The sequence below is a fragment of the Talpa occidentalis genome, unplaced genomic scaffold, assembly GCF_014898055.3.
Source record: "Talpa occidentalis isolate TD23 unplaced genomic scaffold, MPIMG_talOcc4v2.1 talOcc4.2, whole genome shotgun sequence".
Classification (NCBI taxonomy): domain Eukaryota; kingdom Metazoa; phylum Chordata; class Mammalia; order Eulipotyphla; family Talpidae; genus Talpa; species Talpa occidentalis.
This window is the reverse complement of record NW_023602073.1, coordinates 35,024,405-35,094,883: the sequence shown is the minus strand read 5'-3', so window position 1 is coordinate 35,094,883 and position 70,479 is coordinate 35,024,405. Positions and strand designations below refer to the sequence as shown.

The window sequence follows — 70,479 nt, the reverse complement described above, 5'->3', positions numbered from 1 at the left end:
TCTTCTGGGTTGGTTTTCAATTTTCACCAGTTCTGTGTTACACAGGAGGGAAGGCAGTTTCCCTCCATGAGTGTGTCTGGCTTGCTGGCCTCTCTCGTGAGGAGAATTGAAGCAGAAGGGACGCGCCACATCACAGAGTCAGGCTCACAGGGGCTGAACTTCCTGCCCGGACTTCCCTCCTGGTCCCTCCTGGGGTGACTCCCTGCACACGGTGGACCCTCAGCTAAGGGGACGCCCACAGACAAGACCTGAGGGTTTTCTCCAGGAGCCACATGCATGAGCTCTGAGGCAGGTCCTTCCACACTGATCACGGCCGTTAGATCCGCAACATCTCGTCCCCATCGCAGCCTCGTGGGACCCAGAGCTGGAGCCTCTGAGTGAGGCCCCTCTGCCGCCTCCCCTCAAAGACGTGCCAGATGCCAGATCTTTGTTTTAGCTGCAGAGGATGAAGTGATTTAGTACAAACCATTAAAAACATTAAGGCGATAAGTGATCAGTGGCTGTTTTCTTATCACAAGAAACACTGGAGACCAGAGCAGCTCACATGACAATCAAGTCTTAATTGTAATGAGCTGTCAGACGAGAATTCCACATCCCCTGAAGTTTCCTTCAAAATAAACGTGATTTTAGAAAATTATCTCTACTGTTTTCAGATTCCATTTAATTTTGCTGTTCATTTATTTTTCACACTGTCTCCAGAGCAGTGTCTTCAGAATCACAGCACAGAGGGACTCTCTGGCACCCTGGAGGCTGTGTGCAGGGCTGACTCTGACCTGCCTACAGGGAGCAGGGCCCTGGAGCCCCAGAATCAGCCCCCAGGCTGGTCCTTCAGGGCGGCACAGGCCCTGCTCTGCCCTCCTCTTGGCTCCCTGAATCTCCCTGACACCCAGCATTCGGAGCTGAGGGGGGAAGTTCTCAATAAGACAGGGACTCCCCTTAACTATCTATCTCCCCCATCTCCCTGCCTTCCCCTGCATCAAGACAAAACATGTAAGACCTTTAATGGAAAGAACTTAATACAATTAGTGTGCAACAAAGAAAAGGAAAGAATAAAGTTTCCAAATCAAGCACAAAAGTCACCACCCCCTCGTGGGTAAATGTTCAGCCAAACAGGGTTGGCCAAGCAGGGCCTGAAAGCCTGTCACAGTCTAAAGCCCCTTCTGGCAGGACCCATAGAACAGGTGGACGGGGCTGACAAGTCTGGAAGGAAAAGAGCAAAATCAAGATAGAAGCTGCCACTGTCACCTCCACATGGATTCTCACCCATGTCTGTGTCACCCAGTCCAAGGCCAAGAAGCAAGCGCAGCTTCTTCACGTGTCTCTGCCCCATGTGACTCCCCCAGGTCTCCTTCTGGCTCCATGTTGCTTCCTTCCTCCTCAGCCTCCTCTCCAGCTGCTTCTCCCTGCCAGCTCCACCCTTCTTGGGTGGGACAGGGAACCCAGATCCTCCCCTGGGGACCCCCCTGTTACATGTCCCTCCGTCACCAGCATGTGCGTGTGTGTGGTGACACCAGCCCTGCAGGGACGGGCAAGGCCCCCAGATGTACCCCAGTTCCCTGGGCAGTTACAGGCCAGCTGCTGCATCCCCCCAGGGGAGACAGATGCTCCAGGCCCCCAGTGAGAGCCCATGTCATCCACACAGACCTTCCCCCCAAAGTGTCCCCTATGTTGCCCCTCCCTGCCCGGTCCTCTCTGGCTCCCCACTACACCCCTTTCCAGCTCTGTCCCCTAAAGTCCCATTTCCATCCTCTGCTCTCTTTCCAGGAGTCTCCCCATCCTCCTAGCCAGTGCCCCGGGGCTCTCCTAGGCCCCTCCCCTCATCCAAGGATGGAGAATGTAAGGTGATTCCCAGGAGGAGGGGCTTTCATCCTTGGAAGCAGAAGCAGAAACAAATTACAGGTACCCTGGAATCTAAGTTCCCATCCCAAGATTCTGAAGGAACCTATATATTTGGGGATTTTTCCAGAACCTAGGAACCAGTTGTCATGTTCACTGGAGACTAAAAATAAGGACACTTAAACTGACCTGGTCCTGTGCGCCCCTTGTGGCATATCTCTGTCCTGCGACAGGAGCCCAGGGAGCCTGGGGAGGGCCTGGCTGAGCAGGAGAAAGGCGGCTCTGGGCTCCTGTGCTCAGCCTTGTGGCCACACGGGGCGCTGCCGCGCTGCCTCCGGATTTGGTGGCGCCGCCAGGACGGGGCGGGCTGAGGTGGGCAGAGTTGGGGGTCCTGGAGGGCGCCGACCTGGGGTGAGATGCTCTGTGAGAGTCAGAGAAGCAGGGCTCAGAGGGAGAGGAGACTCTGGAGCCTGCCCTGTGTGTGAGGTTTCCAGCTTATCCCCCCAGGACCCCTCTCTCCAGTCCCTGGATAACAAAACCTGGGGAAACAGGAAAGTAGATCATTTTTTCCTTCTACAACCTATTTAGTTTGAGGACATAAAAAAAATAAAATTAAGACTACTGTTAAATTTACAGAAAGTTGCAAAGGTAGTGCAGTTCTTTTTATCCCACACCATTTCCACTTTGTTAAACATCTTACATGATTAAAGTTGTCATTTTTTTTACAGCTAATGAAGCAATGTTGACATAATTACCAAACTCCATGCTTAATTTCATTAGTTTTTCCTAATGTCCATTTTATGTTCCATGATCCCATCTAGTTTGCCTCATTCAGTTCCATCCAGGTCTCCTTGATGTGCCTCTGGCTGAAGTTTCTCTGACTTCCTTGTTTTTATAACGTTGACATTGGTGAGGAGTGATATTTTGGAGAGGTGCTGAGTTCACAGCTAGGGGTTCTTGGTCACCTCTGAGAAAAGTTTCACCAGAGTAACCCTTTACACATACACAGTGAGTTTCCTACAAGACAGAGACCTTTAGTCTCTGCCAAAGAGAAGGTTTATTATATTTTTTAAAAAAGATTTGTTTATTTATTTATACAAGCACGGTACAGTCAGAAACGCGGGAGGGTGAGAGAATTCACCAGAGCCAGAGCAGGAAACAGAACAGGGCAGACTGATGAAAATACACTGCTGAGGGGAGCAACAGGCATGGCAGGAGAGGTCTGCACGCCATGAGGGACCCTCACTGGTGTCTGGGGATCAAACCGATGGGCAGAGGCTACAGGCAGCTTCACAGCCCAGCGCTCAATGGCTGCGCCCACCGGGGAGGCCCGAAGGGTATTTATATTTTAAAAAAAGGAGTGGGGATGAAAAAGAAGGTGCTTGTGCAGGCACAAGCAGGCAGGAAGAGCTTCCCCTGGAGAGAAGGGCAGGTGTGTTAGGGGAAACCTGCAGGCCCCAGGCAGCAGCCTTGGCACCAGAGCTGCGTCTTCCCGGGGCAGAAAGGGCACTGAGGTAGTGTTCTAGTTGGGAGGGTTCATCTTTTGTGGGATTGTTATCTATTGTTAATTAATTACTTGTATGCTGTGACAAGTTTATATTTGTAAGGACTGGTGATTCTCTGCAGTGGCTCCATCCCCATATCCCACCTCTGGTCTGTGCCTCTGGGTCCTTTCTAGGTAGTTGGTGCTCCCTACAGCAGTTGGCTCTAAGCATTTTTCATTTCTATAGCGGGTTAAATAACTCTACTCCCACCTCCACTTTCTGGTCTTGTGACCCCTCCATCCTAAATTTTCTACTCTTAGCCTCTATCAAGGAGTACTGCTCGGAACATATCCCTCAATTTAGTGTTTTCTTTTTTTCTCTGAGTGGGGCTCTGGTTTGGGAAAGCAGACCACAGAGATGCAGGCCATTTTCCACTCAATACGTCAAGTGCACATCAATCAATACTCAATCGTGCCCACCGACTGATCACAGATCATGTTAACCTTCAACACCAGGCTAAGGGACTTTCCCAGTTTTCTTCACACTTACTGTGTTCTGTTATAAACACTTAACATGCATGCAGGGTTTTTGTGAAAATAGCAATTTAAAATTAGTTGGGTAAGTAGCAGGGCAGTGACACTGGGTGTATGGTCAGTCTCTTTTCAGCTTTCAAAGAAACTGTCAAAGATCTCCCACTGGTGACCGCACCAATTTGCATTCCTGCCAGCAGCGATGAAGCTCCTATTGTCCACATCCTGGGCAGCACCTGGTATTGTGCAGGGTTTGCGTTTTCAGCCTCTTCGTTGTGTGATGCGTCACTGCTGTTTTTAACTGTCTTTCCCTAGTGCCCTGTGATGCTGAGCATCTGCTCATGTTCTTCCTAGTCGTCTGTGTCTCTCTTGGTAAAATGTCTATTAAGGCTTTCGTCACCTTTTTACCATTGATTTAATCCACTGTTTTTGTCTTTTTAAAAAATTGGGTTCATTCTTTTTGATACTGAGTCTTAAGGGCTATTTTGTAAATTCAAGATATTGTCCTTATCAGATTCATGATTTGCAATGTTTCTCCCACTTTGTGTCCTGAACTCAAGTAGTGATAGGAAAATAAACACTGTTGTCCAGACAGAAGTGTGGAATATTTTTTGAGAAGAAAATGATAAGGTGTGAACTAGTTTTGAGCAGATACTGGATGATTGGGTGCTGGGGGGAGGTGAGAGAATGACTCATCTCTGTGTATCCTGGAGTGTTATTTAAATGTTCTTGCATGCACTACAAAGAATGATTTCAAAAAAAATTATGCTAAATTTCTCACCTTATAAAACACATCACAGATCATGTCCAAAACATGTTGTTAACACCTTGGAAGTTTTCTTCAGTTAGCTGCTTGAATAATTTCTCATTTCCTTTTGTCTCACTCCCCACCTTGTGGAATGCCTATAACTCTTACATTTCCTCTCTCATGCAGTCTCATAATTGTCTAAAAGTATCCTCATACTTCTTCCATTGCACTTTTCTATCTTTTCTCTTTTGGCTCTTTTTATTTCTATCTGAGAGAGTACTGATCCATTCTTCCATTGCATTGATTCTGTTTTCATTGCTTTTCCCTGAGTTATTTATCTCCTCTAGAAATCTTTAATCTCCTGCATTTCTTTCCTTTCTTAAGGTCTCAATTTCATTCTTCAGTCATTGATTATTTGTCTCAAATCATTTTTTTCCTTTGTTTTTCTTTCTTTTTAATCATTATGATCATTAATTCTCTGTCTGACAGGTTGAGAAGTTCTTCCATGTTATTGTTGAGCTATGGTGACTTTTTTCTTTTTGTGGTGTGTCCTTCTTCTGTGGCTTGCTTTCTTGAAATTCTCGGGATAGAAGGAACATACCTTACCATGATAAAGGCCATATATGACAAACCCACTGCCAATATTATTCTCAATGGCAAAAAGCTGAAGGCTACAACATTTACAAACTTCAAGCTATACTACAAAGCCATAATAATTAAAAACAGTTTGGTATTGGAACAAAAAAAGACATACAGACCAATGGAACCGAATAGAGAGCCCAGAAAATAAAACCACATGTATATGGACAACTGATCTTTGACAAAGGAGCAAAGAATATGCAATGGGACACAGACAGTTTGTTCAATAAGTGGTGCTGGGAAACTGGACCACCACATGTAAAAAAATGAAACCAGACTACTACCTCTCACTATGCATAAAAATCAACTCATAATGGATAAAAGAACTGGACATAGGAACTGAAACCATAAAAACATAGAAAGACAATATAGGTAAAACAATATAAGATGCACATCTCAGAACCATATTTAAAGACTCATCACTCAAAGCAAAGAAAGTCAAGGAAAATTAAACACCTGGGATTACATCAAACTGAAAAGCTTCTCTACAGCAAAAGAGACATTAACCAAAACAGATATACACTCCACTGATGGGAAAAAAATCTTTGTACTCCATTCAACTGATAAGGACTGATCACAAAGATATACAAAGAACTCACACAAACAAAATAAAAAATCCAGTCAAGAAATGGCAGAAGAACTTAAAAGACATTTCTCCAAAGAGAAATGCAAATGGCCAACAGGCATACGAAAAAATGTTCAAATCCCTTATAATCAGAGAAATGCAAATCAAAACCACATTGAGATACCACCTTACACCAGTAAGAATTGCACGTATGAAAAAAAAAAAAAACAAGCAACAACTAATGTTGGCGAGGATGTGGTGAAAAAGAATTCTCCTACAGTGTAAAGAAAATAATAACAGTATAAAACACAACAAAGCAAAAACAAATTATAAACAAAGACATACTGCAGGGAGGAGGAGGGAGAGGGATCAGAGGATGGAGGGAAGAGCACAGAGGACTGTGTGATGGTGCACGGGTGCGTTGATGAAGGAAACTCTATGGGGACTACCCTGGGGGGTGGGGGAAGCAAATATTGTTTAAAAATGAACAATGATGTAAAAAATAAAAAAATAATAAAAAAGACAGTATCGAGGGGAGAAAATATTTGTACATCCTATATCCAACAAGGGTTAATATCCAAGATCTACAAATAACTTCAAAACAAGAAAACAAACAACCCAATCAAAACAAGAGCTAAATAGGCACTTCTTTAAAGAAGACATGCCTGTGGCCATCATGTACATGGATAAATGTTTGTCATCATTTGCTGTCAGGAAAATGCCAATTATTATTATTATTTTTTTAAAGATTTATTTATTTCATTCCAGAACTGGGTTACAGGCCAGAGTGTGGGGTGAGAGGACTCACCAGAGACAGAGTGGGGAACAGAACAGGCAGACTGACCGAAGTACACTACTGAGGGGAGCAGCAGGGAAACAGGAGAGGTCTGCTGCACCATGTGGATAGCTCCCTGGCTGGGGATCGAACTGGTGCTGCAGTGGCTGCAGATAGCTTCATAGGTTGCATCTTATTCCTTTGTGCCACCAGGGAGGCATGGAAAATGTCAATTAAAACCACAATGAGATACCACCTCATACCTGTAACAATGACCCTTGTAGAGTGAGGAGGAAAAGTAACTCAGTTACATTGCCGGTAGGAATGGAGACTGCTCCAGTTGGCAGGCTGAACCTGATCAATCTAAGTGGGCTCTGTCATCAGTTGCATAAAGACAAACATACTATAGTATGTAAGACCTTTAATAGAAAAGAATGGTAATAGAATTAGTGTGCAATAAAGAATTAGTGTGCAATAGAGAAAGAAGAGAAAGAATATAGTTAAAATAGTTCCCAAACAAAACACCCAAATTTACCTGTCCCCTCATGGGTAATGCCCAGCCAAACTGGGTTGTCCCAAAGCAGGACTGCTGAGCCCAAAAGCCTGCCACAGTCTAAGGCACCTCTGGTGGGACTCCCAGGAAAGGGGCAGGAGGGCCAGGCAAGTCTGGAAGGACAAGAGCAAAATCAAAATCCACATCAAGATAAAGGCTGCATTGTCAGCCTCCCCTCAGATCTCTCACCCACATCTTTTTCTTTCACGTGCCTCTTTCCATGTCCCCCAGGTCCCCGGACCCAGCCCAAAGCTCAGAAGCAAATGTGGTTTCTTCTTGACATGTCCTTCTGTTCTGTGTGCCTCCTCCAGTCTCCTTTCCCCACCTCGTTGCTTCTGCCTCCTCTTTAGCTTCTCATCCCTGGTGGGTTGCACCCTTCCTGGGGTGGGGCAGGGAAACTGGAACCTTCTTTTTCTATGGATGCCACACTGTTACAGTCCTGCCCCTGTGGAGAACAGAATGAAGGTTCCTCAAAATATTCAAAACACATGTTCCACATAGTCAAGCATTCCATCCTTTGGTATTTATCCAAAGGAGGTAAAAACACTAATACAAAGGATATGTGCCTGCTATGTTTACTGTGAACAATAACCAACTATGGAAACAAACTAAGTGCCCAACCACAGATGAGTGGACAAAGAAGAGGCGGTAGATAGTCACAATGGAATACTACTCAGCTGTGAAAAAGTTAAAGCCTTCAATTTGCAAAACATGGCTAGATGTGGAGGGGATGATGCTAAGTGAAATATGTTTGAAGGAGAAAGTGAAATACTAGATGATTTCATTCATATGTGGAAAATACAGAAACAAAGCAGGGACAGATGAAACTAAACCAAAACAAACTCTAGAGCTATGACTGAGAATTGACCTTATGGGTAAGGAAGGGTGAGAGCAGGACACAAAGAGGGAAGAGGCCTCGTGGACGATGGTGAGGACTATGGTACCCTTAGGTGGGTGTGATGTGGTAACAAACATCCGAAGAGGGTGACCCTGTGCCTCTGAACACATACAGTGTGTAAACTGATGTTGCCTCAATAGAAAAGGTACAATAATGAGGGGAAAAAGAAAACACAAAAAGTCAAATGTCTCCTTCATCCATCACTGACCTCAAGATTTTGCCTTCGCCTCCTCACTGTCATGCAGGCTGAGGGCTGGTTTCCCACAAGGCAGAGGCAGGAGGTGCAGGGATTCCTGGGGCTGCTCAGACACCGCTGAGTAGAGACACTGCAGAGAGGGCGGCTCTGAGGGGACCAGAGACAGAGGGTCAGAGTAACCCCAGTGCTGAGTGAGGATCTGGTTCCCAAGGAGAGAGGTGTGTGTGTGTGTGTGTGTGAGAGTGAGAGAGAGAGAGAGAGAGAGAGACAGGAGAGACAGGACAACAGTGGGAGAACAATTACACACATAACCCAGCATAAAGGAATTCAAATCCCACAAAGAGCAAAGAATGTCAGGACAACACCCCAACACGTACAGTTCAGTGAAGAAGCAGTTTTTGAGCAGGACTCAAAAAAGCAGAACTGGAGGAAAGGAGGGAGTTTAGAACCGTTCTCGTGGTTAGAATGTAAGGAGGCTGGGTGGGACCTCTCTCAAGACCTCCTGCTAAGATGTGGTGGCCCCCCACCCCTGACATCTTCCTCCCCAGTCCCCAACATTCAATTCAAGCTCATCTCCTTTGGGTCACTATAGAAAACCCACTGGCCTCAGAGTCAGGGGAAATAGGCTGGCACCCCTCTGTTTCCCAGGGGTCACTGCCTCCATGGGCTGCAGCTACTTTCTCTCTAGAGCAGAGCTGGAGGGAGCCACACAACGGGAGGAGGAGTGTGTGCCCTGCTGGCCTGGCCTAGGGGCAGGATTAGCCCAGGTCACCCCAGTAACTGAGCTGAGCCTTTGTCCACAGTCCAGGAAGGGAGGGAAGATGGAGCAGGGTCTACCTCAGCTCCTGGAGGAAGGTGTAATGTTAGAGGAGGTGAAATTATTGTTTCTTTCTCATTTTCTCATCATCACAATCCGCTGGACAACATCCAGAGTGAGGGTTGGGTCCTTTCAGTGACGGGCACCCACTACCTGCCCAGGCAGCCCTTTGATTGTGAAGTCTTATAAAACTTCCTCCTGATGTTGTTCTTGTGGTGGAGGGAGATGCGTGGGGAGAGAGGAGAGGTGATGACAGAGGCTGGCCCCAAATCTTCTACAGAATGACCAATTCTGACCTCTGCTCAAACAGAATAAGGACACTTTTTCACATCATAGACTTGAAATGTCTGAAATCTCTGTGTGCATAAGCAGGGCAAATCCCAACACAATACATGGTGGTTTTCAGTATGTTGGTTGGTGTGAAAGTCCTAACCCGCCATTACTAGAAACAAGAGTCCTCCTGAGCTGCTTTTGGCATAACTGTATTAATTTCTTAACTCAAATGACATGTATTGGGGTGCCACCTGCCAGGCACTGGGGCGCAGAGTGAGCCGTCCCGGGTCTCTGTGTGTCTATAACTCAGAGTCCAGATGGAGACAGGTCCAGGGAGCACAGAGCGAGGGGCGCCTGACCTGGAAGCCGCTGGGCCTCCTCCCTGAGGAGGTGACAGGTGACCTGAGTCCCAGGGGGAGTAGCAGGTGACAAGGATATGAGTATCCCCGAGGAGAGAGCGATGAGGGTCCTGGGTGTTGGGTCCAGGGCCGGTCCAGGACTGGGCACAGGCAGGAGCTGGAGCCGCTGTAGCGGGTGCTGAGGGGCGTGGGCCTCATCCCGGGTCTGGACTCCAGCCCATCCCCCAGAATGCCAGTGGGACCCACACAGGGACTACTCCCCCCAGAGCCTCAGTGTCCTCACCTGCGTGTGGTGAGGTTAGGGACGTGGTAAGGATGGTGACCTGATGCCTGTGAGTCTCAGCACAGGGCCTGGCACATCGTGGATGCTCAGCCCCTGTCTGCTCTCCTGGCTGCAGGGAAAGGAGGTGGGGGAGAAAGTGGAGGTGATGACAGGCCCTGTGAGCCCTCCCTGCCTGGTGTGGGGAGCAGAGAAGGCAGGTGACGGTCCATGTTGGAAAGACCTGGGGCACCATGGGGAGCAGAGACTGGAGAGGGTGAGAGTGTGCGGGGCAGGGAGGAGGCTCCTGTAGCCTGACCAGGGCAGGTGTGGTCATCTCCTCCCTGAGCGTCTCCTCTGCCCTCAGTTTGTTCCCCCTCCTCACCCACCTTGCAGGACAGTCATGACCTCAGGGCCATGATGGGACCCTCCTGGCAGAAAGGACCTGCAGCATCTGCCTGGAGACAGGGGCCCGGGGAGCACCTCCTGTGGCCACAGCTTCTGCCAGGCCTGTCACAGCCGAGTCACTCTAAGACCCACCAAGGGGCCACGTGTTGTCCACACTGCCAGGAGCACCCAAGAGGGGACAGCAGCCCTGCTGGGTCCTGGTTAGTCTGTGCTCTGGCCCCAGCACTGGAGCTCAGGGGAGAGAACCCAGACAGGAAATGGGTTCTGTGGGCAGCACAGGAAGAGGACATTTTCCATGTCCAGCAGAATAGGAGTGTGTGGTTTGCAAAGATCTCAACCAAAAATGTCACCCAGTGCTGCAGAAGGGGAAGGTTCTAGGTCTTCTGTGATTGGTAAACTCTAGGACTATTATTCTGAATTTTTGAAATTTGAAAGTCTTAGTGGCTTGTTCTGTTGTCGATTACCAGGCACTATCCTAGAGAGATAAACTCTTGCATTCACAAATCACCGCTGCTGGCAACACTTCTATATATTGGAATCCCTGGGTCATCTGGTACGTCCATTTTTTGCCTTTTGAGAAAAGACTTCCTTCCACAGGGGCTGGGCCTGTCTACCAAGAGTGTGATAGGTTTCCTTTCCTCCACACCCTCATTAGTTGTTTTTTTTATAATGAGCCATTCTCACAGGAGTGAGGTGGTATCTCACTGTGTTTTTGATCTGAATTTCCCTAGTTGATGATGAGCATTTTTCACATCACGAGCCATCTCCATGTCTTCTCTGGAGTAGTGCCCGTTTAGTTCTTCTGCCCATGTTCTGATTGAGTTGTTTGTTTTCTTCTGGTTGAGCTGTGCAAGTGCTCTGTAGATCTATGTCAATTCCTTGTCAGATGTGTGCTGTGCCAATATTTTCTCCCACTTGGTGGGGTGCCTCTTTATTTTGGCCACTGTCCCTTTCACTGTACAGAAGCTTTTTCGTTTGATGTAGTCCCAGTTGTTTATTTTCTTTGTTTAACTCTATGCTGAAGATGAATCTATAGATATTTCTGAGATTTACTTCATGGAATGTTTTGCTTGTGTTTTTTTCTATGTATTTTACGATTTCGGTCTACATCCAAGTCTTTTATCTATTTTGAGTTGCAAGGTGTGAGAGAGTGGTCTAGTTTCATTCTTTTGCATGTGGCAGTCAGTATTCCCAATAGCAATTACTGAAAAGGCATTCCTTGTTCCAGTATAGATACTTTGCTCCTTTGTCAAAGATTAATTGTCCATAAATCTGTGGTCTTATTTCTGGGCTCTCTGTTCTACTCCATTGGTCTGTGTGTCTGTGTTTTTTTGCCCCTAAAACCATGTTGTTTAAATTCTTGTGACTTTTTAGTACAGATGTCAGGAAGTATGATACTTCTATTTTTCTCCATTTTGATCAGGAGAGCTTTGGCTGTTAAGGTATTTTTGTGATTCCATATGAATTTCAAAATCTTTGTTATTTTTCTTTGAAGAATGCCATTAGGATTTGTATTGAGATTTCATTGAATCTGTAAATTTTTCTGGTCGGATTGTGATTTTGACCATTTTGATTCTACCAAACCATGAACATTGAATATCTTTCCATTTATTTTCATCTTCTCTATTTCGTTTAACAATATTTTATAGTTTTCCTTGTAAAGTTCTTTACCTTCTTTGTTTTTTCCCCAGATATTTATTTTTTGGTTGTGATTATAAATGGGATGATTTTCTTCATTTCTCTTTCTTTTAGTTCATTATTTACATTTACAAAGTCAACTGAATTTTTGTGTGTTGAATTTGTATTCTCCAACTTCATTGAACTGGCTTATTGCATCAATTTGATTTCCTGTGCAGTCTTTGGTGTTCTCTATGTAAATTGTCATATTTCTGCAGATAATGGTGGCTTTAATTCTTTCCCAACATACATTCCTTTTATTTGTTTTTCTTGCCTAATTTTTCTATCTAGACTTCTATACCATGCTGAATAATAGTGATGGAAGTGTATATCTTTGTCTTGTACCAGAACTGAAAGGCTGTCAGTTTTTCACCACTGAGAATCTTATTAGCTATGGGTTTGTCAAATGTGACTTTTATTATATTGATATGTTCCAAGTTTTTCAAGGGCTTTCATATCAAATAGATATTGAACTTTGTCAAATAGATGTTGAACTTTATAAATAGATGTTCAGCTTTATGCTTTCTCAGCATCTACTAACATGAGCATGTGGTTTTTCCTTTTCTTTTTGCTGATATGGTGCATTACATTGATTGCTTTTTGGATGTTAGTTATAAATCCCATTTGGTCATGGGGTAGAATCATTTTAATGCATTGTTAGATTTGTTTTGCTAAGATTTTATTGAGAATTTTTTAATCTGTGTTCATCAGGGAGATTAGTCTGCAGTTTTCTTTGTTTTGATATTAGTATAATGTCAGCCTCATAAAAGTGTGTTTGGAAAAAATTTCTTTCTCAAGTTTTTGAAAGAATCTGAACAGGATAGTTATTAGTTCACCTTTGAAATTTTGATAGAACTCATTTGTGAAGCCATCTGGTCCTGAACTTTTGTTTTGGGGGAGAGTTTTGATTACTGTTTCAATTTCCTTGCTTGTGATTAGATTGTTCAGTTTTTCTATTTCTTCCCTATTCACTCTTGGATGATTGTATAATTCAAAGAATCTGTCCATTTCGTCTTGGTTGTTGAATTTGTATGCATATAAATGCTTATAGAAATCTCTTATAATCCCCTGAGTATCTACAGTTTTTTTGGTAACTTTTCTTTTATTTTGGATCCTATTTGTTTTATTTTTCTCCCTCTTTATCTTAGTGAGTCTAGCTAAAGGTTTGTCTACTATTCATTTTTCAAAGAAAGAACTTTGGGTTTCATTGATCTTCTGGACTGTCCTTTTATTCCTTTTCAAAATTTTCTTCAGGGCCTCCCCTGGTGGTTCAGTGGTTGAGCACTGGGCTGTGAGGCTGCCTCTGCAGCGCCAGTTCAATTCCTGGCTGCCGGCGAGTGTCCCACATGGCGCACAGACCTCTCCTGCTGTGCCCGCTGCTCCCCTCAGCAGTGTATTTCATCAGTCTGCCTTTTCTGTTCCCCGCTCTGGCTCTGGTGAATTCTCTTACCCTCCCACACTTCTGACTGTACGCAGTGCTTGTATAAGTAAATAAAAAAAAATCTTAATTTTTTTTTCATTTATGTATTTTTGCATCATTGTTCATTCTCCTCAGATGAATTACCATCACCAAGATCTCCATGAACCATCACTATAGTCTTGTGCTCATCCCTCCCCTGTTTTGATGCCTGTCTCTCTCCCTTCCCAGCTGAATATCTGGATTTATAGTTTGCCTGCTAGTTTTGTCTTCCCTGCCCCCGCCTTTTTATATCTTTTTAAAAAAGGTTTTATTCATTTTTGCATAGAAGGACTGGGGTGTAAGCCAGAGGTGATGGGGGTGGGTGTTCTCCAAAGACAGAGGGGGGAGCAGAACAGATGGATATACTGAAATGTATTGCTGAGGGGAGTAGCTGGTAAGGCAAGAGAGGTCTGCTATGCCATGTGTGTCAGTTCCCTGGCTGGGGATCAGGTTGTAGGGGTGATAGTGCTAGGACTTAACCCTTAGACCACTGGGAGGCCCTGTCTTTTTTATTGTTATTTTATTATTATGTGCTTTAACTTTTATTATTTCCTTTCTTCTACTTACCTTCTACTGTGTTCTTTCAACAAATATTTCTTTGGAGACTTCTGTGCCTGCTTATATTTACTGGGTTAATTAAAACACCAAGATTTCCACTGTAACAGAGCCAAGGGTCGGCTCCATGATGGGCACTTTTGAACAGTTATGACTTTGGTGTTATGAATAACTTTTGTCTAATATCGCTACAATCTAGTTGTTAAAATACATGTTAATTAACTTTTCTTGGGTATGTTATATTTTAACGTTATGTCTCAGACCCACACAGACAAATCCATGACAACCATATGAAGATAATTTCAATACACATTTATCTTTGAGTCACACAGTATTTTGAGGAGACAGATGCTGAAAACTAAGGACATCATAGATATTTGCTTTCCAATATGGTAGCTTTCATATATGGAGATTTTTTGGTTTAAATTAAATAAAATAAAAAAATTAGGGCCTCCCCAGTGGCGCAGCAGGTTGAGTGCAGTGCTGTGAAGCTGCTCGCAGCCTTGACAGCATGGGTTCAATTCCCGGCCATCCAGGGAGCTACCCACATGGCGCAGCAGACCTCTCCTGTCTCGCCCGCTGCTCTGGTCAGTAATGTTTTAGGTTGTCTCCCTGTTCTGTTCCCTGCTCTGTCTCCAGTGAATCCTCTCACCCTCCCACACCTCTGGCCAGTACCCCAGTTCTTGTATAAATAAAAATAAATCTTTTAAAAAAATAAAAAAATCAACATCTCAGCTAAAAAGCCCACATTTCAAGTGCTCAATAACCAATGAGCTAGAGGCATCACATTATGCAATGCACACATAGAATTATCCCTTGTCTCAGAGTATCTTGTGGGACAGCACAGCTCTTCATGCTCTGTGGCCATCAAGTCAAATGCATTAGACACATGGAGAATGAAAGGGCCAGTAGTATTCCTCTTAAAGAATATATCAGATCTCTCTCTGAGCTGAGATGCCATATTAAGCTGGTATAAAACAAAACCCAAACAGGCACAAACTTCTCAGTACCAAAGGGAAGCACTCGTCCCTCCATCTCCTGTCTCAGGCAGTGGACACTCTCTGGCATTCCATTTCTGAGGGGTGAGTTGTAGAAGAGTTCAGGGCAAAGATCTAAAACAAGCTTTGGGAGTCAGGGAATTCAACCCAAGGAGAGGGATTCTAGGAAATGAAGAGGAGGCAAAGACATAGAACACTTGGAAAACTCTCCTAGTTGACCAGAAAAGCATTTCTCAAAGTGTGGTCTGTGGAACCCTTGAAGTCCCCAGGAAATTTTCATGGAATCCATGGGCCAAAACTATTTTCAAAATATTATGTAGACATCATTTGTTTCTTCATTATCTTGCCATTTGCACTTGTTAGAGGACCGCAACCCAAAAGAGTGGGTTCTTTGCACTCCAGGGAAAGAATTCACCAGAGAGTGCTAGCGGTAGTTGAACCAGGTGAGGATTTATTAGACTCATGCATGAGGGAGTCAGTTTGGGAAAGCAGAATATGACCCAGTTCGCCTAAGGAAGTTACAAGGAGCTATTTAAAGGGTAAGTTTGGGCCCCCTCTGCAGCACAAGTTTGATCCCGGCTGGCATGAGTTTGATCCTGGCCAGTGGCTAAGATTCCCACATGGCACAGCAGACCTCTCCTGACTCAGCTGCTGCTCCCCTCAGCAGTGTATTTCATCAGTCTGCCTGTTCTGTTCCCTGCTCTGTCTCTGATGAATCCTCCCGCCCACCTCACCCCCTGCACATCTGGCCTGTACCCTGGTTCCTGTATGCATGAATAAATAAATCTTTAAAAAAAATTAAAGGGTAAGTTCACAAGGTGGAGAGGAGGGTGCTTCTTCTGGCTTGGGCTCTGCCTGAGCCTGCACACATGGTGACAATGCAGCTGTGTGTGGGCACTCGGTTTCCTCCCTCCAGGAAATGAGGAGAGTATCATTAGTTGTCTCCTCAGGACGTGTGGTGCAGGATGAAAAAAAATTACTGAGAATCCATGTGTAGAGCAATGAGAAGCCTAGAGGGACCACACCACAGAGGTACCAGATCTATTTTATCTCCCAAGGTGCTTCACATCAGTGTAGTGGGCCCAATTGCTTGGCCAGGGCTGTCCAGTCGTGATTTAGTCCACCTGTTCAAATGGGAATGGGGCAACTCATCCTACTGCCCACAATTTCTTTTATCTTGGCCATCTCACACTGAGGTGAGGCTAGTAAGAATGGAGATTATTGTAACAACTGAGTAGTAGTGAAACCGACCCCCATGGCACAAGTCACAGGACAGAACAGGCTCCCTCCATAGCCTAAGCGGCAGGTGTGCTGCTGTGTTAGGGCTTGTGGTCCCAGCATGGACACCTGTTACACAGCAAGGTGAGGGGCAGCCCAGAACCCCCAAACCTGCCTGCTCTAAATAGGTTCTGCCATCCACCGCATCAAGACAACACATAAGACCTCTAAGAGAAAGAAACTTTAATACCATTAGTGAGCAATAAAGGGAAGAGAGGGGGAAAAATAGATCATATAGTTTCCAAATGAAGCACTCAAAGTTACATGGTTGGGCCAAAGCAGGGCCACTGAGGCCTGAAACCTGCCACAAGTCTAAGGTACCTTCTGGTGGGCCCCGTAGGAAAAGCACAGAAGCAGCCCAGCATGTCTGGGACAGAAGCTGCAAAATCAAAATCAAGATAAAAGCTGCCATTGTTAACCTCCCCGCTGGCCTCTCACCCACATCTGCTTTAACCAGAACAGGACCAAGAAGCAAGTGCAGCTACTTCACAAGTCTCTCTGCTCCATGCACCTCATCCAGGCCTCCTCCTGGCTCCATCTTCCTTCCTTCTCCCAGTCTCTCTCCAGTTCCTCTTCCTCCCACTCAGCTCCACCCTTCTGTGTGTTGGGCAAGAGAAGCTGGAAATCCCCTTTTCTGGGCACCACCCTTTTATGTAGCTTGTGGTCAGCCAGCACAGGCAGCTCTGAAAGCAGCAGCAGAGAAGGGAGTTTCCCTGCCCACTGCCTGCATGTGCTGCCTGAGGGCCACCTTACCCAGCCACTCAGCAGGGGCAGCAGGCAACCATGGTTCCCAGGTCCTTCCCAGAGAGCACAGCCCTTGGTCTCTGGTACCAGAGGCAGCCCTGAGCCTTATGGCCTCTGGCCCAGGGGGACTTGGAGGAGTATTGGGCCCCACTGGAGAAGTTCTGGTGCTGCTGATCCTTGGAGCTGCCAGCAGAGGGACCCACTGAGTGCCAGATCAACATGGCAGGCTCCCAGTAGAGCCCACTCTGCAGCCATTTCCTCCACCCCCAACCCCGCCCTCCCATTCCTTCCTGCTGCAGTTACACTGGCCCATCCAAGGGCCCTGGGTATGGTGCGCCTCTGTCCCCACTGTGTCCACTCCAGCCCAAAAGCCTGCCCTGACCTCTGTGCAGGCTTGAGCCTTTTCCCTTTTAAATCTAGCACCTAAGTCATAAATGGACTAATCAGGCGATGGACCAATCAGGTTTGAGCTCCATTTCATTCATGACGATACTTAATTAAATAAACTTCTTGTTGTTGGACCATGAGCTTCAGTGCTTGTGCAGTTGTGCACACAGATGACAACTCATTGACAGTGGCCTGTCCCCTCCTTGGCACTGTTTTGCTACTGTTGTTAGTACTGTTGCAGTAGTTATTCTTCACCACCACTTATTTGCAGAATGAAATACCCGAGGAAGAGCAAGAATAAAATACAGTTCAAAATGTCCTGGTTGAAGCAATAAAAATTGCCTTCCTTATTTTATCATTCTGAGATCCACATGTTAGTATTATCTGATATGATGAGATGAAAGTACACATATGGGGGCCTCCTTGGTGGCCTAGGGGTTAAGTCTCAGGGCTATCACTGCTATGGCCTGAGTTGAACTCTGCCAGGGAGCTGGCCCAGCAGACCTCTCCTGCTTCACCTGCTGCTCCCCTCAAAAGTGTATTTTCAGTCAATCTGACTGTTCTGCTCCCCACTCTGTCTCTGGTGAATACTCTCACCCCTTCCATCTCTGGCCTGTACCCCAGTTCTTATATGCCTAAATAAAGCAATCTTAAAAAAAAAAAAAAAGCTTTGGGCCTCCCTGGTGGTGCAAGGGGTTAAGATGCAGCACTATGAATCTATCTGCAGCCACTGCAGCATGAGTTCAATCCCTGGCCAGGGAGCTACCCACATGGCACAGCAAACTTCTACTGATTCACCCGCTGCTCCCCTCAGCAGTGTATTTCAGTCGATCTGCCTTCTGTTCCCCACTTTTTCTCTAGTGAATCCTCTCACACCCCACACCTCTGGCCTGTTCCCCAGTTCTTGTATGCATAAACAAATAAATCTTTAAAAAAATTGGATTAGTGCCCTTAGGAGAAGAGACTTGTCACAAATGATCGCCCTCTGACAGGTGAGGATACAGCAAGGGGGTGGCTATCTAAAAGGTCCCTCACCAATGTGAATTGATCTTGGACATCCTGACCTCCAGAACAGTCAGAAATAAATATTTGTTATTTAAGCACCCAATCTATGAAATTTATTATAACAGCACGGGCTGGCTAAAATAAATCACCACCTAAGTACCAGACAGGCCACTAGCAGTGGGAAACGTGGGGAATAGCTCCAACTAATGCTGCAAAGACTTTGAAAACATAATGCACAGGAAACTGGTCTGAACTTATGGTTATAACTTAACCACACTGATTGCTGACTTAAAAAAAAAGAAGTCATTATTTTCCATAAAATGTAAACAAGGTGCAGAGTCTACTCAAAATTGCCAAGTAATCTAATCAGTCTTCCAAAATTACTGGACATGTGAATTGGCAGGAAAATTTCAGTTCTCATGGGAGAGACAATGACAGATGTCAACTCCAGGAGGGCACGGTCTAGTGCAAACACGCACAGGGCCAGTTCACCGTCGCTTCAGGAGGTGGGTCACAAGAGTCCCGGAGAGCTTGGTGGATTTTACAGGCCTTAATGCTCTCTCAGGGACCAGGCAGGGATCTGGCATGCAAGGAGGCAGGCATGGGCCAGGCAGGGTGTCCGGGGGGCCTGGAGGCTGACAAACCTCCCAGATCCTGGCAAATCATTGCCGTCTTTCTCTGACCTCTCTCTGTTCTCTGGCATTCTCAGTCTCCTGTCATCCCGTGGCCTTGCCTCAATGTGGTCCCCAGTTCGTTTGGTGGTTGTGTTGCTGCCCTTACAGGTACCTGTGCTGACACATGCGCACCCTGTGCTCTTGGGTCCAGGTGTCCACAACCAAAGGCGTGCATGCTCCACCCACACCAGTGGGCCTTGGTCATCCAGGCAGGCAAGAGGGCATGAAAGGGCCTGGTTATTTCATTTACCCTACACGTAGGATTTGGAATCATCTGAAAACTTTAAAGCAGCCCTTATGAAAATGATCAAACCAGTAATTGCAAACAATCTCAGGGAGAGAAGAGAAGATATGAAAAAGATAAACGAAAATTTTAGAACTGAAAATATAGTAACATTGGTTTGTTGTATGAAAGTGTGCTGCTCCAGGGCAGGATGTTGAGGGTTGGGAGGGCTGCCATGTTGGGGGCAGAGTGTATGGAGGCTCTGTGCTTTCTGCTCACTTTTGTTATGAACCTAAAACTTGTATAAAAAATAAAGGATATTTAAATATATATCAAGAAAAAGTATGGTAGATTTATTCACAAGCACCAAAAACTGGAAAGAACCCAATATCCTTCAATGAGTAAATGGATGAAAAATGCATACACACCATCCAAATACTACTCAACAGTAAATTGAGGGCCTCCCTGGTGGCGCAGCGGTTGAGCGCTGGGTTGCGAAGCTGCCCGCAGCCTCTGCAGCACCGGTTAGATCCCCGGCTGCTCCCCGGCCACAGGAGGAGGGTCCCACATGGCGCGCAGACCTCTCCTGCCGCCCGCTGCTCCCCTCAGCTTCGGTCCTTCTGCCTGCTCTGTTCCCCGCTCTGGCTCTGGTGAATTCTCTCACCCTCCTGCGCTTCTGACTGTACCCAGTGCTTGTATAAATAAATAAATAAATAAATAAATAAATAAATAAATAAATCTTTAAAAAAAAACAAAACAGTAAATTGATAAAAACCTACTGATGCACTCAACCCAGATGACACTTAAAGGCGATATGCAGGTGGGGGGGGGAAGTCTGCTCAAAAGGTTGCCTATTGCATCATTCCATGTGCATGACCTTCTTCCAGACAAAATGGTAGCAACTGAAAATTGCTCAGTTCTTAAACTTTGTAGTGACGGAGCATGTGACAAAAGATTTAACAGAAGGGAATTGTTTTTGTTGCTCTGTAATTTTATTGTGTGGTACGCCAGTAAATCTATCCCAGGATGGACAACAAATAGTTTCTTCCCCAACACCTGCATTCTAGCAGCACTGCCATTCTTGCTTTCCCTGGGACCCTCCAGACATGGTCCCTCCCAGGACTCTTGCAGTCACTGATCTTCTGTCTGGAAAACTCCACGCCCAGAGGTCCACACTCATTGCCCCCTCACTAATTCCCCTTAAAAAAAATTTGACCAGAAGGCTCCCAGAGGAGCCAGAGGTGAGCTGGGGGGCTCACCCACGCTAGACCCCTTCTGGCCTGCAGTCCGAGCCCAGAAGGGAGCGGCACCCACTGCTGGGGCAGACCAGGTGAGCAGAGGAGCACATCCCCCACATCGCAATTTCAGAACAGGGACCTTTCCTCAGTAGAGACTGTTTGAAACCAGCAGAAATCTCCCTGAGGAGCCAGAGGTGAGCTGGGAGGCTCGACCATGCCAGGCCCCTTCTGGCCTGCATTCCGAGCCCAGAGGGAAGCAGCACCCACCGCTGGAGCAGACCGGACGCGCGGGGGAGCATGTTCCTGCATCAGCATTTTGGAGCAGGGACCTTTCTTAGGTGGGGGTGGTTTGAAATGGGTACAAGGCTCCCAGAGGATCCAGAGGTGAGCTGGGAGGCTTGCCCAAGCCAGGCCCCTTCTGGCCTGCAATCCGAGCCCAGAGGGGGAGCGGGCAACCACGGCCAGGGCAGACCAGACACTCAGGGGAGCGCGTCCCTGCATCAGCATTTTAGAACAGGGACCTTTCTTCAGTAAAGACTACTTGAAACCGGCAGAAGGCTCCCAGAGGAGACAGAGGTAAGCTGGGAAGTTCGCCCAAGATGCCAGCCAGTACCAGCAACACAGTGTCCCAAGGTAAACAACAAATTAGAAAACAGGCAGTAGGGAGTAGAAAAACCACATGCAACCCAGCAACTCCTCAGGAAAAAAGCACACCACAAAAAGAAAACCACCCCCCAGATTGCAACGACAGTAACTTGGAAGAACTTCTGAGCCTTCCAGAAAGAGAATTTAAAATTGCCATGATTAAAAAACTGACAGAAGTCATAAAGGAAAACAATGATAAGGGAAAAATAATTAATGATCAGAAGAATGAAATTGAGTCGCTAAAGAGGGAAGTAAAAGAAATGCAGGAGATCAAAGAATTAATGGAGGTGCTAAAGAACTCTGTGAAAAGCAATGAAAGCAGAATAGATGAAATGGAAGAATGAATAAGTACTCTTGAAGACACAGAAATAAAAAGAACTAAAACAGAAAAGGAAAGAGAAGTACGAAGGAAAAAGACCGAAGAACGACTTCAGGAACTATCTGACTCCATGAGGAGAGGAAATATAAGAGTTATAGGAATCCCAGAAGGAGAAGAGACATGTCCAAGACACAGAAATAAAAAGAACTAAAACAGAAAAGGAAAGAGAAGTACGAAGGAAAAAGACCGAAGAACGACTTCAGGAACTATCTGACTCCATGAGGAGAGGAAATATAAGAGTTATAGGAATCCCAGAAGGAGAAGAGAGAGATGTAGGAACAGAGAAAATATTCAAGGAAATAATTGAAGAGAACTTCCCAAACGTGAAGAAGGAGCTGAAAATTGATATACAAGAAACAAGAACACCAAACTTCCATGATGAAAGGAAAAATACAGCAAGACACATAATAGTAAAGCTCCCAAGAATCCAAGACAAGGGAAAAATAATGAAACCGACAAGAGGGAAGAAACAGATAACATTCAAAGGAAAACCAATCAGACTGACATCAGACTTCTCCGAAGAAACACTACGGGCAAGGAGAGGGTGGAGGGACATAGTCAACAGACTCAAGGAAACAGATGCCAACTAAGAATACTCTATCCCGCAAAGCTCTCCTTCCTCTATGAAGAAAGAATAAGGACCTTCCCAGACAAACAGAAACTCTGGAATTTCATTACTACTAAACCCCCACTCCAAAAAATACTACAAGGAGTCCTAAAGCCAGAACCTCAGAGGGACGGATAACAACAAAAGGCCAAAAAAAAAAAAAGTTTTAAAAGAATAAATAAATAAAATCTAAGGAAAGACAAACACAATGGCAAATACAGATGCTAACATATCAATACTAATTCTAAATGTAAATGGACTAAACTCTTCAATAAAAAGACACAGAATTGCAGGCTGGATTAAGAAACAAAACCCAACCTTTTGCTGTCTCCAGGAAACACATTTAGCTACAAAAGATATAAATAAACTCAAAGTTAAAGGATAGAAAACAATCCAACAAGCAAATGGACCAAAAACGAAGGCAGGGACAGCTATACTCATATCAGATAAAACAGATTTCAAACTTAAAAAGATAAAAAGAGACCCCCACAGTCACTACATTATGATCAAGGGGACAATACTTCAAGAAGAAATAACACTCATTAACATATATTCATCAAACGAAGGAGCACCAAAATATATCAGACAAATATTGTCATCTTTGAAAACAGACATCAGAGAAAACACATATGTAGTGGGAGACTTCAACACACCACTATCAACAATGGATAGATCAACGAGACAAAAAATAAGTAAAGACACTAAAGCTCTAAATAAGAATCTAGAGCACTTGGGCTTAACAGACATCTATAGAACACTAAACCCCCCCAAAAAAAATGGAGTACACATTTTCCTCAAGTGCACACGGATCATTCTCCAGGATCAATCACATACTGGGACACAAGACAAACATCAACAGATACACCAAGATTGAAATCATACCAACCATCTTTTCTGACCATGAAGGCATCAAACTAGAAATAAACCATTAAAAGAAGGCAAGGTACTCTCCTACCTCATGGAGATTGAAACTCACACTACTGAAAGACCACTGGACTAATGAGGAGATCAAAGAAGAAATTAAAAAATTCTTTGAATTGAATGACAAGGAGGACACCAATTTGCTAAATGTATGGGACGCAGCAAAAGCAGTAATAAGAGGAAAATATATAGCAACAGGGGCTCACATCAAGAAACAAGAAAGAACTCAAAGAAACAACCTAATCTCGAAGCTCAAAGATATAGAAAAAGAACAACAAAAAAAACCCCAAAACCAGTAAAAGAAAAGAAATATTAAAAACCAAAGCAGAAATAAATGAAATTGAAACTAAAAAAACAATCCAAAAGATCAATGAAACCAAGAGCTGGTTCTTCAAAAAAATAAATAAAATAGACAAACCCCTAGCCTGGCTCACAAAGGAAAAAAGGGAGAAAGCACAAATAAACAGGGTCAACAATGAAAGAGGAGAAATCACAACGGACACAGCAGAAATCAAAAGAATAATCAGTAACTACTATGAACAGTTATATGGAAACAAGTTCAACAATCTAGAGGAGATGGACAAATTCCTACAACTCTACAATCACCCAAAGCTAGATAAAGAAGAAATAGAACACCTAAGCAGACCAATTACAAGCAGCGAAATTGAAATGGTAATCAAAAACCTCCCCAAAAACAAAAGCCCAGGACCTGATGGATTTACAAAGAATTCTACCAAACATTCAGAGAAGAATTAGTGCCTATCCTTCACAAACTATTCCAAAAAATTGAGAAGGAAGGGACAATACCAAATACGTTCTATGAAGCCAAAATTACACTAATACCAAAACCCAACAAGGACAACACAAAAAAAAAGAAAACTACAGGCCAATCTCCCTAATGAACACTGATGCAAAAATCCTCAATAAAATTTTAGCTATCAGAATCCAACAATGTATCCATAAGATAATTCACCATGACAAGTAGGATTCATTCCAGGGACACAAGGATGGTTCAACATCTGAAAATCAATCAGTGTTATCCAACACATCAACAAAAAGAAATATAAAAACCATATGATAATATCAATCGATGCTGAGAAAGTTTTCGACAAAGTGCAACACCCATTCATGATAAAAGCCCTTGAAATTCTTGGGATACAAGGAACATACCTCAACATCATAAAGGCCATATGTGACAAGCCAACAGCCAGTATCATTCTCAATGGTGAAAAGATGAAAGCATTTCCATTAAGATCTGGAACAAGACAAGGATGTCCACTCTCACCGCTGCTTTTCAATATAATACTGGAAGTCCTAGCCAGAGCAATAAGACAAGAGAAAGACATACAAGGAATCCAAATAGGAAAAGAAGAAGTCAAACTATCACTATTTGCAGATGATATGATAATATACATAGAGAACCCCAAAAACTCCACAGAAAAACTAATTCAACTCATCAGTCAGTTTAGAAAAGTGCCAGGATACAAAATTAACATGCAAACGTCAGTAGCCTTCCTATACACAAACAATAAATCTGAAAAAGAAGAAATAAAAAAAATCCCCTTTATTATCGAAACAAAAAAAAAATCAAATACTTGGAATAAATCTAACAAAAGAGGTAAAGGACCTATACAAAGAAAACTATGAAACACAGTTAAAAGAAATAGAAGAAGATACGAAGAAATGGAAAGACATCCCCTGCTCATGGATTGGAAGAATAAGCATTATTAAAATGGCCATCCTACCAAAAGCAATATACAGATTCAGTGCTATTCCAATAAAAATTTCAATGTCATTCTTCAAAGAAATAGAACAATTATTGATGAAATTCATATGGAATCACCAAAAACCCTGAATAGCCAAAGCTCTCCTGAAAAAAAAAAAAAATAAGGGAATGAAGACATCACACTCCCAGACTTCAAACTATACTACAAAGCCATAATCATCAAAACTGCATGGTAGTGGAACAATAACAGACACACAGACCAATGGAATCAAATAGAAAATCCAGAAATAAACCCACAGATTTATGGTCAACTAATCTTTGACAAAGGAGCAAAGAATATTCATTGAAGCAAAGAAAGTTTGTTCAATAAATGGTGCTGGGAAAACTGGGTTGCTACATGCAAAAGAATGAAGCTTGACTACTACATCACACCATACACAAAAAACAACTCAAAATGGATTAAAGAACTAGACATAAGACCTGAAACCATAAAATACTTAAGGGTCTCCACACTGGTGACATCCCTGGAGGAGACCCTTCCTGGGCATGTGGGGAGAAGCCCAGCTAACCCTTTTGGGGACACAGGTCAGCAAAGTGGGGCTCCTGTAAAAGTGAAGAAATTGGGACCAAGGTTTAAATATAGAGGGAAGTTAAGCTCGATGGTGAAGACAGGGCCGGAGAAGAGAAATGGCCAGTGAGATGGTCCCTATGATGGGAAGATGGATGACAATGCCCTAAAACCTGTGTTGCCAGTGAGTTGCTGCTTTTCTTGCACCATCAGCACCTTATGTTTCTTTTGTGACAGTGTGGGGCGAATGCTGGGGTGCAGAGGAAGAGTTTAACACAGGAGAGAAGAAATGTAGTTTCAGAAAAGAGAACTGAGAGGAGACTGAGAACAGGAGAACCATGAGGTTAATGAAAACGACCATTAAACACAGAGCCCCGCCCTGTCCCCAGCATGGGACAGATACAGAAATATTGGTGGAAAAGAGGGCGGCACTGATGCCCAACTGTACATAGCAGTTTAGCAAAAAATTAAAGGGTAGATGTATTAGAGTTGTCCAGACAAATAGTTCTATAGATTGTGTGTTTGTGTGTGTGTGTGTGTGTGTCTGTGTGAAAATGATTTCTTACAAGTATTATAAGGAATTGGCCAACATAATTATGTTGACTTAGGTTGTGTTTAGTCATTTTTCCCTTCAAGTTCTATGTTTACCTTCAGTCCCCAAATGAAATCCCATCTCTCTAGGAAGTTCTCTCTAACCTCTTCAGCTTGGGTTCATCCCAGTGGCGCCCCAAAAAGGGAAGAAGAGAAAAATTGCCAGAAGTGAAAGTGTACTTTTCTTCATGTTCTGTTCTTCGCTTGTTTCCTTTTTTGTGTTTCTGTCTCCTCATCTCATAACTTAAAAAAGAAAACCATCACCCACCTCACTCTACGTTGTCCTGTTTTATCACTATTGCTTTATAGATTCCCCAGCTACTTTACTGGGTAAAGGAGGGCAAAGAACACATCTTTTTTTTTTTTCCCTAAATCATCCACAGCATCTAGAAGAGTGCTGAATATTTAATGAACAGAATTTGCTTGAGTTACTTGTCCTTTTTAAAAAAGATTCATTTATTTATGCATATAAGAGCTGGGGTACAGGCCAGAGATGCGGGGGTTGGGGGGGTGAGAGGATTCACCAGAGACAGAGTGGGGAACAGAACAGGCAGATTGACTGAAATACACTGCTGAGGGGAGCAGCGGGCAAGTCAGGAGAGGTCTGCTGTGCCATGTGGGTTGCTTCCTGGCTGGCGGGGACGAACTGCAGAGGCTGTGGATTGCTTCATAGTGCAGTGCTTAACCCCTTGCTCCATCAGGGAGGCCCGTGTTACTTCTTTTAATAAATGTTCACAATAGTTTAAGAGTGGGTGTTTTACAGAAGTATAGAGAAATCAAGTGTCTGAAACCTAGTATATCTGTAAATGGGTTTAAAGTTAAAAATATATCATAAAAAGTAGACAGAATTGCCAAATGAATTGAAAAGATAATTTTCTTGGTCTATGAGAGAAAAATTCATATAAGGATATTTTAGAGTTGTGTTAATATTAGGTATATCTTTATGATTTTATTGTCTTTCTGGACAAACCCTTCAGCTATACGGACCAATAAAAATTGCATTGGTAATACTGAAATATTTTAACATTGTTAGTGAATGTCATTCTTCTTCTTGTAGTCACTGAAAATATGCCGTGTAAATTTATGTTTCACCCAACAAAAATTTTGAAAACAGATTGACATTCAAAAATCAACAAATGCTTCCTTTTCAGAGTATTACAATTATTGACTACATTGTGAACAATAATAGAGCAAATTAAATTTGATTTCATTTCCAAGATTAGAAAGGCACTAGAATTAAACTACTTGAAGGAGTCACTGATCATTGAATCTTATGCATTCTGATAAGTTATTTTCTCAAGCCAGGAAAAGATGCATACAAATTTGACACTGAGACTTCAGGAGAGCAGAGATGACCTGAGTAATTCTATCAGCACCTCAGTATGTGAGCTGGAAACACTAAGATTATAGCTCACAGAGACCCTTAGGTTGAAGGACAAAATCTCTCCAAGGGCAAAGTCAAAGAATATAATAAACATGAGGAGGGTTGGTTGCTGATGAGAGAAAATCTCCCACAAGTCATATTCACCTTGTATTATATGGGCCCCTTTAACAGAAAATTGATTTGACATAAAGTAGGTTGGGAGCTGGGTATTGCAATGATTGAGAAGTTTCACAGAGTTCAAAGGCAGGAATGCACTAGATTTCTGGAAGGAAGTGAAACCCAACTAAGCTGATAGATTCTAGGAAGTGCTCTTGGTCCAAATCTGATTCTCCTTTTTGCATTTCCTCCTGTCTTCTTTCTCCCTGAAGTTTGCCTCTCTCTGGTCTTCACTTCACAAAGTGGTCTATAGTGGAAGGCCACATGAAGTGGCCAACTTTATTCCTGAACATAATGTTGAAATTCCTGGATGAGACCATAGTTGACCAGTTAGTTCATGTTGCCTGAGCTTCAATAGTCAGCAGTGGCCATGGACCATCTTACCTGTCATCCATTTTACTGCCTGGAGACTGCTTCTGAGGTTTTTCTTGTAACAGGATGCTTGAATATAATTTCAAAATGCTCAGTTTTGAAACCTGCCCTAAATTTCCTAGTGGTCAGTATCATAACTAAGTATACAAAGTACACAAAATATGTCTAACATAACAAAAAAATAAATAAATTTGTTCCACCCTTGTTTCCTTGCTTGCTCAACAGTCAAATCACATTTTTGATAGAGGATTGTGAAATGGGAAATTTCCATAGAAGAGTCATGAGTTTTGATAAAAGCCCTTGAAATTCTTGGGATACAAGGAACATACCTCAACATCATAAAGGCCATCTATGACAAGCCAACAGCCAGTATCATCCTCAATGGTGAAAAGCTGAAAGCAATTCCATTAAGATCTGGAACAAGACAAGGATGTCCACTCTCACCACTGCTTTTCAATATAATACTGGAAGTCCTAGCCAGAGCAATAAGACAAGAGAAAGACATACAAGGAATCCAAATAGGAAAAGAAGAAGTCAAACTATCACTATTTGCAGATGATATGATAATATACATAGAGAACCCCAAAAACTCCACAGAAAAACTAATTCAACTTATCAATCAATTCAGTAAAGTGGCAGGATACAAAATCAACATGCAAAAGTCAGTAGCCTTCCTATACACAAACAATAAATCTGAAGAAGAAGAAATAAAAAAAAAACATCCCTTTTATTATCAAAACAAAAAAAATCAAATATTTGGGAATAAATCTAACAAAAGAGGTAAAGGACCTATACAAAGAAAATTATAAAACACTGTTAAAAGAAATAGAAGAAGACACAAAGAAATGGAAAGACATCCCCTGCTCATGGATTGGAAGAATAAACATTATTAAAATGGCCATCCTACCAAAAGCAATATACCGATTCAATGCTATTCCAATCAAAATTTCAATGTCATTCTTCAAAGAAATAGAACAATTATTGATGAAATTCATATAGAATCACCAAAAACCCCGAATAGCCAAAGCTCTACTGAAAAAAAAGAAGGAAATGGAGGCATCACACTCCCAGACTTCAAACTATACTACAAAGCCATAATCATCAAAACTGCATGGTATTGGAACAAGAACAGACATACAGACCAATGGAATCGAATAGAAAATCCAGAAATAAACCCACAGATTTATGGTCAACTAATCTTTGACAAAGGAGCAAAGACTATGCATTGGAGCAAAGAAAGTTTGTTCAATAAATGGTGCTGGGAAAACTGGGTTGCTACATGCAAAAGAATGAAGCTTGACCACTACCTCACACCATACACAAAAATCAACTCAAAATGGATTAAAGAACTAGACATAAGACCTGAAACCATAAAATACATAGAAGGAAATATAGGTGAAACACTACGTGATTTGCATATCAAAGACATCTTTACAGACACATCACCCAAAGCAGTGATAGTGAAGGCAAAGATAAACAGCTGGGACTACATCAAATTAAAGAGCTTCTGCACCGCAAAAGAGACAATAACAAAAACAAAGAGAAACCCCACCAACTGGGAGAACATTTTTGCACCCAATACTAATGATAAAGGACTAATCACAAAAATCTGCAAAGAGTTGATGAGACTCAACAACAACAAAGGATATAACCCAGTCAAAAAATGGGCAGAAGAGCTAAAAAGAAACTTCTCTGAAGAGGAAATGCAAATGGCCAACAGACATATGAAAAAATGTTCAACATCACTTGTAATCAGGGAAATGCAAATCAAAACTACCATGAGATACCATCTTACACCATTGAGAATGGCACATATTAAAAAAACTAGCAACAACAAATGTTGGCAAGGTTGTGGAGAAAAAGGAACTCTCCTGCACTGTTGGTGGGAGTGCAAACTGGTCCAACCACTATGGAGAGCTGTGTGGAGATTTCTGGACCTACTAAACATAGAGCTTCCATATGATCCAGCAATTCCACTCCTAGGTATTTACCCAAAGGACACAGAAACATCAATTCCAAAGAACACCTGCACCCCTATGTTTATAGCAGCACTATTTACAATAGCTAAGCTTTGGAATCAGCCCAAATGCCCAAAAATGGATGACTGGATCAAGAAGATGTGGTACATATATACCATGGAATATTACTCAGCATTCAAAAAAGATAAACACATGCAATTTGCAGCAACATGGATGGCGCTGGAAGGGATCATGCTCAGCGAAATAAGCCAAAAAGAAAAAGAAAAATACCGGATGGTCTCACTCATAGCAGGAATCTAGAAAACTTAAATAAGGGATCAGGAAAATGAATAACTATAAGAAAGTGAAAATCAAAATCAACAAAAAACTATGAACCAGAGACACTTATTGGGGGGGGGCCGGGAGGGGAGGGATTGGGGTCAGAATGGGGCATGTGCAGTTGTATGGGGGAATATAAAAATAAAATTAATTATTAAAAAAATAAAAAGTAATATACATAAAAACAATAAAAAAAAAGAAAAAAAAAAGAAGAGTCATGAGTTTGTTCAATACTCTGGAAATAGATGTTTATTAGATGTGCAATTTAGATATAGCTTGCAGTTAAAATTTATTTCTTTGGGAAATGAAATGTCATGAAAATGACATACAAATGTCATAAGTTGAAATTAAAGCTAATATGGTCACATTACATTCAAACAAAATAATAAAATTGCAAGAAATCATAAAAAAAGAAGCACATGCAAAATAGTATTAGGTAAAAAAGGCATTATACAAATTTTATGATATCATTTGTAGAAGCTTAAAAACATCATCTCAATTTCAGTGATTCCTGGGTTGTATGATAATGGACAGTTATTGTGTACTTTTTCTTTAATACTGGAACTGTTATTAATGACTATTGCTATTTTAATAATTTAAAAAGCTTTTTTTAATGAAGATAAGGCGCTATCCCTGTAGTAGGAATAGCACTAGAATAGTGGAAACACTGTTTTGATTGCTGACACTAATCAGCAGTGATACATTACTAATGTGTCACTTCAGCATTGGATAAGAGCAATGCTGAAGAATATTCAGGTTCCTTTTAAATAAACTTTCCAGTTGAATATCCAATTGTTACCGTACCTTTCATTGAAAAGGTTTTCCTTGACCCCATTGCATTACTTTGCTGTGTTTGTTAAAAATTAAGTGATTGCCCAAGTGTATCTAGTTCCATACACTCTGTTCTTTTGATAACTGTCAGGACTTAGGCCAGTATCACACTGTCTTGATTAATGCAGCTTTAGTAAATTTTGAATTCAGGTACTGTAAACTTTGCAATTTGTTCTTTTTCAAAAGGAAAAGGAATATTTGTCCATTTATTTGTGCTTTCTGCAGCCAAACTCAGAGAGGAAATGTTCGGAGGCTTTGCAAGTAGCTGAGTGACTGAAACTGTTCCTGGTTTTGCTGCTGTGACAGCCTGGCAGGGAAGGTGAGACCTGGAGCCCCGCATCTCTCTAAGCTTTGTGTGTGGCCATTTGTCAGGTCTTTCAGCTGCTGCAGCAGCTGTTTTGAGAGTTGCTTGTCTGGTGCTGTGCTGGGGCATCTGAGCATTTCCATTGAGCATCTCCTGCTGTGTCTTCTGCTGTCTTCGTGAGTTGGATCCTGGCCTATAGTCTGGCTGCCACGTGCTCCAGGCCCTCAGTGGCAGGAAGACGCTCCTTGGGAACATTTGTGTTTAGGACTTTAAAAAACTGGACCCTGCTTCAGGTGAGGTAAACAGCCATTTGTGGTCTCAGTAACTCTTTGTTTTTCCCTGTTTTTTTGAATAAACCCCATTATTTTTGTCCTCTGAGCCTGAGTGGTCTTGTAATTGTATGCACGGGGGAAGAACTCAGACTGGTAAACTATTCTGGCAGTGTCCTTGGCCAGCTTTAGTGCCCCTTGCTGCCCTGTATCAGACATGATAATGGACTGCATGAGAAGCACCCCAGACCTTCAAACCTGCACATTTAAATGGGTTCTGCCACCAATTGCATAAAGACATACTCTAATGCATAAGATCCTCAATAGATCTCAATAGATCCTTTATTGCACACTTAGTGCAATAAGCACACAGTGCAGAAAGACCATAGTTAAAGTAGTTACTAAATGAAACACCCAAAGTTACCATCCCATTGGGTGTAAATGTCCAGTCAAACAGGGTTGACCCAGAGCAGGACTGCTGAGGTCTGAAAGCTTACAACAAGACTAAGGCACCTTCTGGAGGAGACTCATAGGAAAGTGGTAGAAGCAGCCAGGCAAGTCTAAAAGGAAAAGCACAAAATAAAGATGATACAGGGCAAAAGAGGCACTAAAACTGGCCAAGGACAGTGCCCAAACAGTTTATAGGTCACTGTCTGAGTTCTTAACCCGCGTGCACAATTGCAAGACCACTCACATTCATAGAACAACAATAAGGGATTTATTTAACAAACAGGAAAGACAAAGAATCACTAAGGCCACAAGGGCTGTGCTGCAGGAGGCCTTGTTGCTCCAGCCAGATAGGATACTGACAAGCAGCTAAGAGAAAAGGCCTCACACCGTGGGGCTGAAGATCTGGCATCCCTTTGCTTTTTATTCTTGGTCATAGAGAGAGAAAAATTTATCAGAAAGGTACATTGGGCTATAAATTATATGTATCAGTGGACTGCAAGCAATTGGCACAGAAAATTACCTGTTTAGAAATTAGTTACTACACAATTCGGCCCAATTAACAATGGGAGACAATTTATTGTATATATCTGACAAGCAATCCAGCATAACAATTATAGTATATCCTTGTTTTGATTTTTAGAAGTTTCCTTTTTATTTAGAAGTTTCTTAGGAAAGTTTTTAAATGAAGTTAACTGTGTTAAGAAGTTTGTAGGTAGAAAAAGTTCTGATAAATAAGCAGCAGCTGGTCTCCGGCTGAAGGTCATGTGAATAGAAGAGTCCTTTGATGCTTAGGCTTTAGCTGATAGGGATGCACTGGCGGTTATTCGCTGTTTTAAATAATTGTCTAAATGAAAAAATAAGTAGCTTTAATGTTAGGTCTGGTTTATTATCTATTAACCTTGAAAGCTGCCGTCTAGCTGAGACCTGTAGGGGCCAGTAGTCTATGGGAAACATAATATACTAATTGTTTTTGCTTTACACATGATAATGTATTTGCTTATTATTATTACTAATAATGAATAAAAAAAAAGACCTGCTGAGTCTCTCGGCAGAAGATACTAGCACCTCACCAAGTGTCAGTGTCTCCTCATTCTACCTCATTTCCCTCCCCCTCAGCCCTTAAGTTTCAGATCTTTCGTTTTCGCCGACGCCGTCTCATCCTTTCAGGAACCCTGACACGACGTTTTGCCGGAGGCTGGTCCCCGGCAGGGCTGCTTATCTCACCCCAAGTAGTGTCCAGTGTTTTGAAGTCCTGAACAAAAGGCATCTAAGATGGCACCCACCTGCCACTGAAGATGTTCAAACCTATCCTGAAAAAAGACATGGCTCCCAAAAGGATATCTTCCTGCCACTGACGGCCTGGAGCCTATGGCAGCCAGACAACAGGCCAGTATCCAGCTCACTAAGCCAGCAGAAGACACAACATGAGACGCTCCATGGAGCTGCTGAGAGGGGTCAGCACAGAACCAGACAATCAGCATTGAAAAAGCAGCTGCAGTAGCCAAATGGCCTGACAAACTGCCCACATCTTACACAGCTCAGGGAGGTGCCCAGTTTCAGGTCTTCACCTTCCCTTCCAGGCTCTAATGGCAGCAAAGCTGGGAACAGGTGAAGAAACTGTGATTACTTCTCAGCCTTGGACTTGTGCCAGCGACTTGGGGGACATGGAGAGAGACGCTGGGAACAGATGTGGGTGAGAGATCTCTGGGGAGATTACAGTGGCAACATTTCAAGGTTCTTCGGCCTTCTGGTGGAATTGTCAGTCCATCAGTCTTTTCCTTGCACCAGCACTGGCCACCTCCAAATCATGCGCCTTTCTTTCACCAAGATTCTGCTGCCTCAGGGGTCATGGTCTGGTCCTCTTAGGGCCCCTCTCCTCCTTTGCTCCTGCAGCATCTTTAACTCTTCCCGTAGCTCCTGCTCTTTGGTCACCACCTGTGCCGCCATGGCGCCTCCCGTGTTGTCGCAGGCTCATGGCCAGCTTCTCCTCAGGCCCTCCTGAGGCCTTTGGAGGGCTCCATAACATCTGCCAACTATGCCAATGTAGTGCCAGTGCAGGATCTCCATGAACCTATGCAGATGGGTAAAGGAGGAGAGTCCTGGAGCTGCGGTGGCTTTTCAGGATTTTAATGGGCTTTTTATCAGGTACACCGGCAGGGAGGGGTGCCAGAGGTTGGGAGGTGGCAGGCCTCCCAGCCCCTGGTGAGTCCTCACTCTTTCTGGGCTCTCTGGCATTCTCTCGTGGTCCTGCTTCTCCTTTGCTGCTCTGCTGTTTCTGCCCTCTTCTCCTCTTGCTGCTCTTCTGCTGGCGTCTCCGTGACACCGCCCTTGTAAGCAAGTCTCAGCCCAGGGATACCTACCTATGCATGCCCACACCCCACCCCTGGTGTCCACCATCATTAATCCTAATGGCGGAAGGGCAGAAAAGCCTGACAATCACTTGCCTTACAGGCTGCACAGGAGGGAGCAGAAGGGGAGGGGTCAAGGATGTGGACAGAGACACCCTGTCCAGTATGAAGAGCTGTGCAGTCCTGGACAGGGAGGCTCAGGAAAGCAGGGAAGCATCTCCTCAAGCCCTGAGAGAAAAAAATTGTAAACAATGAAAGCTCAGTACATATAAATAAATCACTTCTGCTACAATCTAAAGTAGTATGTTCCAAGAAAAACAATTTGTATGAGGTTAAATAGACTCATTTTTCAGGCAATACCATCTTTATTTGAAGGAATGAATGACAAAACTCATTTTATAGATTTAGGTAACTTGTAGGCACTTTCTAGAAATTGAATGTGTCTTTTCCTTTAAGAAAACCTACTGACAGTTGTAAACTGATAGTAGTTACTCGCCATGATAAAATGCAAACTCCAAGGGAAAACCAGGTATTAGAAAATTGAGTTCCATCATTATAAGTTTGACAACTTTCTGTACCAACTAATTTTTCCTTTGAGATGTTTGGAATATAAAACAAATATATACAATTTTAAAAATTTGATTCTAGAATAATAAACGCCTTGTTCATATAACCTAGTGAAACAATGCTTTGCTTTTAAAAATCATATTAGTTCAAGATCTATTAATATGCAAGAGAGGTCTATGGAATTCATGTAACAATAGAAAACATTCAGTGAGTGTATCAGTTTTCTCTTTGCAAATAACATGTGAAAAATTAACATTGTACATTTCAATTTATTATCAAAGTTGTAACAAACTTGAATACCTACAATTATCCTAAAAGATTATAAAATGCTATTCCTACATATTTCTTTAAGGCTATATGTTTTTAATTGACCAACCAAAACAACAGACTAAACGGAGAAGAAAATATGACAATTCAACTGCTATGAGACAGAGACGACACTTGTAAACTATAAACTGTAAAAGGTCATTTCTCACCACCATGATTATTTTCAGAAAGCTGATTTTCTTTAAAACAGTTAACATGCGGTGGATCATTCTTAATTTTCTAAATGAGAAAAAATGCTTAAAATGGTTTTATTCCCTGTATGGTAAAGATTGATAGTTTTATCTGCATAATATTGTAAGATATTAAAGAATTAGGCATAGCAAGACAGCAGCCATTTGAAGGAAAACAGACATTTTGAAGGGCACAGCTATGCCCTAGTTTTGTTTTGGGGCAAAAACCACAAGCCAAGGGTAAACAAAACCTACCTGGCACCATGAGAGCTATCCAATCAGGGTGGACCCCGCCCCAGGTGTGAAAAGTCCCGCATCCTGTCAACAAAGTACAAAAACAGCTGGTTGCTCTGGGAGGGGGTTCCTCTCTCAACCTGGTGAAACTGCTGTGTCAGTACTCCAGGCAGAGTTGGGCCCTAGCTTAAGCTAGCAATAAAGCCTTTTTGCTTTTGCATCTCTGGCTCCGTGTGGTCTTTGGGAACCCTGGACGGAGTTGAGGCGCCAACTCCTAACATTTTGGAGGCTGGTCCGGGATCCCCAATTACTACACAAGGTGGCCAGAGAAAGGCTTAGGCCAGAGGAGGACATCTGATTTGTGGTATATGGGCTTCCGGGTCGGGCAGACGTGCCAGTCGGCCAGGGGCATGGGGTTTAGAGAGACGTCTCAAACCCGCGACGGCCGACGCCCAGAGAAATTCAGATTTTTCTGGGGCGTATGAGGCCCAGTTCCGATGCGTATTCCGGAAATCTGGGGTGCACGAGGTCATTGGACTCTGATGTGTATTCTGGAGCAGGTTCCAATGCATTTTCCGGAACCAGTCCCATGGCACAGGCCGGGACATTGATTTGGAAAACGATCACTGTCCTCTCCGGTAAGCCCGAGGGCCTGTTTCTGTTGTCTGTAGTCTTTTGTCCGGGTCTCCTGGTGTCTGTTGTCCTTGTTGCATTTGTGTTCGTAATCATGGGTCAGGCAACATCTACCCCACTGTCTTTGGTCACAGTCAAGGCAAAAAGTAAAATGCTGGGGACTAAAAAAGTAAAGGACCCACTACACCTGGCTGGTGGGGGACTGCCTCTGGTCTCAGCAAGCAGCTGCCTGGACTTTTTCTCCAGTGTTGAGCTCATTGGTATGTCTCTGCTGCCTTCCAGCTGTGGAGGAATTGGACTCTCCCTTTGTCCACCTTGAAACACGATTTTGGTTCATTTTAGGGGAAAAAAAATTCTATTTCCCAGTGTTTTTCTGATCTGAAAGTCTAGATTGTTTAAGGTAAAAACTGCTGAGTTACTTCGGACTTGCTAACGAGCCATAAAAGGTAATTTTTAATTGAGTAAAAACTTTTAAATTGCTCATTGGACCTGTAAAAGTTTAGTTTCTTATTAAGACTAATTAATTTCTGATAAGAGTCTGAGAACAGGCAAACTGTAAAAAAAAGATCTTATTCTTCCTCTTCTCCTGTCCTCCCCATACATGGTTCTAAAAAAAAAAAAAAAAAAAAGTCTTTTGTCTTATAAAATGTCCTTGGTCTCAGTGAGACAGAACTAAAACAATGTAAAGCCAAATAATAATTATTTAAAAATACAAACTCGAAATGTTTTTCTTATCTAAGAAAGTTAGTACAAACTGCTTGACTTTAAATTTGTTGTGGTCTTGGACCCTAGGTTCTAAGTAAGGGTTAGAACTAGATACTTGTTGTATGTAAGAATTTTAACTTCTATGTTATTAAAAAAAAACCTGCTTAAAATAAAAAAAATATTAAAAACTTGGTTAAATAAATGTGTCAAACTTAAAAATTATTACTAAGAAACTGGAGTTTACTAAATTGTAGTTTCTCAGTGTTTTTGCAAATATTGGTAAAAATAACAGTTTCTTAAAATTAGTGCACATGGCCAAAAATTTTAAATAAAAATCAAGAAATCCCTTTGTTCTTACTTTTTGCCTCTGGAGGATTAATTATAAATGGCGCCTATAGAAAATCCTAAATTTTGAAATCGTGATCTAAAATTGTGGTTAAAAAAATCTAATTCAAAATTTAATGGTTTAAAGCATACATGCCTTAAGGTTTTAGTGTTGGGTATTATTAATACTTTACTTTGTTTAAATGTGTTTACTTATGCTATACAAAAAAATAATAATTAATCTGGTTTATGCTAACAAACTTACTTCTAGGCTTTTATCTAAACTTCTTTTAATAAGGTAATAGTCTGGACTCTGGTTAAAAATTCATATAAAGATTTTAGCTTCGTAAGTAAATTTAAAAGTTTCAGTTTTGTATTTTATAAAATCCCTTGCCTTTTTGGTAGTGCATTGCTGGATTTTGGCAATTGCCTTTTCATTACTTGGTTGAAAAAACCAACTATTTTATCCCATGTGCCCCAGGCAAAAAGGTGGTATATGTAAATATATATATATATATATATATATATATATATAATATTAACATTTTAAATACAGGGCAGGTAAAATAATTTATAACAAACACCTGTTTTATAGTTAATAACAAAAAAGGTAAGAACAACTAATTAGCTTCTTCACAAAAGAGGCAGCATAATAACTTTTGTGTTTTCAGTATTTTTCTCTCCAGTATTATATGTAGACACTATAAAAAAATAGTATAATGTTTAATTGTTCAAAATTAAAAAAAATATTATTCACTGTTTTGGTGTTACTTAATAGACAAGTGGTCTCTAATCTTTATTATATAGAGACTGTATAAGACCTATAAAAATGCATAATTAAAATATGTATCTTTTAGCCAGTCTTTTTCTGACATCAGATGCAGGCTCTGGAGACTAAATCAAGGGCCTAAAATCCTTTTAACACTTTTAGACAAGGCCTTCAAGGCCTACAGTAATATGGAGGGGACTGGCTAGACAAAAAAAAGAAAAAAAAGGCCAATAAATGGCAGTTGCAATCATAGTACTCTGCCACCTCAAACTCACCCAAGGCCCCACGCGCCCTAGGGCATTCGGGACCTCAACCTCTCTATGGGCTGCCAGCTTGCTTCCACTGCCAGCAACCAGGACACCTCAGCTGCAAGAAGCTGTCCCCAGGGCCATGCTTTCAGTGCCATCGTACAGGGCACTGAAAAGAGGGACTGTCCCACTCTCCAGAGAGGGAGGGGGCCAGCCCAAACCATGGGCCAGGATGGGAGGACAGGCTTGACGGTCAGCTGCCTCTGATGAAGAACCCGGTGCAGGAAAAGACCTTCTCTGAAGAAGCCCAAAGGTGAGACAGGCTCCCCTGTTTACTGTTTATATGGATAAGCCTCAGGTGACCCTAGAAGTAGCAGACAAAAAAAAAAAAAAATCACCTTTTTGGTAAATAAGGGGCCACTTGCTCTGCCTTACTCCAATTCTTTGGATTTACCTACTGGTCGATTGTCCCCCTTATTAGTACAAATGGCCAGCCGGAGCCAGGACACTTTACAGCACTACTACCTTGCGTGCTACGAGGCTACTTGTTTGTATATGTTTAAATTTAAAATTTTATGTACTAACATTTAAAGGGTCACATTTTAGTAACTACAGTAAAATTAAGTATGTATAAAACCCCAAAGCCCTAGACCTGTAAATAGCTAAAGTTAAAAAAAAAATTGTGACCTCCTTACTCTTAAACCTCCTCACTCTTGAACTAAAATCTTTTTTTTTTTGTTTTTCTCTTGTTTGGGCCTTACATTCTCAATGACTTCATCAGGGTCATTTCTCGCCTGGAGACCATCAAACTATAAAGCCTCCAATGTCCTTTCGAGGTCCCTTAAATCGTCTCCCCGCGGTGGAGCCCTGACTATTTCCCCTCATCGCCCACTTTCAGCAGGAAGCAGTTACTGATCAAAATGAGGCTCTTTTCCCTGACTGCAATTAGGGGCTCCATTCACAAAAGGGAAAAAATAAAACATAGGACAAGTTAGGGTAATTAGGCAGTTTTAGGGACAGTGCAGGAGGGGACCTCTAAAGAGTTTAAAAAGGCTTCAAAAATAAAGACAACTAAACAAATGTGTTAACGCTGGCCTTAGTTTCCTTCAAGTAATAACGAAGGTGGTTTAATTAGGGCAGGAGACTCATTTATGCAAGAAAAAATAAAATAAAAAAAAAAGGTTAGCATTAAGACTGATGGGCGGCAGCCTGTTTTTCTCAATAGCTAATGTTTAGTGACCAGATAAATAACTCTGTGACTGGCTAACTGGAAAAAAAAAAAAAAAAAGAAAAGAAAAGAAAAGAAAAAAAAATCCCTTGTTTGAGCAGAGTAATTCTCATTTATAACTAAAAATAATACCTCTTGACAACTAAATAAATGGTTTAGCATCTGATTTTCAGAGGTCGTGGTCTAAGAGAACTCAAAAAAAAAGTTAATGTTTTGTACAAGGATGGCAAGTTTTCAACTTTGTCAAACCCTTAGTGTTGCTCATACTAATGCTCACATTTGGCCCTTGTATACTCAATCACTTGCTTGCTTTTATCCGCAACGACTTAATGCAGTGCAAATGCTGGTCTTACACAGCCAATACCTGCAAGTATTAGAAGACCAACTGTGAGGCTAGGATTAGCCTCCTCTCACAGTTACAAGAAAAAGGGGGGATTTTAAGATATTAAAGAATTAGGCATAGCAAGACAGCAGCCATTTGAAGGAAAACAGACATTTTGAAGGGCACAGCTATGCCCTAGTTTTGTTTTGGGGCAAAAACCACAAGCCAAGGGTAAACAAAACCTACCTGGCACCATGAGAGCTATCCAATCAGGGTGGACCCTGCCCCAGGTGTGAAAAATCCCCGCATCCTGTCAACAAAGTACAAAAACAGCTGGTTGCTCTGGGAGGGGCTTCCTCTCTCAACCTGGTGAGACTGCTGTGTCAGTACACCAGGCAGAGTTGGGCCCTAGCTTAAGCTAGCAATAAAGCCTTTTTGCTTTTGCATCTCTGGCTCCGTGTGGCCTTTGGGAACCCTGGACGGAGTTGAGGCGCCAACTCTTAACAATATTATACTTGGCGGTCCTTGAGAATTTGGACGTCTGCTTGCACAGAGATTTTGAAACGAAAATGTGTGAGACTCGGTGAGGCAGCCCCGGGCCTGGAGGAAGCTCTCGGAGCAGAAGAGGAGGAGGGCGCGGGGCGAGCCCCAGGCCCGGGGTGAGGCTCTCGGGTCTCGGTCCCAGGGCGGTGTCTGGGGCGGGGAAGGTGGCTGTTGGGGACTCCCACCTCCCCCAGTGGCACCTCTCCCTGCAAGACCTGTGTCAGGCCCTCCCGCCTGGACGCTGGTGACTCAGCCCAGTTCCCTCTCCCCGCGGCCTGAGGGCGCCGAGCAGCCGGTCAGCGTCCCCGGGCTCCAGGCACCGCGTCTCCACCCGCCCCGCCCGGGCGCCCAGCGTCTCGGCCGGGTGGCGAGGACCATGGGGCCCCCGCTCCTCCTGCTGCTGCTCTTGGGGGCGCTGGCCCCGACGGAGGCCTGGGCGGGTGAGTGGGGTCGGGAGGGAAACCAACGCTGAGGAGGGGGGCAAGGGGATCCCCCGGTGGCGGCGGCGCTGGACCCGGTAAAGGGTCGGTTCCCCGTCGCCCCCCGTTGTCCCCCTCAGCCCGACCTGTCCCGGTCCTTCCCTGGCCCTCCCCGCCCCGCCGCCTCTTGCCCCGGAGTCTCGGCCCTTCCAGCCCCGCCGCCCCGGAACAATTTAGCCCACCCCTCGCCCCTCCCCGGGGCCGGGACCCGCGCGGGAGGAGGCTCAGCCCGGGTCTCCCCTGCGCCCCCAGGCTCCCACTCCCTGAGGTATTTCTACACCGCCATGTCCCGGCCCGGCCGCGGGGAGCCCCGCTTTCTCATGGTGGGCTACGTGGACGACACGCAGATCCTGCGGTTCGACAGCGACGCAGCGGGGCCAAGGGTGGAGCCGCGGGCGCCCTGGATGGAGCGGGAGGGGCCGGAGTACTGGGAGGGGGAGACGCGGGACATAAAGGCCAGGGCTCAGCGGTTCCGAGAGGACGTGCTCTACCTGCTCGGCCGCTACAACCGGAGCGAGGCGGGTGAGCGCCGGGCCGAGGCGCGACCCCATCCCGCGGGCGGGCGGGGAACCCCAGACCCCGCGTCGGAGCCGCCCCTGAGGCAGGTGGGCCCGCCCTGGCCCGCCCCGGGAAGAGCCCGCGGGGCTTTGCTCCCTGCGGTCAGTTTCGGTTTATTCCCGGGGGCGGGGGGGGGGGGACGGCGAGGCTGAAGCGGGGTGACGCGGACGGGGACAGGGTCTCACACCTTCCAGAACTTGTACGGCTGCGACGTGGGGCCCGATGGGCACCTCCTCCGCGGGTACAGCCGGCACGCCTACGATGGCGCAGATTACCTGACCCTGAGCAAGGACCTGCGCTCCTGGACCGTGGCGGATGAAGCTGATGAGGTGGCTCAGATCACCCGCAGCAAGTGGGAGGCGGGAGACAGAGGGTTCTGCAGAAACTACTTGCAGGGCACGTGCCTGGAGTCGCTTCTCAGATTCCTGGAAAACGGGAGGGAGACGCTGCAGCGCTCAGGTAAGAGGGACCTTGCAAGGCCTCCGTGGCTTCAGATCTCCCTCAGGCTGACACCCCAGGAGAAAATAGAGTCATGGTCAGAACACAGACCTCTTTCCGGGGCCTCCCTGGAGGTGCAAGGGGTTAAGCACAGCACCATGTAGATACTGGCAGCCTCTGCAGCATGAGTTCTATTCCTGGCTGGCCAGGAAGGTGACCCACATGGCGCAGCAGACCTCTCCTGTCTCACCTGCTGCTCCCCTCAGCAGTGTATTTCAGTCAATCCGCCTGTTGTCCTCTCGCCTCCCCACCCCCCATCTCTGGCCTGTACCCCAGGTCTTGTATGCATAAATAAATACATCTTAAAAACAAAAAACACAGACCTCTATTTGGTCAGAGAGGGAAGAGACCTCCTGGGTTTCCTGTTCTGTGCTAGAAAGACTCTCCACAGGGCCCTACTTTTTCTGAAGGGATGTTAAGGAATCCAGTCTCTCCTGAGCTGGAGGGGAGGCCATCCCTGACATCACCCTTCATTGGATCACTTTGACCTGGCAGCCATCTTGGGGACCCAGTTTCTCACTATGTCTTGTTTTTGGTCTAATGAACATTTTTCAGATCTGGCTCCTGCTTTTTTGAGTCCCCATGTCAGGAGCATAAGTCTGTGTTCTCCTCCTTAGAGACCTGCATCTTCCTACCCTGAGCTCTTATCCTGATTTACCCATTCTAAGAAACAGATTATCCCAGACTCTCCAGATCAGGAGGGCTTATAGGTTTTGTGCTTCCTCTTCCAAACCCATCCCATTCTGAGGTTGGTCACATGAGGCTGCTTCAGTCTCAGTGAAGGAAAAACCCAAAGTGTAATTGTTCTGACCCTTCTCCTCAGATCCCCCAAGGACACATGTGACTCACCACCCCACCTCTGAGCATAAGGTCACCCTGAGGTGCTGGGCCCTGGGCTTCTACCCTGCGGACATCACCCTGACCTGGCAGTGTGATGGGGAGGATCTGACCCAGGAGACAGAGCTGGTGGAGACCAGGCCTGGGGGAGATGGAACCTTCCAGAAGTGGGCGGCTGTGGTGGTGCCTTCTGGAGAGGAGCAGAGATACACGTGCCATGTACAGCATGAGGGACTGCTGGAGCCCCAAGTCCTGACTTGGGGTAAGGAGGGAACTTGGGAACAGAGCATCTCAGGGACATCAGGAGCCCTTCTGGAGACATTTAGAGGGACAAGGTGAGGCCTGGGGGTCAGAGTCTCACCTTCCCTTCCCTTCCAGTGCCCCCTCCTCAGTCCTCCATCCCCACCGTGGGCATCATTGCTGGCCTGGTTCTCTTTGGAGCTGTGCTCAGTGGCGCTGTGGTGGTTGCAGCTGTGATGTGGAAAAAGAAATACTCAGGTAAGGCCTCCCAGTGGTGCTGTGGGTTGAGCACAACTCTATGAAGCTGTCCGCAGCATCTGCAGTGCGGGTTCCATTCCTGGCCAGCCAGGGAGATTCCCACATGGCATAGCAGACCTCTCCTGTCGCATCTGCTGCTCCCCTCAGCAGTGTATTTTGGTCCTTCTACCTGTTCTGCTCCCCACTCTGTCTGTGCTGAATCCTCTCACCCTCCTGCGCATCTGGCTAGTACCCCAGCTCTTGTATAAAAATAAATAAATCTTAGGCCTCCCCTGGTGGCAGAGGTGGTTGAGCGCCACGCTGTGAAGCTGTCTGCAGACTCTGCAGTATGGGTTCGATCCCGGCCCGCTGACAAGGGTCCCACATGGCGCAGCAGACCTCTCCTGTCACACCCGCTGCTCCCCTCATCATGTATTTCGTCAATCTGCCTGTTCTGTTTCCCGCTCTGCCTCTGGTGAATACTCTCACCTTCCCGCGCATCTGGCCTATACCCCAGTTCTTGTATAAATAAATAAATCTTCAAAAATAAATAAATCTTTAAAAAAAATACTCAAGAAGGAAGTGGGTGGGGGTCTTGTCTACTGGGGGCTTTCAAATCCCAGGTAGAACTTGCCTTACTTGGTAATTGGAAGTACCATCTATATACTGTGTTGCTCAGTCTGGAGCTAATTGCTACTCCTCAGTCTTTTGTAAATCATTTATAAAAATAAATCACCAGGGCCTCCCCGGTGGTGCAGCCGTTGAGCTGCAGTGCCAGTTCGATCCCCGGCTGCTCCCCGGCCACCAGAGGAGGGTCCCACATGGCGCGCAGACCTCTCCTGCCGCCCGCTGCTCCCCTCAGCAGTGTACTTCGGTCCTTCTGCCTGCTCTGCTCCCCGCTCTGGCTCTGGTGAATTCTCTCACCCTCCCACGATTCTGACTATACCCAGTGCTTGTATAAATAAATAAATAAAAAATTTTAAAAAAAAAGAGTTTAAAAAAAATAATAAATCACCACTTGTTCACCTTGATCATTCTTGCCAGAGTCTAGCTCTGGTGAACAGGGTTGAGAGAGGAATCTGATTGCACCAAGGAAGTAAAGAAATGACAGACACAAAATAGAGTTTAAGAGAAGCAGGACCCGGGGGACACAAGGCCCCTCATTCATGTTGGAGTGTCCCGAGTGCCTGGTGCAACTCATTTTTATTGCTACAAACCGCCCCCTCCCTCCTGGTTAGTTACTAGGCAATGAGCATTCTCTTGGCATTTAGCCTTGTCCAGGCGCACATTCACGGCCAAGGTTCTGCGCTATCAGGTTATTCTGTTTCTTTTCTAATCTAGTTTGTCCCCCAGACATAGTTTCGCAGACACAAGAAAGAATATCCTGGTCTGTACAAGGGCCAGTCTTTGGACCCGTGCTGACCTGTCTTCCAGCCATGACCCTGATGTTTTCCTTGTCTCAGCACTTTATGCCTTAGGGGGTCTCCAGCAGTTCTGGTCATGGGATCCTGATTCCCAGCAGGAAAGGTCCCTGCTGAGGACAGACTCCAGGAGGTGGTTGCGCTAGTCACCCCTCATCTCCTTCCTTCATATCTCCTGGTCCTGCCTGGGGTTCTCAGGCACAGTTTTGGAAACTTCCCTGTGACCCAGGGAATTCATTTAGGATTTCATGGCCTGACTCATTTGTGGTCTTATAGGATGTTTCTTCCCACAGGTGGACAAGGAGGAAGCTACACTCAGGCTGCAGGTAAGTGCTCATCAGGGGTTTGGTCCTTGAGCCCCTGGGGACAGTGTAGATGGAGCCCAGGGGGGAGTCACCCACATTAGTCCCTCCTGTGGTCTCATCTCTCATGGCTCTGACCATGTTCTGTTTTGTTCTCCCCCAGGCAACGACAGTTCCCAGGGCTCTGATGTGTCTCTCTCAGCCCCTAAAGGTGAGACCCTGGAGACCTGCGGTGGGAGGGACTGGGCCAGAGAGGATGGGACCAAGTGATGGGGAAGCTGTGAGGGGTCATTCTGAGGATGCGGTGGACTATGGAGAAGGTCAACACTTCCTAACTTTGTTCATGATCATTTTCCTTCACAGTGTGAGCCAGCTGCCTTTTGGGGACTGAGTGATGCAGGATTTCTTCTCATCTTCATTTTGTGACTTCAACATCTGCTGCAGACAGGACAGCTGATGAAATTCTCTGCCATTAATGAAGACTCTAAATGAATTCGCAATGGGGGGATGCTGCGAGAGTGCCGTTAAGAGCAGCTCAGCCTCTCACTCTTCCAGCCCAAGCTTTTATTAAAGACATGAACAAAGGAACAAGAAAATAGCACACAATTGTGTTTGTGTTCATACAGATTATTAAGTTACTGCTGGAACAAGCTTTCCTGATTAGCAGGGAACATGCACACAAGCCAGCCCATCCTTAGAGAACAGGAGTCAGTTCTGGGAAGAAGTTCTGTTTGTGGAACTTCTAACATCCTGGAACTCTGTGTGCAGAGTAAACTGGTGCTCTTCAAATACTCCAGCTCCCTTTGGGCAGCAGACTCCCATAATATCCCCCTTTTTATTTTTAAAGCAAAGTATAACTAGCTTTGGGCCTTCCCTGGTGGTGCAGCGGTTAAGCGCTGGGCTGCGAGGCTGCCCACAGCTTCTGCAGTGCCGGATCAATCCCTGCCCCAGGCGAGGGTCCCACATGGTGCAGCAGACCTCTCCTCTGCAACAATGTATTGCTGCTGTGCCCGTCGTTCCTTCAGCAGTGTATTTCGTCAGTCTGCCTGCTCTGTTCCTCACTCTGGCTCTGGTGAATTCTCTCACCCTCCCGCACTTCTGACTGTACCCCATGCTTGTATAAATAAATAAATAAATCTTTTTTAAAAAAAGTATAATTAGTTTTGGCATAGCCTGTATGACTCTTTTGGTGTGTTTTTTGTTTGTTTTTTTGTTTGTTCATTTTTTAAAGATTTTATTTATTTGTTTATTTATGCAAGAACCGGGGTATAGGCCAGATGCGCAGGAGGGTGAAAGGATTCACCAGAGACAGAATGGGGAACAGAACAGGCAGACTGATGAAATACACTGCTGAGGGGAGCAGCGGGCGTGACAGGAGAGGTCTGCCGCCCCATGTGGGACCCTCCCCCGCCGGCGGGGATCAAACTGGCACAGCAGATGCTGTGGACAGCTTCATAGCATAGCGCTCGACCCCTTGCACCACCAGGGGAGGCCCTGGTGTGGTGTTTTAAGTGATGCAGCAGCTCCTTTTAAATATGATAAAAGGGTCACTTGTCACGGATCCTGGAGCTCACCTGGAACCCATGTGGCTACCAGCTGTTTTAGTATTAAGAATGTGATATTTAGACTAGATTCCCAATACATCCAATTAATACATTGTTGCAGGTAAGAGTCACTACAAGTAACACGATACATGGAATAGGATGCATTATAACTAACATGAACATTTCCTGACAACATATGGATTAAGCACACAGGCAGAATCAAAAATTTTCTATTTTGAAGTTCATGTTCATATGAGTTTGGGTTCCTTTTTCAGGATGCTGTAAGCCTCCCTCACATGTAGGGGTCATTGTACCAGACCCAGCTTTTAGATGGAGTTATGCATAGGCCCGTATCTTAGACTTTACTGTTCCCCAAGTTCTCCTGGTTTCAGATTTTCTCAGTCCCACCAGAGAGAGCATGGCACCAGAGCAGCCTCCAGGGTAGGGGGCAGCTTCAGAGTCTATCCGGCTACTTCCTGCTGGGAGGGGGCGGAGTAGGGCAGGGCAGTGGTGTCCTGTCTGAGCAGGTCTGTCCAGGGGGCCAGTACATAGTGGACTGGAGATACCTGCAAGCTGAAGGTTTGTAGCTTTTAACCTGCAGGAGACAAAACTAACCAAGAGGTTCAGAATGCACAGGACAAAGAGAAGGCAAGCAGGAGTATGGCAAGGGACCAAGCAGGCTGGGAGTGAATTTTGGAGGGTCCTAAAAGGCGAAAAGAAACCATGAGTCTGGATATAAGGGAATACAAAAAAAACCCACATTTTTTAATAAAGTCTGTCCCTCATAGTACTTTGTGTCTACATTTATATATTTATGCAGTGCCTCCCCGGTGATGCAAGAATACCACGGGACTCTCGTTCTTTTTTGTTGGAAAAGGCATATGAATGATTCTAACTTTTTTTTTAAGATTTATTTATTCATGCATACAAGAACTGAGGTATAGGCCAGAGGCCCAGGAAGGTGAGAGGATTCACCAGAGACAGAGTGGGGAGCAGAACAGGCAGACTGACTGAAATACACTGCTGAGGGGAGCAGCAGGGAGACAGGAGAGGTCTGCCACACCATGTGGGATTTGCACCGGCCGCCGGTCAGGATCGAACCAGCACTGCAGAGGCTCGAACTAGCACTGCAGAGGCTCAAACTGGCACTGCAGAGGCTATGGACAGCTTCACAGCACTGTGCTCAACTGCCTGCGACACCAGGGGAGGCCCTGATTCTAACTTTTAAATGATAATGTGAGGCAGTGGGGAGACTGGCCCAGCCCTGTTCACCAGTACCCTCCCCACACTGACCTGTGCTCTCTCCCTGATGACTTTCCTGCTCCAGCAGAGATGGCGCTGACTACATCCCTGCCTGTACTTTGTAGTTCCTGAAGAATAATGTCTACCTGCCTATTGAAGATCATCAGATATGAAATTTTTCTTACCTGGTCATGTGGGACTGTGTGGGACACCTGTTGTGCTTACGGGAGCTGGAGTTTTCTGAGAGCACCTGTTTGCTCTGCATATAGAGTTCCAGGAGTGGTTGGCTATTCAAATGTACTCATTCAGAATTGCCATCTTGGGGTGGAATTGTGAAAGTCATCCCATGGGCAGCTGTGAAGTAATTAAACAAAGGCCAGTAGCCACTTAGGTTCCAGTTGAACTCCAGGAACGGTGGTAAGAGGTCTCTTCTATCACATTCACGCAGGAGTTGCTGCATCGCTTAAAACACTGTCATAGGGTGATGACTGCAGGCACTGCTAGCCTGGCCAGCATCATCGCTGCTGCAGCTGCTGCCGCCATTGCCCCGCATGAGCAGGAGCACGCCTCTGAGTATCTGCAACTTTCAAAAAAAAATTTACAGAAACTTGGAAAAACCAAATCCATGCTGACAAAGAAATCTTGGACTAAATACAGTAATTACAAGATTCTATTTTTTGCTTGGGTAACAGGCTTTGCCAAAGCTAGTTATAGTTACTCTGCTTCAAAAGCATAAAGGGGGATATGTTGGCAGCCTGCTGCCCTAAAGGGCACTGGCATTCTCTGAGAGCACCTGTTTACTCTGCACATGGAATTCAGGAGGTTAGAAGTGCTGCAAACAGAAATTTCTTTCCAGAACTGACTCCTGTTCTCTGAGGACATGCTAGCTTGTGTGAATGTTCCCCACTAACTGGAAAACTTGTTTTCAGCAGTAACTTACTCATTCGTATAAGCAAAAACACAATTGCGTGCTAGTTTCTTGTTCTTTTGTTCATATCTTTAATAAAAGCTTGGGCTGTTAGAGTGAGAGGCAGAGCTGCTCTCGATGGCTCTTCCGGGCCTCTCCTGCTGCAAATACATTTAGACTCCGAGTCTTCGTTGATAGCTGAGAACTTCTCATCAGCTGTCTGCGTCAGCAGTGCTGGGTTAATTAGCAGATTCCTAAAATTTGAGATGAAACAAAGAGGAGCCCTGAGGCCCAGCCAGGACTGCAGGTTTGCTGTGCTAAGTCTGTGCAGGTGGGGGCGGGAGAGGCTGTGAGGAGCCAAGGGGGATGGGGCCTGTGTCCAGTCAGTGCTCAGTGCATCATGAGCTTTGACATGGTCACTCCTCAGGGGTCATCTCTCTGTTCCTTTGTCCTTGTCCTTCAGGAGCACCTGTCCCAGCAGGGCCTGTGATCACAGGGTCTCAGAACCCCCTGGGCCTGTCCTGTCTCCAGGATGTGGGTGGAGGCTGCATGCGGCTGGGTCAGCCTAGAGTCAGACCAGAGTTGTGTCCTCAGTCTTCATATTCTATGTGTCTATATTTTATTTTGGTTTTTATTTTTCTGTTCATATTTAGAGACCAGGCCTCATGTCCTCTGGGTGTCCCCGTCTCTGACAGCAGCATGAGGCATCTGTCATTGTTCCCACAAGACCCAGGACAATCCCTGCACACAGGAGTCTGGTGTTAGAGATTGGTTTCCAGACTCATCCAGGTTTGGGCCTCATTTTAGACTGTGTTTTGGATAATTCTTTCCATCTTTTCCACATCTTTTTTTAAAGAACCAAATTCTGGTATTAGTAGAGAGGAGGATTAGGTAATTTTTCATCTTAATGTCCTGTTGGGTTTCTGTTTCCTCTACAGCTTCTCCCTCTAACCTTACCCTTAAGCAGCCCTGCCCAGAGTGTGTGGGGACAGGAAGGCCGGCTGCTCCCCAGCATGGTCAGTGTGGGCCTCACGTAGATGACCTTTGAGAAAAAGTGTGATGAACATGTTGCCCACAAGGATGTCCAGGGAAGTTCTGTCCAGGCAGGACCACCTCCAGGGCAAATGCCTGAGGCAGGAATCTGTGTGGCTCAGGGAAAGGCTGCTGGACCAGCGGGTAACTGAGATGGGATCTGTGTGCACGTAGATCATTCAGGCCTCACAGATGTTGAGTGTGACTTTCTTTTTTTTTTTAAGTAAGATTTATTTATTTTTGCATACAAGAACTGGGGTGTAAGCCAGAGATGCTGGCGGGGTTTGACTTTCTGAGTAATGTTTGGGGTGACAAGAGATGACCGGATTTTCTGAACAGAGATGACCTGTGCGATTTCTCTTGAGGAGTCTCAGTCTGGCTGCTGTGCAGCATCGAGGGGTGAGAGGTGGAAAGAGAAATGGAGGAAACCAGTACAGGTCCCAGGACAGAGAGGTTGGTGGCTTTGTTGGGGGAGGGGGAGGAGAGCAGGGAAATAACAGGCAGTGATAGGATCTGTGTGTATTTAGACATGGACTTTACAGCATTTCCTACTGCTGGGCTGTAAGAAAGGGGTCAAGGATGACACTCAGTGTTTCAGACTGTGCAGGCAGTGGTGGAGCCTGCAGTGACATGGGGAAGACCCCAAAGAACCATGTGTGGGCATCCTTGGTCTTTAATTTAGGAAAGCTGAAGCTAAGATCTATTAGAAATGAAAGTGAGGTTGGCAATTGGACAGACAAGTCTGGAGAAGAGATGAAATATCTGAGCTAAGAAATAGACCTGGGAGGTGATAGGATGTGAATGATGTTTGAAGACTTGAGCTTGGTAAGTTCCCCCAGGGAGAGATGACTCAGGAAAATAAAGGAGCAGGTTAAACCCCAGAACCCCCAGTGATGAGCAATCTGAGCAGATACCCCCTAGAGCTGACTGCACTCTCTGACACCATGTGGAGAAGACACGGAGACTAGGGAGCCCCCACTTCAGTGAGCACAGAAATCACCTGGATGCTAGAAGGTCTAGAACAGTGTCTCGGATTCTATTATTTGATTCCTTTCCTCACCCAGGAATGGAGAATTTAGGGTTGATTCCCAGGAGAAGACACTTCATCCCTGGAAGCAGGAACACATAACAGGGACTCAGGAGCCCAAAATTTCATCCAAAGAGACTGAGGGAACCTGTATACAAGAGGGACTCACCCAGAATCTGGGAACCAGCTATTATGACCTGGAGACGTGGCTCTTCCCTGAGGTCTATGTGCACAGCCACTCCCTAGGGAGGAAGTTTGAGGACAGGACGCCTAACCTGACAGTGGACCTGTCCTGCCGCTGGGGGCCCAGGGAGCCTGGGGAGGGCCTGGCTGAGCAGGAGAAAGGGCGGCTCTGGTCTCCTGTGCTCAGCCCTGTGGCCACACGGGGGCGCTGCCGCGCTGCTCCGGATTCTGGTGGAGCCGCCAGGACGGGGCGGGGCTGAGGTGGGCAGAGTTGGGGGTCCTGGAGGGCGGCGTCCTGGGGTGAGATGCTCTGTGAGGAGTCAGAGAAGCAGGGCTCAGAGGAGAGGAGACTCAGGGGAATGCCCTGGGTGTGAGGTTTCCTTCTCTTCTCCCCAGAACCCCTCTCCCCAGTCCCTTCATGGCAAAAACTGGGAAATCTGGAAAGTAGATCATTTTTTCCTTCTACAACCTGTAACTTTGTTAACAGTATTTTATTTTATTTTTTAAACTTTTAAAAAAAAATTTATTTATTTGTTTGTTTATTTATTTATACAAGCACTGGGTACAGTCAGTAGCGCGGGAGGGTGAGAGGATTCACCAGAGCCAGAGTGGAGAACAGAACATGCAGACTGATGAAACACACTGCTGAGGGGAGCAGGGGGGCGGCAGGAGAGGTCTGCGCGCCATGTGGGACCCAGGCCAGGGGCCGGGGATGGAACCAGCACTGCCGGGGCTGCAGGCACCTTCGCAGCCCAGCGCTCAACTGCTGCGCCACCGGGGAGGTCCTGTTAACGGTATTTTAAAAGACACTTAGATTTACAGAAAAGTTGCAAAGGTAGTAAAGTTCCTCTATAACCCACATCACTTCCAAACTGTTAACATCTCACATGACTACTAAGTTATTTGTGAAGCTAAGGAAACGATACTTCTGTAGTTTCAATAAACTCCACACTTTATTTGGGTTACGTTAATGTTTCCTATTGTCCTTTTTATGCTCTGACATCCCACCCAGGACGCCACATGAAGTCCCCACCTGGTCTCCTTAAGGTGCCTCTGGCTCACAGTTTCTCAAACTTTCCTTGATTTTGATGCCACTGACATCTGTGAGGAGAGCTGCTCAGGAGTCATGGCCTCAGTTTGAGCTCTTCTGACTAGGCCAATGGTATTGGGGAAAGAGACCACAGAGGCGAAGTGCTGTTCCCCATCAACACATCGAGTGTACAAATATGCACTGTTGTATTTTCATTTATTTAGTAGTTACTGTTGTCATTGGAAGGAAGACACAACGGGCGGTTCACATTTGTGGGCGTTCTGCTATAAACATTTACTTCCATGCAGGGTTTTTTTTTTTTTTTTAATATGTTTTCAAATTAGTTGGGTAAATAGCTGGGACAGTCATCACTGGACTGTATGGCCAGTCAGTGTTTGGCTTTAAAAGAAACTTTCAAGAATCCTCCCTAGTGACTGTACCGTCTCGTATCCAGCCAGTAGTGAGGGTCCTGTTGCTCAGTCAGCACTTGGTATTACTTTTTTTTTTGGCCTTCTGGTAAAGTGTGTAACAGTATCACTCTTGTTTTTTGTATCTTTCCCTAATAACCTGTATGACTGAGCATCATTTATGTAATTATTTGGCACATATGTGTCTTCATTAGTGAAGTATTTTGTCCATTTTTAAATTGGGTTATTTTCTTATTATTGAGTTGTAAGAGTTCATTTATAAATTATAGATACAAGTTCTTTATCAGATACATTATTTGATTTTCAAATCTTCTCTCCCACTCTGTGTCTTAAAACCCTTATATTACAGTATACACTAATAACTGGATATAAACACAGATATATTTTTCTGGGAAGGGAAATGATTAATTTCTGACTGGTTTTGGTTAGGTCACCTGGCTCACTGGAGGGCCATGGTGTGTGTATGTGTGCATTTATGTCAATTCTTGAATGTAAAATCTTATTTTGTGTGCATGTTTTCTTTGGAAGGAAAACTTGCAAAACCCTTCAGAGATCATGTCCTAATCACATGCTAAGCCCAGAGCAGCACGTCTGTCAAATGATGAACCTTCGCACATGATGAACCTTCATCATCTCTCACAGCGCTTGGCTTCCCTTAGGGGTCACTCTTGGTGGTGCTCATGCTATGAGTTTTAAACAAATGTCCAATGACGTAGACACCATATTGTGCCCTACAGAGTATACTCACCACCCTCAATATCTTCTATGCTCCAAGGAAACATAAACAATAGACCAGTCAAGCCACACCAAACTAACAAGCTCTTGCACAGCAAAAGAAACTGCCAATAAATGTAATCACATCATATTGAGTGGAAGAAAATATTTGCATATCATACATCCAAGTTATATAAATACCACATGTAACTCAACAAACAGAACACAATTAACCCAATCAAAACATGGGGAGGTGAGCTAAGTAGAAACTTCTCCAAAGAAGATGTCTATGGTCAGCAGTCACATGGAAAAATGTTCAACATCACAAATCATCAGGGGATGCAAATCAAAACCACAGTGAGATACCACCTCACACCTGTGAGATGGCTCATATTAAAAAGACAAACAAGGGCCTCCCTAGTGGTGCAAAGGGTTAAGATGCCACCTATGAAGCTGTCCACAGCCACTGCAGCACGAGTTCGATCCCCGACCAGGGAGATATCCACATGGCACAGCAGACCTCTCCTGACTCTCCCTCTGCTCCCCTCAGCAGTGTATTTCAGTCAGTCTGCCAGTTCTACTCCCCACTCTGTCTCTGATGAATCCTCTCACCCCCCCACACCTCTGGCCTGTACCCCAGTTCTTGTATACATAAATAAATAAATCTTTAAAAAAAAAACAAGTGTTGGCAATGATGTGGGGGGAGAGGAACCCTCATGCATTGGTGGAAGTTGAGAGTTGGTCCAGCCCTACAGAGAAAAGTTTGGAGGTTCCTCAAAATATTAGACATAGATCTGCCACATGACCCAGCTTTCCAACTCTTGGGATTTACCCCTAGAATGTAAACACTAAATTGAAGGGATTTGTGTGCTTTTGTGTTCATTGCAACAATGTCTACAATAGCCAAATTATGGAAACAACCAATGTGCTTAACAATAGATGAGTGTGTAACAGGTTGGTCCCCAGGAGAAGGGGAGGTTCCAGGTTCCCTGCCTCACCAAATGATGGGTGGAGCTGATCAGGGAGGAGAAGAAGCTGGAAAGAGCATATGGTATGTATACACAATGGAATACTACTCAGCTGTGAAAAAAAGATGAAATCTGGAATTTACCACAACATGGATGGAAGAGGAAGAAATCATACAAAATGAAATCAGAACAACAACTACTAGATGACATCATTGATATGTGTAATATAAGGAAACAATGCAGGGCCTTTCCAGTGGCACAGCAGGTTGAGCGCTGTGCTATGAAGCTATCCGCAGCCCCAGCAGCATGGGTTCAATCCGGGCCGGCCAGCGAGAATCCCACAAGGTGCAGCAGGCCTCTCCTGCCATGCCCACTGCTCCCCTCAGCAGTGTCTTCAGTCCATCTGCCTATTCTACTCCCTGCTCTGTCTCTGAATTCTTTCACCTTCCCACGCCTCTGACTGTACCCCGCTCTTAAATAAATAAATAAAATCTTAAAAAAAAAAAAAAAAGAAACAATACACGGGAGGAGATAATACCAAACCAAAGCCTTGGAATTTGGTTGCAGAACTGATGCTACCAGAGGGGGGTGAGACTGGTCAGTAAAAGAAGAAGGTCCAAAGGACGAGGGCTGGAGACTTGGGTACCTTGAAGGTGGGAGTAAGGTTATACCTGAGGAGGTGTGAACCTGTACCTCAAAAAATAAAAAAAATGAAACTCTTAAGAGAAAAAGTAAATTGTCTCCTCCATCACTCACTGACCTCAGGACTTTGCCTTCGCCTCCTCACTGTCATGCAGGGTGAGGGGCTGGTTTCCCACAAGGTCAGAGGCAGGAGGTGCAGGGACTCCTAGGGCTGCTCAGACACCGCTGAGTAGAAACACTGCAGAGAGGGCGGCTCTGAGGGGACCAGAGACAGAGGGTCAGAGTAACCCCAATGCTGAGTGAGGGTCTGGTTCCCAAGGAGAGGGGAGTACGTGTGTGTGTGTGTGTGTGTGTGTGTGTGTGTGACAGGATGGCGCGGGCCATGCTACTCATGCTGTCTGACAAGGTCCGGGCATGAGGAAAGTTTCTGAAAAGTCAGAAAACTCCACAGCTGGCTCCTGCTACTTCCTTTCATTTGTTTGTGGCAGTTATTGAAACCATGGAAATTTTCTATAAGCTTTAGAATAACACAATGAGTGCTGGCATCAATGCCAGTTTCGGTAATGCACACTTCAGTAATTTGAGAAAAGTACCTTCCAACATGATTGATAATGAAACGGTTTCCAATAATTCTCCATGTTCTCCAATTTGTAATTCAGTTACCATGAGTAACACTGAGTTCTTTAACAAGCCACGCTTGATAGAACTGATGGAACTGAGCCCGGGAAAAGTCCCCACTAGAGAAGGCCCTGAGGGGCCCCTGGAGGCAAAATGGTCCAAGAGAAACACCCCACATGCTGTTCCCATGGCACCGGGACCCTTTGGTTCTATATAGAAAATAGGAGGCTGCCCTTGATCTTACAATGCCTGCTTAGCCTTGTTTCAGTTACCTCGCTTGACCACATAAATCACGTTGTGTGCAGCACCTGTTTCTATTCTCTGACTAACATACATCACCCAGGGAAATATGTAACCGAGTTAATGTAACCAAGTGACCAAGTTCATCATAGACTGGGAAAATTAAAAAAGGACTGTGCACTGTTAATGATCATTAATAATTTCTGAAACAAAGTAAAAGTGAAATCACATGTCTGCATGATGTAAGGATCAAATAACAATTTCTGATGTATAAATAAAGACCCACTGAGACCCTCAGCGGGAGATGTCCGCACCCTGATCAAGTGCCAGTGTCTCCTCACTACCTCATCTCCCTCATCTCCCCTCCCTCATCCCTCCATTCCGCTGACACCGTCTCGTCTTTGCGGGGACGCTGACAGGACATTTTTCTGGAGCTGGCCTCCGGCAACAGGAGAGACAGGGCACACAGCATAGACAGTGCGAGGACAATGACACATCGAGCAGGTTTGGAGCAGGACTTGAGGCAGCAGAGGATCTGGAGACAGGAGGGGGTTGGGACTATCCCCATGGTTAGTTGTAAGGAGCCTGGGTGGGACCTGCTGGGCTGTGGGGGCAGCTCCTAACAGCTCCCTCTCTCCTCCTCCAATGCTCACTCCAGGCTCATCTCCTTTGGAGTCAGGGGCTCCAGCCTGGCACCCGTCTGTTTCCCAGGGAGTCACTTCCTCCTTGGGCTGCAGCTACTTTCTCTCTAGAGCCTAGCTGGAGGGAGTCCCACAGCGGGAGGGAGGAGTGTGTGCCCTGCTGGCCTGGCCCAGGGGCAGGATTAGCCCAGGTCACCCCAGTTCCTGAGCTGAGCCTTTGCCCACAGTCCAGGAAGGGAGGGAGATGGAGCAGGGTCCACCTCAGCTCCTGGAGGAAGGTGTTATGACAGCGAGGGTAAAGTTATTGTTTCTCATTTCCGGAGTTTGCCCTTCTCTCCAGGGTCACCCTCCAAGTACAGCAGGGGGGAATCTCAGATAAACCCAGACCAGTGACCCCACCTCTCTCCCTTCCTTCCTCAGCAGTGATGTGTTCAGGAGGAATGTCCTGGAGCTGATGGTGCACGCTGAAATGATATACAGAAAAAGACACTGGATTATTATATTAGCTTCCGGGATTTGAGGTAAGATTTCTCTTTTTACTGTAAAATTTATTTTGTTTTTGTTGTCACTATGATGATGTGCAAGCTGAGAAATCCTGGGAGTGAGAGACACCGTTGAGTGTTCATAGTGCAAATAAAAAAAGGAACAAGAAATCCACCGTGAAAACGAGACAGAGAACTGCACAGAGTGTCCAGTCTCCCAACAGCCACTGTGCTAGTTGTCAGATGTGAAGATCCCCTCAACGGGAGGCTATGAGGAGAGAGACTCAGAAGCACAGCCCAGGCCACGCAGGGGGCCCAGTGCTCTGACCTTCTTCAGGGACCCCCTGCTGTGGCAGCTGCAGTGAGGGAGGGTCTCTGAGCTGAGGGGGCTGAGGCCTCAGTATTATTACAATTCCCTGGACACATCCAGAGTAAGGGTTGGGTCCTCTCAGTGATGGGTGCCCACTACCTACCTGGGCACCACAGAAATTGTTAAGTTGAGTATAAAAATTCCTCTTGATGTTGCTCTTGTGGTGGCGGGAGATGCGTGGGGAGAGAGGGGAGGTGATGACAGAGGCTGGGCCCCAAAACTTCTACAGAATGACCAATTTCTGACCTCTGTTCAAACAGAATAAGGACACTTTTTCACATCATAGCCTTGGAAATGTCTGAAATCTCTGTGTGCATAAGCAGGGCAAGTACCAACACAGTACATGGTTGTGTGCAATATGATGGTTGGTGTGAAAGTCCTAATGACCATTAACAGAAACAAAAAGTCCTCCTGAGCTGATTTTTTTGTAACCTTATTCATTTCTTAATTTGAATGACATATGTTTGGGGTGCCACCGCCAGGCACTGGGGGCACAGTGTGAGCAGTGCCAGGACTCTGTGTGTCTGTAACTAAGAGTTTAGCTTGAAGAGGTGAGAGGTGACTTGAGCCCCAGGGGGAGCAGGAGGTAACAGGGAGGTGAGTCACACCGAGGAGACAGGGTGAGGGTCCTGGTGTTGGGTGCAGGGGCGTGTCCAGGGCTGGGCACGGGCAGGAGCTGGAGATGCTACAGCGGGTGCTGAGGGGCCTGGACTCCAGCCTGTTCGCCCAACACGTGGCTGGGACCCGCACAGGGACTCACCCCCAGAGCCTCAGTGTCCTCACCTGCGTGTGCTGAAGTTAGGGACATGGTGAGGATGGTGACCTGATGCCTATAAGTCTAGGCTCAAGGCCTGGCACATAGAGGATGCTCAGCCCCTGTCTGCTCTCCTGGCTGCAGGGAGGGGTTGGAGAGAAAGTGGAGGTGATGACAGACCCTGTGAGCCCTCCCAGCCTGGTGTGGGGAGAAGAGAAGGCAGTTGAGGGTCCATGTTGAGAAAGGCCTGGGGCGCCGTGGGGAGCAGAGACTGGAGAGGGTGAGAGTGTGCAGGGCAGGGAGGAGGCTCCTTCGATCTGACCAGGGCAGGTGTGGTCACCTCCTCCCTGAGTGTCTCCTGTGCCCTCCGTTTGTTTCCCTTCCTCACCTACCTTGCGGGACAGTCATGACCTTGGGGCCACAACTGGTTCTCCTGGAGGAGGTGACCTGCCTGGTGACAGGGGCCCAGGGAGCACCTCCTGTGGCCACAGCTTCTGCCAGGCCTGTCACACTTGAGTCACTCTCAGACCCACCGAGCGCCGCGTGCTGTCCACACTGCCAGGAGCCACTGCAAGAGGGAGTAGTAGCCCCATTTGATTCTGGCCAACTTGTGTTCTGATCCCCAATACTAGAGCCCAGGGGTAAAAATCCAGCTAGGAAGGTAGAGTTTGGGGGTGGCACAAGGAAAAGCATGTTTTTCTATCTCTAGGAGGACCAGGAGGTTTGTAAAGATCTCAAGTACAAAGTCACCCAGTGCTGCAGAAGCTGAACATTCTAGGTCTTATGAGGTGGGTAAACTCTTACTGCTAATCTGAATTTGTGACAAATCTTTGGTGACTTGCTCTACTAGGAACACTATTCTAGAAAGAGAATCAGGACTACTCTAAAAAGAGAAATTCCTGCATATTTAACTCAACACTGTATATAACACCAGCATCTCTGTCACTCCTGGATTGTGTTGGTAAAAATGACTCGTGGGGGCCTCTCCGGTGATGCAGCGCTTGAGCCCTGGCCTGCGAAGCTGTATGCAGCCTCTGCAGCACCCGTGCCATTCCTTATAGGCCGGCGAGCATCCCACATGGTGCTCAGACCTCTCCTGCTGCACCCTTTGCTCCCCTCAGCACTGTTTTTCATCAGTCTGCCTGTTCTGCACCCCGCTCTGGGTCTGGTGAATTCTCTCACTCTTCCGCGCTTCTAACTGTACCCTGTGCTTGTATAAAATAAATAAATATATCTTTAAAAAAAAAAAAATGACTCGTGGATGCAGGACTTCCCTGCTAAAACTCTTAGGTGCCGAAGCATCACAGTAGCTCCACCTGCAGGACAGAGGAACTTCAGGGCAGCTCTAGGATGTCATACAAACCCCAAGATAGTCTTGAGATTTCTGAGGGTGAAGGATGCATCATTGGGCAAAATGAAAAGGGCAAAATTGCTCTGAGGAGATAGGGCTTTACACGAGCGTATAAAACATCATGTTATGTCTAGAGTATTTGTGACCTTGATATATTTATCAGGTATTTTTTGGCTGAAGATGGCAAAATCTAACTCACTATTGTCAAAATGGGGACTCACCTACTTATTAAACCAACTAAAGGCAAAGCCGGGGTGCAGGAGCCCTTGAACAGGGCCAGAGCCCTATGATGCTCCTGTTGGAAGCCAGGACCAGTCTGTCCAGGGAGGACTGTCCTGGTCCAGTGTGGCCCTGATGGGGACTGGTTCTGGGTCAATAGCAAGAAGCCACTTAGCTCTGCCCTGCCCTCAGTGTCCAGCTGTCTGTTCTAGAATGATCCCGGGTCTCATTTTCCTCAGCTTGTCAGGGAGGAGGGTCTGTTCATCAAAGACCCCTCCCAGATGAGAGCAGGAGGGTCTCGATGGCTTGGGGATCCCTGATCCTGAGAGGGGATGTGTAGGGGTCACTGAAATTCTGAACTTTCTTTCCTTCAGGTGGAAGGGGTACGGTTTCTAGTCCCATAGCTGTGTCCTCAATATGCTCACATGACTTATTAGCCCCCATGTACTTATGATAAAACTGAGCCTGGAGAAAGCATGTGATTTATTCAAGACTGCACAATGAGGAGCAGAGTCATGATTCCAATACAGTTTTCCTTCATTTGCAAGATCATGCTTTTTGCTGCATCACACAATATGGCTTTCCAACGTGAGCTTTGACAAAGAAAGTCAAGGAAAAATAAACACCTAGGATTATATCAAACTGAAAAACTTCTGTATAGCAAAAGAGACATTAACCAAAACAAACAGACATCCCACTGATTGGGAAAAATCTTTGCACTCCATACAACTGATGAGGGACTAATTACAAAGATATATAAAGAATTCAATACAACTCAACAAAAGCTAACTAACAGTCCAGTCAGGAAATGGGCAGAAAATTTTAAAGGACAATTCTCCAAAGAGGAAATGCAAATAGCCAACAGGCATATGAAAAAATGTTCAACATCCCTTATAATCAGGGAAATGCAAATCAAAACCACAAGGAGATACCACCCTATACCAGTAAGAATGGCTCACATCAAAAAAAAAACTAGCAACAACAAATGTTGGCGAGGATGTGGTAAAAAAGGAACTCTCCTACACTGCTGGTAGGAGTGCAAACTGGTCCAACCACTATGGAAAGCTGCCTGGAGGTTCCTCAGTCTACTAAAAATGGAGCTACCATACAACCCAGAAATTCCACTACCAGGGAATCTACCCAAAGGAAACAAAAACATTGATTCAAAAGAACACCTGTAGGGCCTCCCCGGTGGCGCAGCGGTTGAGCGCTGGGTTGCGAAGCTGCCCGCAGCCTCTGCAGCGCCGGTTAGATCCCGGCTGCTCCCCGGCCACAGGAGGAGGGTCCCACATGGCGCGCAGACCTCTCCTGCCGCCCACTGCTCCCCTCAGCAGTGTACTTCGGTCCTTCTGCCTGCTCTGCTCCCCGCTCTGCTCTGGTGAATTCTCTCACCCTCCCGCGCTTCTGACTGTACCCAGTGCATGTATAAACAAAACAAACAAACAAATAAATAAATAAATAAAACATGCCTCTATAAAAAAACAAAAAACAAACAAAAAAAAAAAAACAAAAGAACACCTGTACACCTATGTTTATTGCAGCACTATTTACATTAGGTAAAACCTGGAAACAACCCAAATGCACAAAAAATAAATGACTGGCTCAGGAAGATGTGGTATATATACACAATGGAATATTATTCAGCAGTCAAAAAGATAAACTAATGCCATTTGCAGCAACATGGATGGAGCTAGAAGGAATTATGCTTGGTGAAATAAGTCAGAAGGAAAAAGAAAAATATTGGATTATTTCACTTATAGGAGGAATATAGGAGAACCAAGTGAGACCCCGGGGTAAAAAATAATAACAATACAAAAAACAACAAAACAAAACAAAAACAAACACAGTTATAAACCAGTGACATTCTGCAAGGGAGGAGGAGGGAAAGGAATCAAAGGGAGGGAGGGAGGAGCACAGGAGACTGTGGTGATTGTGCAGAGGTGCATTCGCGAAGGAAATTCTATGGGGACTACACCTGGGGGGAGGGGAATAAGAAAAAAAGCAAACATTGTTTAAAAATGAACAATGATGTAAAAACATATAACAAGTTATAAAGATTTACTATAAAGTCACAGTAATCAAGACAGTATAACTTTGGTGAAAGAACAGATGAATAGGTTAGTGGACCAGAGAGCTGATAAACAGGCCACACACATAGAGTCAACTCATCACTGGCAAAGCAGCAAGGACAACACAACGAAAAAAAGAGCCTTCTGAATCAATGGTTCCGGAGCAACTGGATGCTCACATGCAAAACATTGAATCTATCTAGATAGACTTTACACTCTAGACAAAAATTCACTCAAAATGTATCTAAGTTAAAATACAAGCTATAAAACTTCCAGAAGATAACCTAAGAGAAAATCTAAATGACCTTGGGTTTGGTAATGTCTTTAGCTGCAACACCAAGGGCACAATGCATGAAAGAAAGAATGATATGCTGTTCACTAAAATTAAAAATATTTGCTCTGTTGCAGAAACTGTCCAGAGAATGAAAAGATAAGTCACAGACTGGGAGAAGATTTGTGTGATCAAGAACTGTTATCCAAAATCTACAAAGAACTCTTAAAGTGCAATAAGAAGAAGACAATCAGATTAAAAACTGGAACAAACAACTGCCAACAGGTTCATGAAAAGATGCTCCTCATCACTAATCATCAGGGAAATGCAGATCCAAACCTCAATGAGATGTTATGTCCCACCTGTTACAATGGCTACTCTCGAAAAGACAAGAGATAGTGTCAGGTAGCATGTGGAGAAAAGGAATACCACTGTACTGCTGATGGGAATGTAAACTTGTAGCTACTCTGGAAAACAGTATGGAGACCCTGCAAAAAATTAAAAATAGTTGTCATGTGATCCAGCAATCCCACTTCTAGGTTAATATTGGAAGGAAATTAAATCACAATCTTGATAGTTACTTCCCCACATTCACTGCAGCATTATTATTTGTAATAGCCAAGACACGGAAACAACCCAACTTCCATCAACAGATGAATAGATACAGAAAATGTGTTTCACACACAGGAATATTACTTAGCCATAAAAAGGGGGAAAGCCTGCCATTTTCAACAACACAGATTGATGGACCTTTGAGAGCATTATGCCATGTGACATAAGTCAGACAAATGCTTATGCTTTCATAACTGGAATCTTTAAAAAAAAAAAAAGCCATACTCCCAGAAACAGGGAATAGAATGATGGTTTTCATGGGCTGGGAGTGGGGAGGGAGATATTGCTCAAAGGTTACGAGCTTCCAGTTATGAGTAAATTTTGTGTCTAGTGTTTATCATGGCAACTATATTTAACACTACTGCATTATACACTTGCTAGTTGTTAGGAGAGTAAATCTTAAATGTTCTCAACATACATACACACAAATTGTTGTTATGTGGGGTGATGGCTGTGTTAACTAGCCTTATTGAAGCAATTTTTTCACAATATATGCATGTATCAAATCATCATATCGTATACCTTAAACTTAATATGCCAAGTATGTCTCATAAAGTTAGAAAATAAATAAAACAAAACAAAACAAAATGAGCTTTGAAGGACAAGGACGACAAAATCAGTCAACTCTATGAGCTTATGAGCAGGAAGCTGCCTTAATAGGCTCACTAAAGGCAGGTCACTGAAGGCAGGTTTCTGTCCCTTCTCCCTCTTTTGGTGGTGAATCTCCCGCCTGTCATCTTCCGGAGGCCACAGTGGTTGACCAATAACAACACCAGGAAAATCTGGGACAATTTCAGCGGTAGGAACAAGCACCAGGACCCAAGGTGAAGCTGTTGGTGGAGCTAGAGAGCGTGAGTCACACCTGGGACATAACCTGAGGTGGCTTCTCCTCCCCCTGATGATGGGCCCTCAGGAGCTTGTCAGCACCTCCCTCCCCACTCTGTGGATGGTTCCTGGTCTTAGGAACCCCACAGGCCCAGGAGAGAGGAGCTTCCAGAGGTCCTGAGTGTCCCTGAGGGTCATTCTTAGAGTCTACGGGATATTCTACTTGCAGTAACGTGCTGACCTTGAGGAAAAGACATCTTCATTACTTCTGTGGGTTTTAATTATCTAGGTTTTTCACTTCAGTAGGATTAGAGAATTGCAAATTTGTCACCTCACTAAACTTCGTCTCGACATGAAATAGTGTTCAGAATTTCCAACCATAACATGTGGAATTCCCACCTGGGAAACAATTAAGGAGTACTTACAAATAAGCCAGCCTAGGAAATTTCTACGTATAATAAATGACACCAAGATTAAATTAAGGGAATCAAAAAAGAAGAACTTCAAGAGAAAATTTGAATTTCGTGGAGATCACAAATGTGCTGAATTCAATACTCCTTCATGGGTCCCAGGGGGTGATTATAATGTACCGGGAACCCTCTGTGGGTCAGGTCCTTTCAGTCATAATTTCACTGCTCCCAACAATAATCCCCCCAGGCACCTTCTGTCCTTGATAAAGCAGATGATGCTCAGGTAAACACCCCATGTCCCATCCCCCGGCCTGGAGTCTGCTGAGCCAGAAGCCCCCAGCCCCGGCTCCCCTTTGGTCTCAGAGTCTGTGTCCCTCACCCCCAAGGGGCTGCCTCTCCAACCCCACAGCCCAGCGCCCCAGAGACATGTGGGCCAGACAGACGCAGAGCAGCACTGGTCCCCTAGGCCTGGGGTGGAAGAACGTGCAGGGAGGGGACCCCCATGTTCAGTCCACTGTTCTCTCCCTCCCAGGGGGAGCTTCACAGAGTCACAGAGCAGAGGAAAAGGCAGGGCTGCTGGCACCTCCAATGAGTATTCTGTGGGGCCAGGTAGGGCCTAATACCCACACCCCAGGGACCCAGATCTAATTCCTGGTGATGGAGCCTGCGTCCTGCTCCCAGGACTCATGAAAAATACCACAGAGCTGCTCCGTGTGCACAGGCTAGAGGGAGTGGCCAGCAGAGGGGTTTATAGAATGAACTTGATAAGACTCCGGCTCCACACTGAGCTACTGGAGGGACAATGAGTTCTGGTGGCTTCTCCCTGAGTCTGAGGCAGGATCCTCATCAGCCTCCTGGAGGGGCAGCGCTGACCCCTGCCCCCCTACTGTCTCCCTTCTGGGGCAGACTCGGCCAGTGGGCATTTTCCTGCAGCCACGTGACCTGAGGCTGCAAGTGGTGACTGTCCCGCAGGGCGTGTGCTTACACCTGGCACCTCCCTTCTCTGCTCAGCCCTGAGAAGCCACATATACACACACTAAATAAGGAGGGACGCCCCAGACAGTCAGGGCTGTGGGACATGTGAGGCCTTGAGCTGGAAAGACCTTCACAGTCATTCTCACTATACCCATGAGGGGGATCAATGAAAAGACCGTCAGGGCCAGTGATGGCAGAACCTGGACACAGCTGGGACCCTGAGTCCCCGTCCCTTCTCGTCCCCTGACGCCTGAGGGAGGACAGAGGCTGAGGATTCCAGGAGAGGAGCTGGACACTCACCTCCTCCTGCTCATTCCTCAGGGAAAATATAGGAAACAAGTGGAGAAATAATTTAGGCCACAGGAAAATATTTACCTCTGAGTATGTTTGTTATTCTGGGTTGAATATAATTTACGATATTTGACCATAAACTTTAAACCCTGATGAGTACATCAACCTAAGTGCCAAGTAGCAGAAGACGTCTGTTTTGTCTAGAAGCACCTCAAATCTCCTCACTAAAATGTTGTTAATATAGAGGGAAAAAGAGGAAACAATGTTTGATGTCAAAAGGACACCGACTTGCAGGAGTCCTGGGTGCTGAGCTGACGTAACACACTGTTGTTATGGGTGGGGAGGATTTCAGGACAGACGCCCTGTGGACACGCACAGGAGCAGGAGGAAGCTCTCCAGGGTGAGGCCTGTGAGCACACAGGTGAGAGACCTATTGAGGGTCCCCAATCCACGCACATGCTCCTGTTCCCTCCCAGGGATCTGCAGAAGATTGATAAATATTTGTGAATGAAACCATGAAAGATACTGAAAGATCTGTTTGAGGGGAGCAACTGGGCTTAAAATAACATCAGGGGAACATTTGAGTTTCTCTAGTGAAGTCAATAACTTATATTTTTAAGAGAAATGATGATTTTTTTTGGCAAACAATAGTCATGACTGTTAGCCCAGAGAGAGGCCAAAGGACAAGCAGGATCTGTGAGCTGCAGGGTGAGTGTCCACATCAGGCAGAAACAGCTTCTGCAGCACAGACAGTGAGGATGGACGTCAAGGGCAGAGATGCCTAGAGACCCCTCTCCCAATGGGGACACGGCAGACACGGGGTAAGGTTACCCAAGGGCCCTAGTAGAGGTGCTCTTCTACCAGAGGGAGCAAGTGACCCCCCTCCTGAGACCCGCTTCTCTCCTGGGAAGGAGAAGCCACACTTTCCCTTTGCCTCCAGAGTCGCGTGAGCAGTAAAGGTGCTCTGTGTGCGCTATAGGAGGAGAATGAATTCAAGCTTTTCAGTAATATTCATTACTAATAATGACATTTCTCAGCTTCCAGAGTAGAAAACTGAACAACAGGTCACTTCCGTGATCTGCTCGGAGTCTGCCCAGGGGTAGGACACAGGGCGCTCATACCCATCATTGCTCTGACCCTCAGTTTCTTTCTCTCGCGGCTCACCTGAAGCTCCTGGTCTCCGAGGAGAGGATGCCTGTCACTCCGCGAGCCTCTCTGCCAGGGCTGTGTGCTCATCCAAGGCTTCTGGCCACTGACCCCTATGTGCTGGGTGAGAGGGCCCCCCTCTGGAACCCCCCACTGCAGGTGACACTGTCCTATGGGGAGCTGCAGCGTGGGGTGTCTGGAGCGTCATGAGAATGAAGGGAAGAATCTCTCTCTACAAAAGATGGGGAGCTGGGCTGTGAGGGTCACCAGGGGACAGTTCTGGGTGCTCAGACCACAGAAACCAAACTGACCCTGGATAAAAGTCCCCATTGATAGAGGTGACCTTGGACTTAACAAGGGTGGGTGACCATCACTGATATAGAAAAATAGGCTCTGATTTTTGCTTTTCAGTATTTTTGTTATAGTAAAAAGTTCTCATTCCTTAGTTTCTGTTGGCCCAGCAGAGCTGACCCTGTGAGCCTGACAGGACATGATTTCCCTCGGCCTCTCATGAGAACCTACTCAGAAGTGGGTTAATTACCAGAGTCAGGGGTCCTGTCACGTTAGCCCCACATTGGCGTCAGTGAAGGGACAGGCGTGTCAGCCTCACAGCGTGTAGGTCACGAAGATGGAAGGTCTGAGCTCCCCATGTGTCCTCGGACCTGCCCACTGATGCCAGCAGGAGCCGTGGCAGGCGCTCAGGTCCTAATCACCGTCCATTTCCAGTCACAGCCCCTGCTCAGATTCCCACAATCTAAATCAACAGTTCTAAAACCTCAGCATGCAGAAAATCTAGGATGACTGTTGAAAACACAGATTCCTGGATTTAACACTGAGAAAACCAGATGCAGCACTTGTGGACAGAGCTTGAGAACTTTCTCTGAGATGAGCTCCAGGTGTCTAGAGATCACACTTTAAGAAACATGGTCCATGAGCTGAGTTCTGAAATTCTCTTTTTTTAAAAAAGATTTATTTATTTATGCATACAAGAACCAGGGTACAGGCCAGAGGTGTGTGTGTGGGTGGTGGTGAGAGGATTCACTAGAGACAGAGTGGGGAATAGAACAGGCAGAATGACTAAAGTACACTGCTGAGGGGAGCAGCAGGCAAGTCAGGAGAGGTCTGCTGCACCATGTGGGTAGCTCCCTGGCTGGGGATTGAACTCACACTCCAGCAGCCGCAGACAGCTTCGTAGGTTACGTCTTAACCCTTGTGCCACCAGGGAGGCCCAGAATTCTGAAATTCTATTATGTCAGCAAATAAGATGGTATATTACCCAGCAATCCCTCTCTTGGGCATCTATCCATGGGCTATGGAACCATCAATGCAAATAACTATATGCTCTACAGTGCTCATAACTGCACTATTCACAATAACCAGGCCACTGATAGAGGACTGGGTCAAGATATGAGCTACCCGCGCTGTGGAATGGTATTCAGCCATAAGGAAAGGTGAACTAAGATATTTTCAGCAAAGTGGAGGAAGTTTGAGAGAACTATGTCTAGTAAAGTAAGCCAGAGTGACAAAGAGAAATGCTGGACATTCACACAGCAGGTGATTTGATAAAGTAACATACATAGAAAAACTAGTAGCCATTAACAAGCACCATAAGGACTCTGAGGTTTAGAGCAAGGAAGGAGGCAAAGGGATAAGGATCTAAGGGATAGTGGTGGGAAAAATAAATAAAGATGGAATCACAAGGAAAACTGGAATGTTTCTGAACTCTATAAGCATATAAACACAATTTGTGGAACATAGGAAAATCAGAGTTACAGGGAAATTTAGATCATTAAGTGGATAAGAGACTATGATGAACAACTTAAGCAATAAATTTGAAATGAAATGGATATTTACCTTAAAGACACAAATTACCAAACTGAATTAAGAAAAAAAAAGGAACCCTAAATAATCCTATTTGAATTAAAGTAAACAAATCAGCAATTGAAAAAAATATTGCACAAGGAAAGCCCCAGGCTTAGATGACCTTACTGTGAATCCATCAAACATTTCACTACATGAGCTGTTGGAGCTGTTGGAGGAGGGAGAAACACCCTCCACATCATTTCATCAGGCTTATGTCAAAACCAGGTAGAGTTGTCAAAAGGTAACTTCAGATCATTGTCTCTCCTGCATCCTTAATGAAATATAAAAAAATGTAAGTCAATACATTAGGACCACTCACTAAGTTTTATCTCAAGATTCAAGTTTGTATGAATTTATAGACATCAATTTACTGTATTATATTCATATAATAAAAAATAACTATGGGATCACTTCTATGAAGAAATGGCGTTTTCAATATTTAAAACCTATTTATGATAAAAAAAATGTCAGCAATGTTGGAAAAACATAGCACTCTTCAAGTTGAAAAAGGTCATCTATGAAAAACCTACAGCCATTATACCTTATGGTGAAAACTGAATACTTTCTGCTAAATAAGGAATAAGGGGACGTTGATTCTCACATTCCATTGTACATTGTATAGAAATCAAATACAACATTATGAAAGATAAATAAAAGCACTATGGATAATAAAGATGAGTGTTTAAGTTGCAGCTGACATGCTCATGTACATAGAAAATCCTAAGGCCAAAAAAAGCTTCTAGAACTAATAGGTGAATATACCAAAATGCGGGGGTAGGTCAAGGTCAACTGTATTCTATGTACCAATGATGGAAAATTAGGAAAAATGGGAAGTATAAATCCATTTATAATGACATCAAAATGACAATCTCAGATATAAATTTGAAGAAGTAGATAAGATTTGTACACTGAGATCTACTTAGTACCATTGAGAAAAAGCAAAGATTATCACGTAAATGGACAGGTATTCAAGGATTGGGATACTCCATGTTGTTTTAAAACCTAATTCTTCCAAAATCCTTAGATTAAAAACAATTCAATCCTGAATCTGAATGCCGATCCACATCTTGGTAGTTGTTTTTTAAAAGACATTGACAAACCGTTTCCACAATTTCTATGGAAATATAAAGGACTTTGAAAAATTAAGATACTTCTTAAAAGGAAAAATCTGGAGGAGGTGCAGCACTTGATCTCAAGACTTAGTATAAAGCTCTAGGGATCAGAATGAGTGTGGTGTTGGCACACAGATGGTCTAGGCCAGCGGAGCAGAAAAAGATGGTGAGAAAATGCAGATAAGCTTGTGAGAAAGGCAATCAAGGGGCCTCCCTAGTAGTGCAAGGGGTTAACATGCAACCTATGAAGCTATCTGCAGCCACTGAAGCACAAGTCGATCCCCAGCCAGGGAGCTACCCACATGGTGCAGCAGACCTCTCCTGCCTCGCCCGCTGCTCCCCTCAGCAGTGTATTTCAGTCAGTCTGCCTGTTCTGTTCCTGCTCTGTCTCCGGTGAGTCCTCTTACCCCCCACACCTCTGGCCTGCACCCCAGTTTTTGCATGCATGCATGCATAAATATATAAATCTTTTTTTTTAAAAAAAAGAATAATAAAAAATAAAGGCATTCAAGGCAATTTGGTGGGGAGGCGATGTGAGAGTGATCGAGTCCATCGACATACCGAGGCTGTGGGCCCCCCCGGGCCCCCCACCCGCCAAGAGCCCGCGGGCCTTTCTTCCGCGCCGCTACGTTTGAGTTCAGGCTTATTCAGGGCGGGAGGTCGGGGCGAGCGACGCGGGCGGGGACGGGCCTCACGCCCTCCAGGGGATGTGCGGCCGCGAGCGGGACCCACGGGCGCCTCCCCCGCGGGTGCAGGCAGGTCGCCACGACGGCGGCGATTACCTGGCACTGAGCGAGCACCTGCGCTCCTGGACCCGGCGGACACGCGGCCCAGATCTCGGGAACTTCCCAGAGGGCAGGTGCCGGCTGCCTCCGCAGGTTCCTGGAGTTCAGGACTGAAGAGCGGCAGTGCCCAGGTAAGCTACATGGAGGACGCCTGAACCCCCACCCTGACTCGCACCCCACAGGGAAAATGGGACACCGGCCACTCTCTGGCCTCAAGAGGGGCGTCCGCCTGGATTGCCTGTCCTGTGCAGAGAGAGGTTGTCCACAGGCCCCTTGGTTAACTGAAGGGCAGTTCAATCCAGTCTCTCCTGACAGGGAGGGAGACCATTCCTGCTATGACCCTTCAGGGATCCATTTGACTCAGCAGCCATCTCCGGAACCATCATTTTCTCTGTCAAGGGTTTGTTTTGGTCTGATGTCATTTTTGGACATCTGATTCCTCATTTAACATATACCCAGATGAGGAGAAAAAGTCTGTGTTCTCCGCCTTGGAAACCTGCATCTTCCTACTTTTGTGCTTTCACCTGGATTCTAGAACTTTCTAAGGAGTAAGAGATCATCCCACATTTCCAGATCAGACAGGTTTTGGGGTTTCCTGCTTCTCCTTCAAAATTGACTGTTCTGTCCTTTCTAAGGATGGTCAGTGAGGCTGCTTCAGTG

The 70,479-nt window shown here is 45.2% G+C and overlaps 2 protein-coding genes and 1 long non-coding RNA gene across 6 annotated transcripts in view; 2 read left to right on the top strand and 1 right to left on the bottom strand.

Moving 5' to 3' along the window:
• Nucleotides 1-30,455: 30,455 nt before the first annotated feature.
• LOC129146413 (uncharacterized) lies at nucleotides 30,456-41,997 on the bottom strand. Of its 2 annotated transcripts, XR_008553105.1 has the most exons (5): nucleotides 41,721-41,997; nucleotides 40,200-40,263; nucleotides 38,431-38,767; nucleotides 35,746-35,808; nucleotides 30,456-34,654 (listed from the first exon to the last, which is right to left on the bottom strand). It is a non-coding gene; the product is annotated as an uncharacterized LOC129146413 (long non-coding RNA). The 2 variants fall into 2 exon arrangements; XR_008553104.1 differs by lacking the exon at nucleotides 38,431-38,767.
• On the top strand, nucleotides 40,302-46,226 carry LOC129146411 (HLA class I histocompatibility antigen, A alpha chain-like). Of its 3 annotated transcripts, none has more exons than XM_054698522.1 (8): nucleotides 40,304-40,936; nucleotides 41,228-41,497; nucleotides 41,711-41,992; nucleotides 42,855-43,130; nucleotides 43,247-43,366; nucleotides 45,060-45,092; nucleotides 45,232-45,279; nucleotides 45,432-46,226. In XM_054698522.1, the coding sequence occupies exons 1-8, from the start codon at nucleotides 40,873-40,875 to the stop codon at nucleotides 45,434-45,436; spliced, it is 1,098 nt and encodes a 365-aa protein (XP_054554497.1). In that variant the 5' UTR covers nucleotides 40,304-40,872; the 3' UTR covers nucleotides 45,437-46,226. The 3 variants fall into 3 exon arrangements, with proteins under 3 accessions (XP_054554498.1, XP_054554497.1, XP_054554499.1); XM_054698524.1 differs by having other exon boundaries at nucleotides 40,839-40,936; nucleotides 41,228-41,298; nucleotides 41,728-41,992; nucleotides 45,432-46,225; XM_054698523.1 differs by lacking the exon at nucleotides 45,232-45,279 and having other exon boundaries at nucleotides 40,302-40,936.
• Nucleotides 46,227-69,741: 23,515 nt separating this feature from the next.
• The window catches only part of LOC119251208 (popy Class I histocompatibility antigen, A-1 alpha chain-like), a 6,398-nt gene continuing 5,660 nt past the window's right edge, over nucleotides 69,742-70,479 (top strand). The window contains exon 1 of the mRNA XM_054698096.1: nucleotides 69,742-69,912. Coding sequence (XP_054554071.1) covers nucleotides 69,742-69,912 — 171 coding nt within the window. The remainder of the gene's footprint in view (nucleotides 69,913-70,479) is intronic.

Bases quoted from the DNA above. Each gene is read 5' to 3' on its own strand.
- LOC129146411 (XM_054698522.1), top strand. From the start codon at position 40,873: ATGGGGCCCCCGCTCCTCCTGCTGCTGCTCTTGGGGGCGCTGGCCCCG. The intron at 43,367-45,059 runs GTAAGGCCTCCC...TTCTTCCCACAG, and splicing joins GTGGAAAAAGAAATACTCAG to GTGGACAAGGAGGAAGCTAC. The intron at 45,093-45,231 runs GTAAGTGCTCAT...GTTCTCCCCCAG, and splicing joins AAGCTACACTCAGGCTGCAG to GCAACGACAGTTCCCAGGGC.